At 58.5% G+C, this 69,377-nt stretch overlaps 1 protein-coding gene across 2 annotated transcripts; it reads left to right on the top strand.

Moving 5' to 3' along the window:
* Window positions 1-25,030: 25,030 nt before the first annotated feature.
* On the top strand, window positions 25,031-53,253 carry SMAD7 (SMAD family member 7). Of its 2 annotated transcripts, none has more exons than XM_004616125.2 (4): window positions 25,031-27,251; window positions 28,681-28,734; window positions 34,509-34,580; window positions 51,418-53,253. In XM_004616125.2, the coding sequence occupies exons 1-4, from the start codon at window positions 26,633-26,635 to the stop codon at window positions 51,954-51,956; spliced, it is 1,284 nt and encodes a 427-aa protein (XP_004616182.2). In that variant the 5' UTR covers window positions 25,031-26,632; the 3' UTR covers window positions 51,957-53,253. The 2 variants fall into 2 exon arrangements, with proteins under 2 accessions (XP_004616182.2, XP_004616181.2); XM_004616124.2 differs by having other exon boundaries at window positions 25,032-27,251; window positions 34,506-34,580.
* The last annotated feature ends 16,124 nt before the right edge of the window (window positions 53,254-69,377 follow it).

The following is a 69,377-nucleotide window of genomic DNA, read 5'->3' as shown; positions in this document are numbered from 1 at the left end:
GTCTGTTCAAATCCCTGACTGGGACCCTCCTTTTGTGGGTGTTAGGAACTAACAGTAACTGAGACCTAAGTCTAGTAAATATGATGGATGCCCAGGAGTAAATATGATTAAGAGTCAATGAACTCCCATGTTACAAAAGCATAGTATCAACTATATCCTGTGTTTATACAAAAATTGACATTGTTAAATCATGCAAAGGACATAGAGGAAAGAGAAAAGCAATATAGGATTAGGAGTGCCTGATGAAATTGGTGTATCTCAGGAGCACTGTGACGGGAGTCCTAAGGGACAAGCAAGGACAAACTAATGTCATGCAACATTCAAGCAATTTGCTCAAATCTAAAACAAGCCCTTTCTCGAATTCTTCTACCTGTCAATGAAAATTTGAGTTATTTGGGAAGAAGAAAGTGCAGTTTTTGTTTTTGTTTTTGAAAGGCAATGAAGACATTTATATAAAGTACAAAAACAGTCAACAGGGGTCAGAGCAATAGTACAGCAGGTAGGATGTTAGTCTTGCACTTGGCAGATTCAGGTTCAATCAGGGCATCCAATCTGGTGTCCCAGCACCGCCAGGAGTAATTCCTGAGTGCAGAGCCAGGAGTAACCCATGAGCATCACCAGGTGTGACACAAAAACAAGACAAGACAAAACCCCAAAAAACAGGCAACACTGTTGCAGCTGAGAAGAGTCGTAGGAGTGGGGGTGTGGGGCTGGGATGGGGAGGAGGGGCCCAGGAGCCCCGAGATTCTCGTGTTCCTCTGACTTACGGCACAGAAGCTGCTTCTATGGGGCTGTTCGGTTGATGGAAATTCATCCAGCCGAGCACCGACTCTGAGCAGAGCTGGTGGCCATCAGAGCAAAGGGATTCAGGACTGACCAACTCTGGTCGATTCCAGCCACCTCATATGACCCCCTGAGCCCCGCCGGGAGTGGTTCCTGAGCACAGAGCCAGGAGGAGCCCCGGATCCCTGCAGGGTGTGACCCAAACTCCCTCAAACCCAAACAAAACAGAGCTAGCCTCCGCCTCTGACCACAAAGTTGTCTCCGAGGATGAACGTGCGAACCAGTGATCGAAACTATAGAGGAAGAAAGACTGCGCCAAGTTTACTCAGCCCAGGACCCCTAAAGGCTGTGTGTGTGTGTGTGTGTGTGTGTGTGTGTGTGTGTGTGTGTGTGCGCACGCACGTATGATGCTAGCAGAGCTCCACACATGCAAGGCAGATGCTTTCTGGCTGTGCCCCGTCCCTGGTGCCCTAAAGATTCTTTTGTTACCCGTTTGGGCCCTCTAGCAGTGCTCACAGATTATGCTCAGCTCAGTGTTTGAAGGTCGCTCCTCGTGGAGCTTGGGGGGACCACGTGGTACAAAGGTCGAAGGCGGGATTCCTGCACGCGAGGCAGCTGCTCTCTCCCCGCCCCTGAAGTTCCACCTACCAGTGCTCTCATCTAACGGAATGGGGCCAGGAGGGCGTTTTCCTTAACTAAAATGAAATTCATTTTCTCCCCAATTTCTTTCATGAGAAAAATATGGGAAAATGGGCTGTAAGGGTATTTTGTGTTAGTCGAGCACTGGAAAACACAAACAATCTGCAAATGTCCACGTTGCTTTAGAATACCCATTATGACAATCTATTTTTTATTTGTTTATTTATTGAGGCGGGGGCACACCCAGCAGAACTCAGGGCTTACTCCTGACTCTGTGCTCAGGGATCATTCCTGGTGGTGATCAGGGACACTTAGTGGTGCCTGGGATTATTTATTTATTTATTTATTATTTATTTATTTATTTATTTGTTCACTTTTTGGGTCACACCCGGCGATGCTCAGGTGTTGCTCCTGGCTCTGTCCTCAGAAATTACTCCTGGCGGTGCTCGGGGGACCATATGGGATGCCGAGGATCAAACCCGTCGGCCGAGTGCAAGGCAAACGCCCTCCCCACTCTGCTATCGCTCTAGCCCCGGTGCCTGGGATTAAACCTGAGCCAGATGCACTCGAGACAAGTACCCACCAGCGGTACTTTCTCTCTGGTCCAGATGGAGGGTGGGTATCCTTTCAATCTTTAAGTTTTGTGGCCAAGTTTAGCAGGAAAAAAAGGGAAATTCTTTGTTGGCCGTTCTTGGGAGCTAAGCGGGCCTCGGGGGGCCTTGGAGCCGTGCGGAGGGGACGGCTGTAAGGAAGGGTGGGTGGGGATGATTGCTCAAAGCCCAGGAAATCCGCTGGTATTTGCAGAGGCTCTGTCCAGAGAACCGGGTCATCCAACTCCCAAACCGGTGACCTAGTTCTTGAGCTTTGAAAACGGGCCTCAGCTGGGAAGCGTCTGTGCCCTTGACCCGGACTCCTCTGCCAGCAGCGTTTCGCGTGGAGATAACACTTTCCTGGGGCCCCAAGGACTTAAGGAAGCTTCAGTGCTCCGCCAGCCGGCGGGATCCTCGGATTCAAGAGTAAGGAACCCACAGGCCGGGGCGGCCAGGGACTGGCCAGCTTCCCCCAGAGGAGGAGAAGGGCCGGGGTCTTCTTCCTGGGGCTCCCTGGCCGGGCCGCCACGGGGCTTGGTTTTCTCTTCCCCGGGGTTGTCCGCGCGTGGGTCTGTCAGAGGAGGTGGGGGTAGAGGTTAATAGCCTCTTGTTTGGTTTTTTCCTAAGGGGAAAAATAAAACGCTCCAAGAGTGGTTTTCTCACTTATGTCCCACGTCCTTCCTGGGTCAGCAGGTGGGGCGGGGAGGGGGGGGCTCTGCCATGCTCCCACCACAGTACTGCACACATGCCATCTCACGCGGGTATCAGGGCCAGAGAAGACAGGAAGTGGCCCTTCCTTTCCCATTTCCTTGTCCGTTGCCCCGTCCCAGGGGCCTGCGTTTCTACCCTTGGCCTGGGGTTAGGACCAGGAGTCAGAGCATGCTGGTGAGGGCCCCAGGAACTCATCCTTCCGGCTTCCGGTCTGCTGGGGCTGGGGGTTCCTGCTTCCCCTGCCCCCTTTTGCGGTGGGGTGTGGACTTTGAGAGACAGGAGAGGCGCCGAGCATCGGGCCGGTGCTCAATAGCCTTCAACGGATCTGAGGGTACGTGACTGCACCCCTACACCAGGACGCTCTGAAAGACACCCCCCCACCCCCCGGAAAAGCCACCACCATCTGGGGCTGTTAACAAAGGAGACAGATGGTGGCTCCGCTGGACTGGACTGCTAACCGGGCCACACGCCTCATTCATGCTCCGCACACACCCCGGACAGGCCAGCCCCGCCCCCACGGGGATGCAGGAGCCAGCTCTCGGCAGCAGCGCTGCCCGACGTAGGCCCTCAGAGGACGGGACCCCCGAGCAAGGCCCCTCTGGAAACCTTGCCCTGACACAGACCGGGACAGGTGAGGTTCCCGGAACACAGCCAAATGACGCGGCAGTCAGGAAGTTTTCCAGAAAGTGTGAGTAGATTTCACTGTTTCTTTGGTTACGGACCGAAGTGTGGAAGTTGGATGACAGAGGCAAATTTCAGCCCTGTGCGGGGGACATTCATTGAAAATTTATTTATTTATTATATATATATTTTTTTGCTTTTTGGGTCACACCCAGCGATGCACAGGGGTTATTCCTGGCTCATGCGCTCAGGAATTACTCCTGGCGGTGCTCAGGGACCATATGGGATGCTGGGAATCGAACCCGGGTTGGCCGCGTGCAAGGCAAACGCCCTACCCGCTGTGCTATCTCTCCAGCCCGAAATTTTTTTTTTAATTTGTTTATTTGGGATTTATTTCTTTGGGGGAGGGGGCTACATCCTACAGTGCTCAGGGGTCACTCCCCACAGTGCTCAGGGCGCTGTGTGTCACTGGGACCAATCCAGGTCTCCTGCATACAGAGCCTGCACTCAGCCCATTTAACGCGCTTTCTCTCTCTCCCTCTCTCTCTCTCTCTGGCCCTGGGGTCAGTCTTTTAACTAGAGAGTCCACCGAGGGAAGGAGAGGTTTCCTTGAAAGCAGGGGCGGCTCCGTGCCTGGCAGGCTTCGGGCAGGCTGCGTCCTCCCTCATCGATCATTTCTACTCGTCGTCCAAACTCGGCAGTTCCCAGGGAGAGACACTTTCCAGCATCTCTTGTTTCAGGCTCTAAAATGTCATCCCGGAGTACAAATGAAGTCACCCACCCCGTCTCTCGCAAGAGGTGGTCTCTTTTCACGCACAGGTCCGGTCCAATAACGGGCTGGCCGGGTGACAGCAAGCAGCTTGTGTGAGGGTCAGTCATGGACGAATCGAGAACCACCCAACGGGCAGAGGTGCCGTTAGGACCCTCCTCCCATTTTACAGATGGGTGCCCTGAGGCACGGGGCTGAGGAGAGGCAGAGCCAAGATCTCAGCCCAGGTTTCTTGCCTTCACACCGTGTGCCTTTTCGGACGCCCCTCTCTGAGCTGAGCGGTGACCGAGAGACGTGCCTGAGGTCCCGGGGCCCGATGAGAAGGGCAGTCAGTGTGGGAGGCTGCGTGTCCTATGACCTGTGTCTGATTCATACCTTGCACCTTCTGCTGCCTCAGATGACCTGACTTTGCCCTGGCCCCTGGGCTCCCAGCAAGATGAGGACAGAGCTAGACCAAACTTTTCTCACACCCTGGGGTGCCGGGCTCACCCCGGGATTTGAACCGTGTCACCCGTTTCCTCCTTGTCTACTGGGCAAATCCTCCTTGCCAGGGAAGTCTCCGGAGGCCTGACCCTGACCCCGGTGGTCTCTGTCTCGTCTCCCAGGACTCGGAGCTCGTCTCCCCAGTCAGAGCAAGCTCAGGGTGGTTTAAGCTGAGGTCAAAGTGTTTTTGTTTGGGGGGGGGCCACACCCCGTGGTGTCCAGGGGCTAATCCCAGCTCCGTGCTTGTGTGTCACTTCTGGCAGTGCTCCGAGGACCAGGCAGTGCCGGGGATTGAACCCAGGTCTCCCACACTGCACACAAAGCACGTGCTCAGCTCCTAGTCGAGTCACTTCCCTAGTCAAGGCCCTGGGTCTCGGGGGCCGGAGCAATAGCACAATGAGGAGGACATCTGTCTTGCGCGCAGCCGACCCAGGGTGGCTCCCCTGCATCCCACAGGGTCCTGTCAGGGTCATTCATCAATGCAGAGCCAGGAGTAACCGTGGAGCACTGCTGGGTGTGCTCAGGGATCACTCCTGAGTGTGATCCCGACGTCCCACCGGTGTCTGGAAGGTCCAAACATGGACCGGGATCCTCTGCACGCAAGGCAAGTGCCTTAGCCCCGTACTATCTCCCGGGCAGAGACCAGGGTCTTTTTTTTTTTTTTGCTTTTTGGGTCACATCCGGCGATGCACAGGGGTTACTCCTGGCTTTGCATTCAGGAAGTACTCCTGGCGGTGCTCAGGGATATGGGATGCTGGGATTTGAAGCCGGGTCGGCCGTGTGCAAGGCAAACGCCCTACCCACTGTGCTATCACTCCAGCTCCGACCTGAGTCTTTTAAGTAGGCCAGATATATCAAGCTCTTAAGGCTTTGGGATTTAGAAAAACGATCTCTACTCTCAAATTTTAAAAGATTTTTTTCCCCTGGTGTCCTTTTAAGGTTTGTTGTGGTTATACTTTTTATTCAATTATTTTAATTTTTGGAACATGGCTTACTAGTTCATCAAAAGTTAAACATTAAAGTTACCCATGTGACCTTGCCTTTAATATTTAAATCTTCAATCTGTCTGGAATTTCCAATGTCATATATGTAATAAAAGAGATGGCTGGTTTTCATTTTTCTCATGTCCCCATTGAATTGTTTCTGTGTTAATAATTTTGCATATCCACTTTCTCTTTACTTATTTGAAGTACCCTCTTCATATGAAACTGAATTCCATATGTATTTGAAATCATTCAGAGTAGGTTCCAGGACCACTGTGTGATAAAGATACAAAAAGAAGGCTAGAAAATCCTCCACATGTTTGGGAACTAAGCAACACTGCTAAAATAATCTATGGGTCAAATGGAAATATTTTTAACTGGATGATAATTAAAATATCAAAAACATGTGGACTACAGCTAGTGGTATAGACCAGCAGGAAAATGTAGAGTTGTATGCATTTATTATTTTTAAAAAGGCAGGAAATCAATGACCTATTTGTTGTAATTATTTGGGGAAACAAAAAGATCAAAGGAAGAAGGAAGAAAATAATCAATAGAAAATGAACACAACAGAAAATAGATATAATAAATAATACCACAAATCACCAAAGCTGTAATTTGGTTCCTTTAGTAAGAAAACATCTTTAGATGACGTTCTGGTCTCTCCATTCTATTCATGAATATCTCTGAGTATGCAAGTGGCAGTTAGAAAGCTATTTTAGGTCTGGGATGTGGCTTGGTGTCAGAGCCTTGCATATGTGAGGCCCTGGGTTGGATCCCAGGCACTGCAGGGGGGAGAGGCTATTTTGGGGGCCAGGTAGTTAGCTCAACAGACTGAGCACATGCTTTAGATGCAGGAGGTCCGGATTCATGCCCTGGCACGCGTGGGTCGCCAAGCTCTGCCAGGAAGCAACCACAGAGCACCAAGCAGAGAAGCCTTAGCACCAGGTGTGACCCTAACCCTATTCCACCCCTACTTTTATTAGTCAAGATTTCTGAGCGGGGTGGATCACACCTGGTGGTGCTAAGGCTTGCTCCTGATTCATTTTGCTCAGGGTTCACTCCTGGTGGTACGTGGTACATATATGAGATGCCAGAGATGGAACTGGAGTTGGCAACATGTAAAAGAGGTACCTGACCCTCCCCCCCTCACACCACACATACACACACACACACACACACACACACATCTTTGTTACTGAAGTTTTTTAGAATATCTTAATATTTGTTCAAGTGAGTTCATGTCCATCATTCTTTTTTTTTTGGGGGGGGGTCACATATGGCAATGCACAGGGGTTCCTCCTGGCTCATGCACTCAGGAATTACTCCTGGCAGTGCTCGGGGGATCATATGGATGCTGGGAATCGAACCCAGGTTGGCCACGTGCAAGGCAAATGCCCACCCCGCTGTGCTATCGCTCCAGCCCCATATCCATCATTTAGCCTACGTTTTCCTTTCACTGGAGCTTTAGGTTTGGGCTACATCCTGTTGGGTTCCCTGTCACAGGCCTGAATCCGGCTGGCATTTCCAGTGGAAGGCAGTTAAGGTATACATCAATTTGAAAAGAACTGATATCTTTAACACTTAGACTCTCCCTATCCCAGTACAAGGTATGCCATTTATTTAAGTCTTCTTCAGTGTTTGAAATTGTCTTTCATATAGATCATGCATGTTTTTGGAAGGTTAACCATATTAACCACGCTACCACCAATACCCCCATGCGTATTTCTGAAATGCTTTTCCTAAATAGTTTATCTTTTAGGTTGCCCCTGAAAATGGGAGCTTTTCTTCCGCTCTATCTTGCAGTTTCAGTTGGTCCACTTCTGATACCTCTGTTTCACATGTGACAACAACTGTCTCCTGGATGTTCTAGCTAAACCCGTATGAATCATACTTGTCAACCACATCCTCTTCAAATGTGAAATTCACATTCGCCCTTCTGTGTCTTTCCCACTCCTGACATTATAATCTGCAGGCGACCACTGTCTCCCTCTCTCTCTCCCCAAAGTTTCGACAGAGCAGTACGGAGTATTCCGGGTCACAGTTACTCAATCACCCGCCTTCATCACGAGCGTCCACCCTGTGGCCGGGTGCTTTACAGACAGATGAGACACTGCAGGTCTGAATCACCCTCGGGAGAGCCTGTTGGAAGCCCGGGCTATGGAACACTCCGGACGAGTCACTTCCCAGGCACCCCTGGGTGCAGACCCGGGATCCACAGAAGCTTCCGGAAGCAGGATTGTCTTCTTCGTCTCGACTGATCATTCCTGATAAAGGGTGATTAATGCGTGCTCACTCTAGAACACTGGGAGACACAAGAAGAACATAAATCTGCATTAATAATCCTACCATCCGGAGCACCCTCTGCTTCCTGCTGATCTTTCTCCTTGTACATCAGCACATGTGTGGGTTCCAAACACCGAGGCCACTGCAGCTAATTGGTCAGCATTTTCATGACTGCTATATAGGCACACAGAGATACCTACATAGACAGTTATCCTAATTGAGATCATTCCAGATAGACGGTTTAGAATATTCCCATATCCCATGCATATTACATGTACATACATACAAACGTTTATATATACATATACATATATATAATATATATATTCATCCAAATCAGGCTTTTTAGGGCGTGGGCTGTGGCCCAGTGGTAGAGTTCATGCTTCACATATCTGAGGTCTGGGTTGGATCCCTGGCACCGGTGGGGGGTAGGGCAGGCTTTTCCCTGGGCACACGATATCTCCTGACAAAGATATTCCCTCCTCTATTTACTCACTGCACTATTATTTTATCCTTGGGCTGTTTCCAGTGTTTCTGAAATAAGCCTTAGGTCAGCTATCTTACACAAACATCTTTGCCCTCTTGTCTGTTCGCAGCCTCGGAGCACATTCCTAAATGGATTGCTGGGTCAGAAATCAGGAACCTTTTAAAGAGAACTGTAGCAAACCATACAGGAAATCGGCCAGTTCATACACTCTTTATTTATTTTGGGGGGTGCCAGGGATCAAGTCCAGGCTCTCACACATGCAGAGCCAACGTTCTACCGCTAAGCCACATCCCCGGCCTTGTTCTACACTTTTTTGAAGTGGACAGTTCGGGGGCATTAAGTCATTACCATGGTTTTGTTGTTGTTGTTGTTGTTTGTTTGTTTTAATTTCATTTAGGTTTGCTTGTCACTGGAGCGATAGCACAGTGGTAGAGCGTTTGCCTTGCACATGGCTGACCCGGGTTGATTCCTCCGTCCCTCTCAAAGAGCCCGGCAAGCTGCCGAGAGTATCCTGCCCGCACAGCAGAGCCTGGCAAGCTACCCATGGCATATTCAATATGCCAAAAACAGTAACAATAAGTCTCACATGGAGATGTTACTGGTGCCCGCTCGAGCAAATCGATGAGCAACGGGACACAGTGCTACAGTGCCACTTAGTTTTGTTTGGGGGCCCCACTCAACAGTGCTCAGGGACTCCTCCTGGCATAGTGCTCAGAGGTTACTTGCAGAGCGAGCCCAGGACTCTTGTGATCCACACACGCTGCAGCCTGCAGTGCCGTGTCCGCGGTCCACGCTACTGCACAAACGTCTCCACCCTCGTCTCGAAACCCTTTCGCTCATTCTGCAAAACTGAAGCTTCACACCCACTGATCTGCCCACTCCCCATTCACTTCTCCCTCAGCCTCGAGGCAGAAGGAAGCCCCTGGTTTTTGCCTGTCTGATGACTCAAAGGACCCCCAGAAGAAGTGGATTCATCCACCGTGTGTCTTCTGCGACGGGCTGAGTAGGACGTACTGTGCTCATCTGGGTCAACCCATGGGTCTGAGCTCCCGCTCTATCTAGACAGAACAGCCCGTGGGCTGGCTGGGCATGTCACGTTATCCCCAGGAACACTTGCTGGCTCTTAATCTCATTTGTCTACTTGTTGTCTGGGAAATCAGAAGCAGTCACATGTACCCCGGCACGAGCAGAGTTGAGACGCTGACATCTCTGCTCCTGGCCCTGTATTCCTGTAGCCCCACTGCTCCAGCGTGGTCACCCGCTTGTGCGGAGACACATCCCCAAGAGGTTCCCAAGGGTCCTCAGAGGGCTCCCATCCTTCCCACTGTGTGCACCACATGCAGGTCCGCACTCGGAACGGAAGCTGGGCCGCCTGTCATTGAACGTGGACCTGAGGCTGGGCATCAGTCATTTGGAACCAGGACCTCAGGCTCTGGACTCCTGTCACGACAGACTCGTGTCTCTTTGAGCCCCCGCCCCTCCCCCGCCCCCAGCACTGGGTTCTTTGAACCTGGTTTTCATCACAGTATTTACCAAGAAAGGCGCCCCCCACCCCACCCCCCGCCCCAAATTTGATCTGGCTGAAACATCTGGCGTTTGGAAAGCGGATGAGACCTTCCAAAGGGCGTCCCTTGCACAGTCGGACTTGGTTCTTACCGAAATCCCAGACTTGGGGGCCTAGCGGGGGGGATGCAGTCCATTATCTCGGTGTAGACCCTCAGGATGGAGACCCCGGCACTCCAGCTCCTTCCCCACTCCCAACTCACTCACTCTCACTCTTGTCAGGGTGCTCCCCGCCCCTGGGCGGCCAGCGCCCCTGGAATGTGTTTCCTTGGGGAGGAAGGGGAATAGAGATTTCAGCCACACGCAGCCACGGTGCCTGCCAGACTCCTCATAGGGACACTCAATAAATATTCACTCAAGAATGCAGCCACGCTGGCCCGACCGCTGGCCAGCGCCTTCAAGTACCAAGAAACTCCATGAGGGATGAAGTGTTGGGGTGCAAGGCTGCGTGGGGCCGGGACAGAGCCGGCCCGTCCGGGGCAAGGGGGCGGATTCTCCTGGAAGATGAAAACACCCCCCCAGGGGCCCCGCTCCTCGGCAGAGGGCAGGAAGGAGGGAAGCATGTTTGCCGAGGGCCTTCCCAGCGAGGGTGTTCTGGGTGTGGGGTGGGGGGGCTCCACGACTCCCTCACTCCCAAGCCGCAGGGGACACTGGGAGAGGGTGGTGAAGGGGAAGGGTCAGCGGCACCCTGGTCCATGGGTTGTGGAGAGATGTAGGGGGTGTAGAACAAGGGTGCCCACCCTTTGCGCCGAGAGAAATAGCAGCAGTCTTTCTGGGTGTCAGCTCCAGGTACATGAGGAAAAGGAGTTGGTGTCCCCAGAAATCAAGGCTTAGTTTGTGCTTTTTTTTTTTTTTTTTTTTTTTGGCAAGGGGGCTGTTGGGCAACACCCAGAGGCACTTAGGCTCTCCTCCTGGCTCTGTGCTCAGGGCTGACTCCTGGCTCTGTGCTCAGGGCTGACTCCTGGCTCTGTGCTCAGGGCTCAATCCTGGCTCTGTGCTCAGGGCTCACTCCTGGCTCTGTGCTTCAGGGATGACTCCTGGCTCTGTGCTCAGGGCTCAATCCTGGCTCTGTGCTCAGGGCTCACTCCTGGCTCTGTGCTTCAGGGATGATTCCTGGCTCTGTGCTCAGGGCTTGCTCCTAGTTCTGTGCTCAGGGCTCAAGCCTAGCTCTCTGCTCCTTACTTGTTCCTGACTATGTGCCCAGGGCTTGCTCCTGGTTCTATGGTCTGTGCTCAGGGCTCACTCCTGGCTCTGTTCTCGGGGCTCAGTCCTGGCTCTGTGCTCAGGGCTTGCTCCTGATTCTGTGCTCAGGGCTCAATCCTAGCTCTCTGCTCCTTACTCGCTCCTGGCTCTGTGCTCGGGGCTTGCTCCTGACTCTGTGCTCAGGGCTTGTTCCTGGCTTTGTGCTCGGGGCTTGCTCCTGATGGGGCTCAATGCGAGGCTGAGGTCCCAGGCTGGGTAGGTCCCATGCCAAGCGAGCACTCTAGCCGCCGTCCCATTTCTCTGGGTCCCAGAAGCCCTGTCTCAGGGAGAGGGAAAGGCCGGGCGGGGAGCCGAGGGTGAGACCAGGCCTGGGTGGTGAGGCCCAGGGAGTCACACAGTGGGGCGAGAACTGCCGGGCGGGAGGAAGCCTGGCCTCAGGCTCTCGGGCTGAGGGGGGCTAGAGGCAGGGTGGGGAGGTGATCTCGCCCGGTGCCTGTGGCCCCGGCACCTGTTCCCACAGAAGCACGTTGGAGAATAGGGGTCTTCGCGGAAAGGACTGAGCACCGGGGCGGTGCTGTTCCCCCAAAGGCGCGATTCCCGTGGTTGCATGATTCGAAAAGGCAGATTCCAGACTGTTCCAGTGCTACAAAATCTCTCCATCCCAAGGCGCTTGCCGGCTCTTGTTCCAAGAGAGTCGGCGGAAGGGCCTCCGCCCTGGCCCCTGTCAGGCCCGGGGCTCCAGAGGCGGAAGGAAACCGGTTTCCCTGCGGGCCCCTGGGCCGAAGTCGGCCTCTGCTTTGGGATCGGCTGCTTCGGGCCAGCGACTCCCCGACGTTCCAGCAACGACGCCCGCACACCTCGACTGCCCGACGGTCATTCGCAGGCCCGAGGACAGCTCCGAGGGGGCTGGGGCCAAAGTCTGTCCCAAGAGGAGCTGCGGGCGGCGGCTGCGGCTTGCCCCCTCCTCCCCGGCCCCCCGCAAGAGCACCACAAATCATGGGCGAGCACTGCAGCCTCTGTGGGCAGCCTCTGGCCTTGGCAGCAAGCATCGAAGGGTAACTCAGTACCAAGTACTAAGTACTAAGTCAAGAAAGTCGTTTACATTTGGGGGCGGAGAAATCGCTCAGTGGGCCGAGCACGTGAGGATCCTGGTTTGGTCCCGGCATCCCACGGCCCCTGGGGCAGCACTGAGCGCAGCCTTAGAGGCCCCCGAGCGCACTAGGTGTATTCTGGGGGTCAAGGTCATCCCAGCGCTAAAGGGCAAGGCGCTCTCGGGCCCTCAGGAACTACCAGCTCAGGTGGCCAAGAATTTCGGGGGGCCCCAAGGTCTTCCGAGCACTGTCCCTGCTGCCATCTCCCCAGGGGACGGGGAGCAAGCAAAGATAAAACGCCTTAAAGAAACCATTCTCTTTACGCACGCAGTTTCTGGCCGGCTTGTTCTAGTCAGGGTGTGTGGTGCGTGGCCAGAGCCAGCCCCATGTCCAGCAAGATGGGACCCAACCCTGACCAGGAGAGCCTTCCCTCATGGCTGCACACACACACACACACACACACTCACACACTCATACATACATACACTCTTTCACACAGACTCACAAAGACTCACACACACTCACAAACACACACATACATGCACACACTCACAAGCACACACTCACACATACATACACACTCACAAACACTTACACACTCATACATACATACACACTCACACATACACACACTCTCACACACTCACACAAACATACACACAATCTCACACAGACTCACAAATACTCACACACTCACAAACATATACTCACACATACATACGCACACTCATATATACACACTCACATATACACTCACACACATACATTTATTCACATGCTCATATATATACACACTCACACATATACATGCTCACATATACACATACTCACATATACACACTCCCATTTTCACACATAAACACACTCACACATGCACTCACATACACACCCTTTTACATACACACATGCTCACACAAATTCATACTCACACACTCACAAACACACACATACACACATACTCAAACACACATACATTCATGTGCTTAATACATACAGACTCACACTCAAATATACACATATACACACTCACACATACACACACATGCTCATACATACTCTCAAACACACACATATACACACATAAACACAATCACACATATACTCATAAACACATATACATACACTCTCATATACATTCACACATTCAGACACACATGCTCACATACACACTCAAATACACACATATGCTCACACACTCACACATATACACTCACACACATACATACACACATACACACATGCTCACATATACACACTCACAAACACACATACGCACAAACACATTTACAAGCTCACTCATGCACACACATGCTCAGAAATATCCACAACACACACTCACACATTCACACACACCATCTCACGCTCACATAAACACACACATACTATCTCACGCCTACATACACTCACGCACTCTCACACATGGAGTCACCCATGCGTGCACATGCTCTCACACACACCTCCAGCGCTCATGCACTGGGCAGTGTGGATGCGCCAGGAGGCCCCGCTCGGGGCACTACAGGAGGGACCTGGGGGCCCCTGGGAAGCCCGCCCCAGGGCAGGCGCGGGCTCCACTCACCACATCCTGGCAGGACGGCCAGTGCGCGGTGTGGGCCCTGGACGTGGCCCGACTGCTCTCTGCAGGGGCTCCAGGCCGACCTCCCAGTGGGAGCGGACACTCGGCCAAGAGTCACTCCCGGCCGGGAGTTGTATTTTTCAGGAGAGGAGAGGGGGTGGCCCACACCCAGGGGTGCTCAGTGCTCAGTGCTCGGGGTTGTCCCAGCAGTCCTCCGGGGGGTGGTGTGATGTCAGGGACCTAACCTGGGCCTCCTGTGTGCGAAGCCCGCGCACAGCCCACTGAGCCGCCCTTCCGGCCCTCCAGGGCCGACTCTCTCATCTTGGCTAGCCCGAGCCTGGGCAGCGTGATGACACCCTTTGCGCCGGGGGGCCGGGGGTGAAACACTGGGTGCCTGGGCTGCTGCCAGTGCCAGCTGCTCTGTGCCTCCCTGATCCCTTGATTGTCCTGTTATCTGGCGCTGACTCCACGCCCGTCTCTCCTTCCTGCAGGCCCCTCACCGGCCCCTCCTGCGTGCCAGCTCACCCGTCTGGGGCCGGGCCCTGGCTGTCTCCCTTTCCGGGAAAGCTCTCCCCTGACCTTTGCTCCTCCCAGACAGGGCTCTTCTGGCTCCACACCCCTAGTAGCCACCCGCCTCGCCCCCCCACCCCACGCCCCCCGCACCCGGGTCCCCACCACCCTGCTCTCCCCAGCTCTGGTCGGGGCCTGGCGTTCACGTCCCCTCCTTTCCTTCCCTTCCCGTGGCTCGGTGACCACGGTCTTCCCCAGGGACTGTGTGCTCTGGGCGTGGTGCTCTCCGGGGGTCGGGAGCAAAGCTCGCTGCAGGACTGTCACACTTTTTCTGGGGCTAGCAGTGCTCCCCCACTTTGTTTGGGTGCTCAGAGGGGGGGTGGCGGGGATGCAGGGCGTCACAGATTCCCCTGGGGTGCTGGGGATCACAGAAGGTATTTTTTTTTTTGGCTTTTTGGGTCACACCCGGCGATGCACAGGGGTTACTCCTGGCTCTGCACTCAGGAATTACCCCTGGCAGCACTCAGGGGACCATATGGGATGCTGGGAATAGAACCCGGGTCGGCCGCATGCAAGGCAAACGCCCTCCCCGCTGTGCTATCGCTCCAGTCCCAGAAGGTATTTTTGTTTGCAGTGGGGAATCACAGGGCTTTGGGACTCGGGGCTTACTCCTGGCTCTGTGCTCAGGGATCGTTCCTGGCAGGATTCAGGAGCGGAACCTGGGTAGGCCGTGTGCAAGACAAGCGCCTTAGCCCCTGCCCTGTTGCTCCCTCCTGAAGGCAGACTGTTGTCTGGATTGGGGGGGCGGGGGTGGTGGCAGTGCCGGGGGTCCAACACTCACACCTACAAGGTCGTGTCTCTACCCGGAAGTACCCTCAGTCTGTGGCTGTAGGGACTAGCTCATCGGTCGTGACCGTCCATCTTTCCCAGGAAGAAACTGCGGGCTGGAGCAATGCCAGCACAGGCGCCCTGGAGAGAGGTCACCGCCTCCCTCGCCCGCTCACCCAGGCGCCCCTCCTCCCCGCATTGCAGAGTGAGGGACACTCGCTCGCCCGCTGTTTCCAAGACCACGCGAGGGGTGAGAAGCGGGTCAGTGGCCAGAGAGGCTGCCACACGTGCTTCTGCTCCCGTCCACCCTGCTCTTTGCTCTGTCGTCTCACTTTATTTGGGACAAACAGGAGACACGGAGCTGCAGAGACAGTGGGGTTCAGGGCCGGAGGGGCTGCTCCGGGCCGAGCTGGGAGGATTTCCTCCCCCTCCTCAGAGAGCTCCCTATGAACGTGCGGAGAAGACCCCCGAAGCAGGAACCGGAGGGAACCGACCCCCGGGAAAGGAGTGGAGAGATAGCCGGGCATCCCCTTGAATTTCTCGGGTGCTTCCTTCCCCAGGAAGCTAATTTGATTCTTCAGGGTCTCCCTCAGGCTGCGCTGTTATCCTGGGGCTCTGCGCCTGATCGGTCATCCTTAGGGTTCAGAACTGAGGGACTCTCTCGTCAGTGGCCCGCCTTGGGCTTTGCTAAATCACGAAGTCCAGACTAAAACGTGATTCTCAGCAGCGTTTCATCAAAGACAGAGCGCATTCCCCCCTGAAGCTGGGAAGGAGCTCCCCTGGGCTAAGTGATGGATTCCTTCATTCCTGTTCATTTATGTAGCCACCATCGGTTGGCTGAGTGCTAGGACTAGAGCTAGTCACACGCCTTGAACGAGGGGTCCCTGTCTTCTCTGAGTCTACATCTGGCGCAAACGGACATTAATCATGCAATTTGAGTGACATGTAAACGTTCAAGTACTATAACGGCTACAAAAGGGGATGCAGAGAGGGGCGGGGAGGCAAGGGTGGGGCAAAGTGACCGACGTGCAAAGATGTTTGCCGAAGGATGTGCGGGAGAGGAAGGAAGAGAAGGCTGCAGGTGGAGAGGAGGGGGTTCAAGGACACTGCAGAGGGGAGGGCCAGGGGTGGGAGAGAGTGCTGGCCACTCCGGACTCTGAAGGCCACAGAGAAAGAAAGAATTTTTTTTTTTTTTTTTTGCTTCTGAAGGTGGCTGGGAGATTCCGGGTGGAGATGTGGTCAGCTCAGCGCTGATGCCACCCTCCACAGAAAGGGAACTGGGGGATCCAAATGGGGGGAACGCGCCCTGGAATCTCAGAAGAATGCAACGTGGTTTGCTCGTCTTGGATGAGGGAAATCTAGTCTGAGCGGCTTCTGCCAGGTCACATGAGCAGGTTGTGGAGGCTGGTTTGATAGGGCATAAGAGTCGGCTGTCTGTGGGGCTGGAGCCATAGCACAGCAGGTAGGGCATTTGCCTTGCACACGGCCGACCCGGGTTCGATTCCCAGCATCCCATATCCTGAGCACCGCCAGGAGTGATTCCTGAGTGCATGAGTCAGGAGTGACCCCTGTGCATCACCAGGTGTGACCCAAAAAGGAAAAAAAAAAAGTCTGCTGTCCAGACAGATCCTCAGGTCCGGGTGCCCCAAGGGACGGAGAGATCAGAACTCTGGAAGACTGAGAGGCAGAGACATCAACTGGGACATGATAAGCCAAAGTATCTCCTAGGCAGTGGGTGGGCCCAAAGCAGAGGCCAGCTCCTTCCAGAGACACCCTTCCCGCTGGGGAGCCGAGGGGGCCCTGGGGCAGACGCCCGACTTTCCCCCTTCTGCCATTCCGTGCTTTGGACTGTGTCCCGCTCTGCCTGTCTTTCCTAGCCACCCCTCAGGAAGACACTAGAAAGCGGCCGGGGGCAGGGGGTGGCTTAGTGAAAGAGCCTTTGCCCTCCATGGGGGAAGTGCTGGATTCACTTCAAGGCGCAGTCAAAAATAAGATATAAGAAGAGAACCCAGGGGCTGGAGCGATAGCACAGCGGGTAGGGCATTTGCCTTGCACACGGCTGACCCGGATTCCATTCCCAGCATCCCATATGGTCCCCCGAGCACTGCCAGGAGTAATTTCTGAGTGCAGAGCCAGGAGTAACCCCTGTGCACCACTGGGTGTGACCCCCACCCCTCCACCCCCCAAAACACACACACAAAAAAAAAAGCAAAAAAAAAAAAAAGAGAGAGAGAGGGGGCTGGAGAGATAGCACAGCGGGTAGGGCGTTTGCCTTGCACGGGCCGACCCAGGTTCAAATCCCAGCATCCCATATGGTCCCCTGAGCACGGCCAGGGGTGATTCCTGAGTGCAGAGCCAGCAGTAACCCCTGTGCATCGCCAGGTGTGACCCAAAAAGCAAAAAAAAGAGAGAGAGAGAGAGAGAGAGAGAGAGAGAGAGAGAGAGAACTCAAAGTAGGCTGGGAGATGGCTCCACGAGCGCATGTTCTTGGCAGGAGGCCTGGGTCTCATCAGCATCCCATGGGCCCCCCAGCTCTGCCCACCTGAAGCACTAAGTCTGTCCTAGGCCTGGAGAAGGGAAGATTCAAAGTATCAAGTAATCCTGCAGAAATGCACTCTATTATGCAAGCTTGGGCTGGGGGCGGGGCGGGAGTTCCCGGGTTGGGGCTGCAGCAGAGAGAGGACCCTGGGCAAGGAACCTGCCACCAGCCCTTCTCCTGCAACCTCAGCTGACCTGCAGCTCCCAGACCTGCCTCTCCTCCACCTGCTGGACTCCAGCAGTGCTCCTTATCAGCCTGTTCCTCCAGCCTCCAAACCTTCGGGGCAGAGCTGAAGGCGAGTCGGGATCCGCACGGAATTCAGGGGAAGAGAGCCGGCTCACTTCCTCCTTGCCGGTCTTAATTACCAGCGAGGCTACTTCTAGGACATAGGAAAATATTTATGACTCACGGCAATGCCAGAAAAGAACAAGAAACGCTTTTTTTTTTTTATTGTCATTACTTCACCCTCTCTCTCACATTCTAAGGAAAAAGAAAAAAAAAGGATTTCCTAGACTTGTCTGTTTTTTAATGGTGTTTGTTTTTAAACTCTGGTGCTGGGCCAGAGAGATTGGAGGGTGGGCGGTGGGGGGGGGGGCTCAGGGAAGGCGCTTGTCTTGCATGAGGCAAAGCATCTTCGCCAGGGGTGAGGCCCAAATCGCCCCCCCTCCCCGCCCCAAGTTAAACTCTGGTGCTGCTGGCCTGACCCCTTCAATCGCCTCCCACTGGGTCCCAGGAAAACCCACAAGAAGGTCCAGCCCCTGGAAAAAGTGGTTTTCTCCCTTATGACCAGCACTTGGACATTTTTCTTCTCTAAAAAAGTTCATGTCCTCAAGGCCAGGAGGCAACTCAGCAGCTGGAGCCCCCACTTTGCCTGCAAGAAGCCCCGGGCTGCGGGGGGCGGGGGGGGGGGGTGGACCCCAAGCACAGAGGAGCAAAGGATAGCCCCTGAGCAATGCTGGATGTGCCCCCAGCCTCAACAAACAAGAGCCGTAAAACAAACACCACTGTTTCAGGCTCTCAAGTTGCACAGGATCCAAAATGGGTCCTTCCCCAGAACACCCAGATTCAGAAGCCGGTGCAGACGACGGGCGTGTGCCCTTCCTTCATGGAGCGTTGGAGACAGTGGGTCCGCCTGATCCCCGTGTCCCCTGCAACCCGGCTGAGCCTTGGGCCTTTGAGCCACTTATCTGGTCTGGCAGGGACGTGCTGAAGTTAGTTCTGCCTGGGTTATATGAGGTAGACAGGCCCCCAAGGGAAAGGGGCCCTCGATCAGGACGCCCTCAGGGCAGAGGATGCTTCTGACCACCCTTTATTTTTTTTCTTTTTTTTTAAAATTGAATCACCATGAGATACACAGTTACAAAGTTGTTTGTTGATTGGGTTTCAGTTATACAATGTTCCAATGCGGGTCCCTTCAGCTGTGTATATTTCCCACCACCAGGGTCCCGGGTTTCCCTCCAGACCCCGCCCCTCCCTCGCCCCTGCGGCAGGCGTTTTTCTCCTCTCCCTTCCTCTCTCTCTGTCCCTCTGTCTCTGCATGTCTGTCTCTGTCTGTCTGTCTGTCTGTCTGTCTGTCTCTTTTCTGGTTTGCAATACAGATACTGACAGGTTATCAAGTACATCCCCTTTCCTACTTTCGGCACTCAGTTCTTGCCCAGAGTGATCATTTCCAACCATCGTTGCCATAATGGTCCCTTCTCCGGCCTAACTGCCTCCCCCCCTCCCCCCCCCAGCCACTTGCTACCACCCTTCTCTTCTGCGATGGCTTCACCTGGGGGCTGGCCCCCGTCTCGAATCGCTGCCGCCCTGCCGAATGGAGAGCCAGGTGCCAGCAGTGCTGTTCCCCAGGGCCAGGCTCTCCTGTTCTGAGGCAGGGCGGGCTCCTTCCGGTGGTGGCACTAGCAAGGGCTGGCGAGACGCAGCCTGGGCCGGGGCACACACCTGACTGTGTGCTATCTCCAACGTGGGCCTTCTGATTAGGACGGGCGCGCTTCCGATGACTCTGCCAGCTCATGCCGAGCCGGCTCCGCCCTTGCCGTCTGCGATGACACATTGACCTCTGTTGTCATCAGCCTTCCTGGAGAAATTGCCCTGCAGAGACCTCCCGGCCGCCGCCGCCGCCGCCGCCGCCAGCCTTACTTCTACACAGAGCCTGGCCCGCACCGGATAGGACAGTTGGGAGCGCAGACCGCAGGGAAGGAGCGAAACCCCAGAGCAGGCAAGGAGTTGAACAGCAAAAAGTTGTGAAGGGACTAGGTGCTGGGGTTCAAGTGGCATGTCCCTGCCCCAGGCAGGTGTAGCCTGGGAGGCTTCCAAACCCTGAGCACCACTGGGAGTGGCTTCGGGCTCCTGAGGCCCGCCAGGTGTGGTCCCGAGTAAATCCATAGAGGCCAGGGAGAAGCTCAAAGGGCTGAACCCAGGCTGCGTTTGTTGGAAACTCAGGCTCTGTCTCCAAGCATTGCAGAGTCCCCTGAGCTACCCTGGGAATGACGCCCCCTCCCCATGCCGCCCAGCAACGTGCCAGGAATGGTCCCTGAGCAGTGGCCCCCAAACAAACCAAAAGAATAAACTAGAGCCAACTCAGAGAGCTACAGGGAACGCTTTGCAGGTGGGAGTCCCAGATTGGATCCTGAGAAACACAAGTTTTCCTGAGTTCTGCAAGAAACAATCCTGGAACATGACAGCTGGAATAGCCCCCCAGCCCTGCTAGGTGTGGTTCCCCCCCCCAAAAAAAAAAAAACCCTTAACCCTGTGCTTTTTTTTTTTTTTTTTGGTTCACACCCAGCAATACACAGGGGTTTCTTCCTGGCTCTGCACTCAGGAATCACCCCTGACAGTGCTTAGGGGACCATATGGGATGCTGGGAATTGAACCCGGGTCGGCAGCATGCAAGGCAAATGCCCTACCCGCTGTGCTATTGCTCCAGCCCCAACCCTGTGCATTTTTGAAGAATTGACACATTCAAGTGGTTTAAAAGTGCAAAGGCAAGCAAAGTGCGTGCACTTGAGCCAGAAGAAACTACTTGGGGGCCGAGCGGTGTCCTACCTGGAGACTTCATCTGTTAGGGACCAGGTACCTGACTGCCCCTCACGCTCTCTGCTTTCTTGGTTGCCTGCACCCCAATGTCCATGTTACCCTGCCCTGCCCCCTTGGGCTCCAGAGCTGAGCTGCGTGCCCTGGCCAGCCCTGGCCACCGTGCACACATCGGCGGCCGGCGCGGCTGTAATCGGAGGACAGACAGTGCATGAGTCAGGGCTTAGAGCCTCTTTATTTGATTATGAATTAGATGCGTTTTCATTCACTTATGTGCTTGTCCTCAGAGAAGCCAAGAAGTGCTGATTGTCACATCGGCCTCGCTCACGTCTTCCTTTCACGAACTTCCCTTCCACTTGTTTTCCTGCCAGATCGGGATGGTTCAGGGCTTGCGCACACGTTTTTCAGGGGATGGTTGAGCAAGAAATGTCAATATTTTCCAGCACTTTTTGGGGCCTCTCCAATTGTTCCTGCTTTGAAATTCCGCAGGGGGGAAAAATAAACCCACTTCACCAACCTACTCTGCCCCCACAGTCCCACCACGTGCTCCCACAGTCCTGAACCCAGAGAGATCTGGGGGCTCACCCTGGCCTTCTCTTGCAGGGAAGCCGTCAGCAAAGTCCCAAAAGCCAGAATCGATCCTGACTTCCTAGCCCCGTTGCTTTGGGGTTACTGTTTTTTGAGTCACAGCTGGCCATGCTCAGAGGTTACTCCTGGCTTGGTGCTCAGGAGTTGTTCCAGGCTAAATCCAAGGCCTGAACCTGGGGTTCCCATGAGCAAGGCATGCACCCCAGACCTTTGCAGTAACTTTCTGGCATTTATTTATTTATTGCTTTTTGGGTAACATCTGGCGTTGCACAGGGGTTACTCCTGGCTCATGTACTCAGGAATCACTCCTGGCAGTGCTCAGGGGACCCTATGGGATGCTGGGAATCGAACCCAGGCCGGCCACGTACAAGGCAAACGCCCTCCCCGCTGTGCTATCGCTTCAGCCCCTGGCCTTTGTTTTTTACATATTTATTTTTCCTTTTGGTGGGGGAGACATCACACTCAGTGGTGCTTAGGGCCTATTCCTGGCTCTGTACTCAGGAATCATTCCTGGTGGTGCTCAGGCAGCCCTATGGGATGCTGGGGATTAAACCGGGATTGGCTGCATGCAAGATGTGTGCCTTAACTCCTGCACTACGGGGTTCTGGGCCATCCTTGGCGATGCTCGGGGCTTCCTCCTGACTGTGTGCAGAGGCACTCCTGACAGTGATCAGGGCACAGTGCTGGGGACTGAATCAGGGCTGGCGGTGGAAGGCAAGGGCCTTATCCCGCACTCCCTCCTTCCCTTCTTTTTTCTCCTTTTGATCTTTTTGGAGGTGAGACCTCTCAGAGTCTCTTTTCACTCCATCTACAGTTGCTCCCCCTGGCTGCTGTGCTGGGTTCTCTGGCTGCTCTCCTTCCTCTGGGGGCCTCAAGGTTCTGTTGGCCTCCAGTTTCCTCTCTCCTCAGTCAGTGGTATACAAGGTGGCCCGTGTGTGTGTGTGTGTGTGTGTGTGTGTGAATCCTGTGGGTACTTGGGGGTCTGATGATGCCATTGGCGGGTCTCTGCTGATTCCATCCCCCTTGGTCATTACTCTGCTGCAAGTTATTTTGGGGCCTGTGACTGGTGCCTGTGCCACTATTAGGGTTTGATTACTATCACCAAAGTGACTAAAAGATGAAAATAGAAGCCTCAACAGGAAATAAACAACTGCACATGAGATATTTTATTCCATCTTCCCTGCCAGCAAAATGATTAAAATCAAACTCATTCACAATAGTTTGGTACGTTCTTGACTTTTTTTTTTTTCCCTCCCCTTCTGGATCAGAATAGTTTGAAACTGGGTGCTTGTGTCTGAGCAAAGAAAGGAAGTTCGTTTCTAGGTACACGGGCCAGCCCTGAGTTCCTCTCCGGCATAGCTTCTTTCTTGGAAAGGAAAGGGATCAGAAGACACTGGGTGGGGACGGCTTCTGGGAGCCGAGGATGTTAACTGATTAGGGGCACCATGGCAGGGAGCTACAAAGCAGCCCCGGCCGTGTAGATACTTGCCCGGCATCCCACCCCGGGTAGTAAAATGGAGGAGGAAAAGCCGTGCCGTGAGGGCCAGAGAGGGGTGACGCGGAATTAAAACACCCACAATTACACTCTGTGGGAACAGAACTCTACAAGTGCATGCATGTCCCACCAGACAAGCTGTGACGTCACCGCCAGCGCCTGTAACACCCACTTACCCTGCCTGTCCCGGTGCCCTCTGGCTTCTCCTGCCTGAGTGCTCACGCCCTGGCTGGCTTCCCTGGAGTCTAAGGAGTTGAACTAGAAGGATGACATTGGCTTGCTCTGTTTATTTAAGTCCTTCCTGTCACTGCAGGCCAGCCTCACTGGGCGTGGGGGGTGGGGGACGGAATGGAACCCGGAGAAGGGGCGGCCACTTGCTTCAGAAGCCTTTCTAACCCTGCTCTGGGTTTGCTACCAGGGCTCTGGAACCTGTGCCGCAGTGACGGCCAGGTCCCCGCCAGGAGTCAAGCTTTCTGACTTAGGTGTGTGCGAAGACATTAGTCACAGACCTCAAAACTACCATTTTTTTTGTGGGTGGGGACACCCAGCTCTACTCACAGTTGACTCCTAGCTCTGAGCTCAGAGATCACCTCTGGTAGTGCCTGGGGGACCACATGGGGTGCTGGAGACGGAACCTAGATTGGCCTTGGGCAAGCAAGTGCCTTCATCCATCGCACTCTCCAGCCCAAACACCCATTTCTAACTCTCCTGTCCGTCCCCGTCTCTCCTGACGCTTCACCCAGATCCACAGCCTTGTCTTTGACACTGTCTCCAGGCTCACATGCGTCAGGGGCCCCTTTCATGGAGTCCTGTAAGGGAGTGGCTGACTTCCTCTCATATTTGGCTCTGCAAGGCTCCTTTTGGCTGGGAGTGTCAAAATGGCCCCTCTGAATTCTATCCAACTCTGGCGACTCTTAATTATGGGCCAGACACCCATGGCAGGAGGATCAAGGGGTTGAGCTCAGAGTGCTACACCATCCCCTATTTAGCTGAGAAAATGGAAACAATACATTTCACCGTTTCTAGAGACTCTTTAACATCTCCGAAGAGTCAGTCAACCTGATCTCACAAATCTAAGTGTTTTAAGAAAAAAAAAAATCTGGTTGCACGGATGAAATTCTATGCACCACCATGTCAACTGGAGGCCTGACCACTCCTGATGGGAGATGGTCCCTGAGCCGTCTTCACGCCGTCCTCGGTGCCCTCGATCTCGGCTTCTGCCCAGCCCGAGCCCCCCGCTGGCGGCAGGTCTGCTCGGAAGGTAACCTTCCCGCGCCGCAGGCGGGGGGCCCCCGAGGTCTTCCGGCTGGGAGGAAACCTGCAGGCGGCGGGGCGCGTCCCCCCCCCCACCCCGCCCCCAGCGCACCCCCTCCTCCTGCCCGGACGCTGCCCCTCGCAGCTCGTCAGCCGGCCAAATGCATTCCAGAGCTGTGCACAAGACACGCTTCTCCAGGCAGTCCTAGAAACCCGAGCCCGGAGCGGGAGAGGGCGGGCGGGAGCGCGCGGCCGCCGCTGAGGTCACATTCGCGCCGCCTCCCCGCCCTCGGCGGCGCGGCTGTTCCGTCCAGCGCGCACTTCCCAGGCATCGTTCCAGTCCGGTGTGAATGTCTTTTCCACCGAGACCGCGCTCTCCTCCCCGCCTCCCCTCCGCGCCGCCAGGCCCTTTAACACAAAACCAATGAATGAACCGCCGGGGTGAGCGCGCGGCGGTGCGCGCGGCGCCGTGGGCGCGCGTGCGCGCGCGGGCACGGGACGGGGGTCCCCCCCCCTCCTTGGGGAGCTCCCCGCGGCGGGTCTCCAAGCCGGGCCGCCGGCCGGCCCCTCGCTGCGCTCCACAAGCCGGCTCGGGTGGTCCGAGGTTCGGGTTTTCCCTCCCCCCGCCTCCTCTTCTCTCCGGGCGCTCGGAGCCGGGTCGCGGCGGCAGCTCCCCGCGTCGACTCGCCCCCGGGCCGGGCCTCCCCCCACGGCACCCCTGCCCCGGTCTCCACTCCGCGGCCCGGGAGGGAGCGGCGGTGGCGGGGGGTGAAATAGCTTTCAGAAACCCGATCTGTTGTTTGCGAAACACAATCGCTTTTTTTTTTTTTAAAGCGACAGGGTGTCTAGACGGCCACGTGACGAGGCCGGAGCCGGGCGCGCCACTGCGCAGTGGAAGCGGCAGCGCAGAGGGCCCGCGGGGGGGCGGGAGGCGGCGGCGGCGGCGGCGGCGGCGGCGCGGGGCGGGGGCGGCCGGGGGGCGGGGGCGGGAGGCCTTGCGGGAGGCGGCGAGCCCCGGGCACACTCGCTCGCTCGGCGCGCGGAGCAGCCTCGTCCCTGAGCCGCGCCAGCCGAGCCAGCCGGGCGCCGCGCTCGCCCCGCTCGCCGCGCCGGAGAGAGCCGCCCGGAGACGGAGCCAGCCCGCCGGCGCCGAGCTGCCGAGCGCCCCGGAGCCCCCGAGCGCGGCGCGGCGAGCCCCGAGCGGCGGCCAAAGGACCTGAGCGCCAGGAGAGGGCGGACAGGGGGGGACCGGGAGGCTCCCCGGCGCGCCGAGGAGAGTCTCGGAGGAGGCGGCGGCGTGAGGACACCCGGGCCCTCCTGGCCGCGGCGGCCGGGTCGGAGCGAGCGGCGCGCACGGAGAGCCCCGGTGGCCGCCCGCGGCCCCCCGCACGAGCCAGCAGCTTGCGCCCCGGAGGGCTGGAGCGCGCCGCCCGCCCTCCCCCGCGCTGTCAGCCCCGCCGGGCGCCGCACCCGCCGCAGCATCTTCTGCCCCCGCCGGCCCCGAGGAAGTCCCCGCCGAGGACCGGGGCCCCCGGGAGCGCAGGAGGAAAGACCAGAGACTCCCGCAGAACACCCAGATGCGGATGATTGAAGCAGCCTAGCCAAAGCTTTCTGTGGATTAAAAAAAAAATTTTTTTTACGCGATTTTTTTTGGGGGGTAGAAGAAAAGGAGAGGAAGACCAGCGGGGCTTTTGCAAGGAAAAAAAAAGAGGGGGGCTGTAACTCGTGGATACGTTCTTTCCACCCTCGAACGTCTTGTTTTACTTTGTAAACATTTTCTTTTTTTAAACCCCAGTTCCAGCCAAACGCCCCCAGACCTCCGTGGTGCGAGGAGGTGGTGTTTTTTTTTTCTCTCTTCATTTTGGGCTTTGCATATTGCTTCTTAAGATTTTTTTTAAGCAAGCCTTCGTCTTTCTCCAGACATCTCATGCGGGGTGAAGTCCACTCGGCCCCCTCCCCCGAGGTTTCGTGTGCACGGAATTCGAGGAGATCCGGTTACTAAGGATATAGAGGAAAAAAATAAATCGCGTGCCTGCTTTTTTTTTTTTAATTGCCTGCTTCTCCCCACCCCCAAATTAAGTTGCTTAGCAAGGGGGAAAAAGGCTTTTTTTTTTCCCCTCCCCTCCCTCCTGCAGCCCAGCCGAACGCCTTTCGGGCTTTGCCCCCGCGGGTCTTCCATGTAGGAAGCCGAGGCTGGCGAGCCCGACCGTCGGGAGCCGCTGCGGGGGGGCGTCTTTTTTGGGGAGGCGCCGACCCGGGCAGGCTCCGTCGCCCCCAGGGAAGCGGCGGCCGCGTTCCTCCGGGGTGCGTCGGGGCCCGAGAGCCGCGCTCGGCGCGGGCCGCGCGGGGTGGGGCCGCCAGAGCGCAAGCCCCCGAGCCCCGGCGGGCGCCCCTGGGCCCCCGCGCGCGCCCCGGCCTCCGGGAGACTGGCGCATGCCACGGAGCGCCCCTCGGGCCACCGCCGCGCCTGCCCGGGCCCCTGCTGCTGCTGCTGTCGCCTGCGCCTGCTGCCCCAACTCGGCGCCCGACTTCTTCATGGTGTGCGGAGGTCATGTTCGCTTCTTAGCCGGCCAACGACTTTCCTCCTCGCCTCCTCGCCCCGCATGTTCAGGACCAAACGATCTGCGCTCGTCCGGCGTCTCTGGAGGAGCCGTGCGCCCGGCGGCGAGGACGAGGAGGAGGGCGCGGGGGGAGGCGGCGGAGGAGGCGGCGAGCTGCGCGGAGAAGGGGCGACGGACGGCCGGGCGCATGGGGCCGGCGGCGGCGGCGGCGCAGGCAGGGCCGGCTGCTGCCTGGGGAAGGCGGTCCGAGGTGCCAAAGGTCACCACCATCCCCACCCCCCAGCCGCGGGCGCCGGCGCGGCCGGGGGCGCCGAGGCGGATCTGAAGGCGCTCACGCACTCGGTGCTCAAGAAACTGAAGGAGCGGCAGCTGGAGCTGCTGCTCCAGGCCGTGGAGTCCCGCGGCGGTACGCGCACCGCGTGCCTCTTGCTGCCCGGCCGCCTGGACTGCAGGCTGGGCCTGGGGGCGCCCGCCGGCGCGCAGCCCGCGCAGCCGCCCTCGTCCTACTCGCTCCCCCTCCTGCTTTGCAAAGTGTTCAGGTGGCCGGATCTCAGGCATTCCTCGGAAGTCAAGAGGCTGTGTTGCTGTGAATCTTACGGGAAGATCAACCCCGAGCTGGTGTGCTGCAACCCCCATCACCTTAGCCGGCTCTGCGAACTAGGTAGGAAGTTGGTGCGCGCCCACCCACCGCCGCTCCGGCTGGGCGCCGCGGCCGCGCGTCTCGGGTTGGGAGGGCACATACGCCCTCCCCCCGCCGCCGCCGCCACCGGGGAAGGAGACTGGGGGAGACCCGAGTGGAGAAGGGTCGTGGGGAGACGGGAAGGGGGTTCCCTGGGGGTTCCCTGCCACTCTTTCTCCCCTCCTCCTCCTCCGAGGGGGGACGCTGGCCACAGCTCAGACCACCGACGCGCCGTTAAAAAAAAAGAGGAGGCCCTCACTTTCCGATCAGGTGGTGGTGGTGGTGGTGGTGGGATTTGCAGAAAAGAAGTGGGGGGCGCGCCTCCCCCGCACCCGGAAAGGCGTTGAGGGAGGTGTGTAGCCGAGTTGGAGTCGGTCCAAGCCCGCCAAGGAAGGCCGGGCCCGGCAGGGGTGTGTAAAAGCAGGGGGCATCTCTGCTGCTTTCGTGATTAAGGGGACTTGGGGGACGGGCCCGGGCGGCCCAGGTCCCGGCCACCTACCTGGTGTTCGGATCGGACTGGAGAGGGGGCGGGGAAAGGGGGCGGCAGAGAGGATGAGGAGGGGGTGCCCAGCCGGTTAGTTGCTCTCACTGTGTCAAGCCGGGCTGGGGAAAAAAAAAACGAGTCTGGAGCAGTGAGGGTGACCCCTGCAGCCCAGGAGCGCCGAGAATGGGCTGTAAAACGGTCTGGCCTCCTACCCCATCCCCGCGCGCGCCGGCGACCTTCCAACCCCCCACCCCGGCGGCGCCGGGGCCAGAGCTGCGCGCCCCAGACCCCCCAGCCGTCGCCTCTTGCTCCCCCCAAGTCTTCATGACTTCCCCCTTTCCTCCGATGTGAGGCGGGAGGGGCCCCCCCAGGCTCCCCAAGTGCACCAAGCACGTTGGACCCAGGGCGCCCCGTGTGCCCGCGTCGGTGCCCCCCGCAGTGTCCGGGGGCGGAGAGGTGAATTGCGCCCCTGGAGGCAGGCGGGTCCACGCGCGCGTGTGTGTATGTGTGTGTGTGTGTGTGTGTGAGAGAGAGAGAGAGAGAGAGAGAGAGAGAGAGCGCGAGCGAGCGCACGGGGGGGGGGGCCTGGAGGAATGGGGTCTGAAGTTCGGGGCGGGGAGGGGGCTTGGTCGCCCCTCGCCCTGGGAACGGTGAAGTGCGGGCCGCGGTTTGCAGCCGGGAGGCCCGTGCGCGGCGCGGCGGCGGCAGCCGCAGACGTGGAGGAGCGGAGCGCCGAGGCTGGCGCCAGGCGGCTCTTTTGTTTATCTGACAGCTAAATATCAAGGCAATCACCGCCTCGCGGCCCTGCCTCCAACCCCCACAGCTAAGACAAACAGTTGGGCTTAAAGAATGCCTCTGTTATCATAAGTTTCTATCTCTCCTTCTCATGGCTCGCCCTTTATTTTCTCTTACTTTTTTTAATTCCAGAGTCGCCCCCTCCTCCTTACTCCAGATACCCGATGGATTTTCTCAAACCAACTGGTGAGTAGTTGCTTTTTATTTTTCATTTTTTGAAAACCCGGTACATCTCTCTCCTCCCTCCGCTCAAGTGCGCCCTGGAGCCTCCAGCTCGAAGGCGGGTTTCTTCCTCCGGGTAGCCGCTTGGAGAGGCTCTGGGTGGGTTAGTTTCGGAGGCCGCTGGGCGTTTGCCGCCTTGGGAGTTCCAGGGTCCTGGTTTGGTCGTGGCTGTGTTCTGGCAGGCGGCCGGAGGCGCAGGTCCCCGAGTCGCCTGTGTGAGTGTGCCTCTTTTGTCTCCAGACGGTTCCTAGACAGGCTTTGCGTGGGGTTCCTCGCTTTTTCATGTCTTTGCACTCTGAACAAAGTTGGCTGGGCTTGAGCACGTGGCCTCTGATCCATGCCGAAGCGTCCCGGGAGCCAAATAGGACAGGTTGATGGGAAAATTCAGAGGCTCTCGTGAACACCCAAGGAAACAGCTTGGGGGTGGGGTGGGGATGTGATGTGTGTGTGTGTTTTGGGGCGGGGGGGGGGGGCCGCTTGGCCAAACTCATTCAATGAAAGAGCAAAGGTGGTTCTGGAAGGTCTTCCAAAGCCTGGTTTGCAGGGAGAGCAAGAACCTTCCCAAGTGGAGTCCCTTGGGGGCTCTCCTCTGCTCCTGGGAGTTCTTGGGGGGTGCTCAGAATGTTCCTGATGTGGCTGCCTGTCTCTTGCTATCACCCGTGGCACGAGGCCAGGGCCCAGCCAAGTCCACTGGAGCCTGGCACCAACCCGGTGTGCCTGTCTGCCCTCAGCTTCTGGTTCTGTTGGTGTCTCTCCTCCAACTCACAGGGCCAGGAAGAAGGGACAGGGTTCTGCCACCCCAGACTTAGGGAGGCCCACAGGGCTGCACCCTGGTGGGTTCTGGGACCCCTTCTGAACAGGGGAACGCTCTCGTGCTGAAAGCCAGGATTGTAATTTGGGTCTTCTTCCTCACCCTCGCTGCTCCCCCCCACCACACACACACACACACACACACACACCGGGCCCGGTGCCCTGGTGGCTGGAAAATGCACTGCTTGTGACATTTTTCTTCGACCAGGGTTCTGGGAGAAGGAAAAAATGCAGGGTTGGGCCCCCATTTTGCACTTGGAATTCGACAAGCTCTTCCGCCTTGCGTTTTTTTGGCTGGTGCCCCCCCTCAGCCCCACTAATTAAAACTTCTTGCTGGGGCGTTGTCCTGAGTTAAATACTTTAATGAACGGTGTAACTGAAGCTCTGCTCCTCACCCAGCCCTCCTCCCCGGGCGCCTCCTCTGGTTGGGAAAGCTTCACCCCTCGCCTGGGGCCCGCCTAATAAATGGCTGCAGAGCATGTGATATTTTGCTTTCGATTTACAAAACAGCAGATAAATGGTCATTAATGAGGAGATAACCGGCTCTCTGCGCTGGTAACCGACTAACGTTAGTGCAGAGGACCACGCTGTCCAGGGAGGGAGGAATGCGGCCGGACAGGGTTCTGGCAGCCGGAATTGGGCATTCTTTCCCAGGTCAGTTCTCCCCAGGGCTTGCGCGATTGCTTTCCGAGTCTCCCGGCTGATCGATCGGGCGGTTTTCCTTCGAGAGAGTCACCTTGGCCCAGAAGTAGGTGCTAAGGTTCCCGAGATAAGGTTCCCCAAACCGGAGCTCAGGGCCGTCCCCCCTCTCCCCGCCACCCCCACCAGCGCTCCAGGGATGAGCTTGTCCGGGCCCTCCCTGCCTGCCGGTCAGGACCTCATTCTCAGTGAGTGGAGTGATGTATTTATTCATTAGCAAGTGCTGACATTAGGTAGCAAAATGTGTGTAAACAGAGAAGCCACAAAGAGGAATGTGCCATTTCCAAGGAGGGGAGAAAAAAACTCGCCAGGTCGGCCAATAGGGAGTGAGCAACCTGCCAGACAGACTCGCAGACAGCTGCTTCCTCACCCAAAACATTTTGTTTGTAAGGAAACAAAAAAAAAAAAAAAAGAGTGAGAACAGGTGCCCTGTCAGGACAGGGGTGCTCCCAGCCTGGCCCCTCGTGGAGGGAGCCTGGGGGGCCTGGAGGCCCCACGGGGCTGTGTCTGTCTGGTGCCTTTCCCTGGAGGAAGGGGCGTGGCCAGGGACTTTGGGGTTAGACACCCCAGCGGAATGGGCCTCCAGGGGTCTGCCCTCACCTTTCCCCCTGAGAGTATTTGGCTGGGGAGGAGAGATCAGTCACTTCCATTCTGAAGTTCTGAGCCCTTGGCTGGAATTCTTGATCTTGGGTTACTAGGTGAGAGTCACGTCGAAGATTTTTATCGTGGACAGCTGTTAAAATCTTAACCAGCTCGCGCGATGAGGTAGTTTTCTCTTGCGAGTCCCCTGGCTCGGAAAGGCACTGGGGCCTTCTCCATCCAGCCTTTGCGGAAACCCAAGGGCGATTCGATTAGGGGGGTGCTCCAGTTTGCTGCACCTCAGTGGCCTTGACTCGTGTGGACCCGGGTGGCCGCAAGACAGCTGGCCCTCCTTGGAAGGAGGGTGAAACGTCGCCGAACGGATCTGTGGTTTGGAGCAGGAGGAGGAAGCCCCCTGTCCCTGGCGCATCCTGTCAGGAGTGCGCTCTTGGGAATGCCATCTCGGCTTCCAGAGTGAGAAGGACGGGGGTGGTGGACTGGGGGTTGTGTGAGGGGCTGCCAGGGGGTCAGCATTGGCTCTGTCTCAGACCTGCAGCCTCTGGAGCTCTGTCCCAGGCCTTTTTTTTTTTTTTTTTTTGGTCACACCCGGCGATGCACAGGGGTTACTCCAGGCTCATGCACTCAGGAATTACTCCTGGCGGTGCTCAGGGGGGCCATATGGGATGCTGGGATTCGAACCTAGGTCGGCTGCGTGCAAGGCAAACCCCCCAGGCCTGCTTTGTGGGAGCTGCTCCTGTGTCCCCCGTGAAGGGTTGGCGGATGGACGGTGGGGGGTGGGGGCGAGTGTTTCTGGCTGTGCTCTACTTGCCTCAGGCCTGGACTCCCTGGCCAATCCCCGGGGGCCCGTGGAAGCCCCCCAAGCCCAGCCCAGTTTTTCCATCTTAGCCCTGCCTTTTTACCTCTTAACTCACCAAGCTCTTTTAAGTTTTCCGGGCCTCCTTTTCAATCCAGATGATTAAAGAGTTAGATGATTCATTCGTTTGCCCATTTATTGGTGCATTCGTTCATTCAGCAGGCTTGGCGATGTGTCTGCCCGGGACGTGGGATGATGCCGAAGCAGTGGGTTACGATCCTGCCGTGAAGAGGGCTGGAGCTGGGACCCCTGGGAGGCCTTGTTGGGGCCGAACGTGCCGAGGGTGTGTTTGTAACACTGGGCAAAGGGGGTTCTGTCCCCACTGGTGTTCAGGAAGCCCAGGCCTGGGTGGAGAAGAAAGTTCTGGCTCTTGGGGAAATCATGCTTCCGGGGTCCCCAGCCTTCCTCATCCCGTACCCCTCTCCACGGGTCTTGGCTGCCTCCCGCGGGTGGGGACGAGTCCCCCAGCGACCCAGCATGCACCAGGGTGTGGTGCCGACTCCCCGTGGAGAGTTGGGAGGGGCCTGTGGGCGTCTGGGCCTACCTGGACCCTATCTGGACCCCGGGGAGCAGGTGGTACAGGTCGAAGCTGGGACCCTGACTTTACACCTCTGTTGTGGGTGAGGCGTGGCCTCTGACCTTTACAAGCCTGGCAGTAAAGGCCTGTCGGGACAGTGCAGGTAAAGGCATTCCCTACCTGCCTCCCTGCGGGGAGGGGAGGCGGGCCGGGCCGGGCCGTGGGCCGGGCTGAACTCTTGGGCAGAGCCCAGCAGCTTACTGGGTGGCCCCCTGCGCTAGTCAATGACGCCTCAGTTTACCTGGGTGCGTGTCAAACAGGTATACTTTGCTCCTTCACAGGAGTGGTAGGGAGGCCTAATTAATGTTTGTAAATCCCTCCGAGATCAAAGGCGCTGCAGAAGGGCAGAGCAGCGCTTCATAAAAAACACTTGTGGTTGCCAGCGCGGCTCTCGCACCTTTGATCTGCCAAAGGCTGACACCCCAACTGTGGTCCGGGCAGCCCCGAGATGCTGCGCTTTCCTTTTGAAACACCTTGGCCCTGGGACGCCGCCAGCCAGAGCCGGGGGGCGGGGGGGGGGGGGCTGGCCACGGACAAGTCATCGTGTTTAATGTGGGGGTGTCTTCCGTTCCGGAGGGGGGAGGGGGCGCGCGGAGCCTCCGTCTCCAGCGTGATGAAAGCCGACAAAGTCGTTGAGCGAGCTCAGGGTACACACCATTTAGCAAGCGGCTCCATTTCCTGCCTGTGCCTATTGTTTTCTATTTGATTAAGTGTATCCTGTAAAACTGTATATTCCTGTTAGGAATTATCCTTTACCCTGATCCAATGTGATTACACCGTCGTTTTTCTCTTCCCTGCCGGCTGCCCTCTCTCCCCGCCCCCCCTGCCCCCCTTTCCAGGAGAATTCTTGAAAAGTTGCTTGCCCGAGAAGCCGGGAAGGATGAGAAGCTCAGAGGAATTGGGTGAGGGTGGGGGTGGGGGGGGCCAGAAATGACAGGAAGCCCGGCCCCAGAGGGGTTTGGGGCTCTGTGTAGAACCCGTTCCCTCCTCCCTTCCCCATTCCTGTACCAGAGAAGGGGGCCCAGCTTCTGGGCTAGTAAAGGATCTCCTGGACCACTTGCCTGTGGCTCCCTGTTCCCTTGGACTTCCATGTGCCCGGGAGGGTCAGGGCGGGGGGGGGGCGGTGGGGGGCTTGTGCTGGTTCTTCTTCTGCGCCCCTGAGCCCTGTCGCTGGTGTGTGTGACGCTCTCGGCTGTCTGGCGGGAGTCAGCTGTGGTTTGCGGGCACTGTTTTCTGTTGCCATTTCCCAAGGCATTGTCATTAGCATGTAGGTCACAGCTGAGCACCTGAGGGTGACGGAGAAGCCGAAGGGAAGTTGAGGGTCTGGCCTCGGGCACGTGGAGTCTGAAGGGGCAGGACCAGTCTCCCCCTCCCCCCCACAGTAGGAAACTCCCAAGGCTCCTGCGGAGGGGCCAGGGCGGGTGCCTGGACGGTTCCCCTCGGCCCTGCAGAGAGTGGGCTGGGATCTGTTGGTGGCGCAGGTGACACACCTGAGTGGGGCCCGGCGGGCTGCTCCGAGTTGGGTCTTTTTCCGTTGCTTGTGACACATCATCACGAAGTTCTGAAGTCTCCCACCAGTCTGTCTTTTAAAGAACACGAGTGCCCACAGGGCCAGAGAGCTCAGAGCACTGGGGCACCCGCTCTGCGTGCAGGAGGCTCAGGTTGGACCCCCGGCATCGCATGGTCCTCGAGCACTGAGCCGGGAGCAGGGCCTGGGGCGGGAGCAAGAGTGCTGGATCTGAGTGAAGAAGGCTTGAGGCTTGGCCCTGGATTTCCCCCTCTCTGGGAACCTTGTCTGGGAGACAGGAGCAGGCTTGAGGAAGCAACACCCAGACCTTCTCCGCCGTGAGAATTACCTGGTTTCCTCAAAGCCGGGCGGGTGGAGGGGGAGGACACACACACACACACACAACTGGACTTACAATTAAAAAAAATTAATAAAAAGGAGGAATTCCAGGCGGTCTGTGATCGAGCCTGACGAGGCTGATGATTAACTAGCAGGCCGGAGCCCAGACGGTGACAAGGTCCTGTGGTCTGTCTTCTGACGGGCAGAGACGCTGATGACCAGCAGCGCTGTGGGGAGCCAGCCCTCGGAATGTGTGGTTTCTCTCTGATGCTGCTGAAGAGGTGCTTAGGATTCATCTTGGTGCCCGTACTTATTTGTGTGTTTATTCCTCTCTCTCTCTTTCTCCACAGCAGACTGTCCAGATGCTGTACCTTCCTCCGCCGAAACCGGGGGGACGAATTACCTGGCCCCTGGGGGGCTTTCAGGTAAGGGAACCTTTTCCTCTACTGTCCGGGCAACGAGTGGGGGAGTGGGCGTGGCCTGCTGGCCCAGGGTGTTTCTGGGGACCCCCGTGGTCTGGTTTGTGTTTGTTGTTCCCCGCTGACAGGTTCTGGGTGGCCCCCCGGAGTGGGGCTGGTCTCTGTCCCAAAGGCCTGCCGCTGTGGGGGTTAGCACAGGCACGGAGCCTGCCGCCTGGCGGGGGCTTTCTCCGACCCCCAGGTGTGCGGGAGTTGCTTTGGGCTCAGAGCTGGGATAGTTGGAGCAGAAGCATCTTACCGGAAGGACTGGAGAGGCTGAGGGCAAGGGGGAGGGGTTACAGGCGGAGAATCCATCAGCCACGTTGGGGGCGGGGAGGACCCTGGGCCCACCTGCTGCTCCAGTGCCATCACTGGGTTCCCTGAGAAACGCCCCCCTCCCCAGGTACAGGAGACCTGGAGGGGCGGGGGAGGGGCAGCCCTGCAGGCACCAGCCCTCCTGGCCCTTTGCTTGGGTAGAATCTGCACATCTGCCTTGCGCTCTTGCGGGGTGTGAGGTCTGGGTGCCCTCCTGGGTGTGCAGTGTGACTTCTGCCTGCTCGGGCCATGCCTGCTCGGTCGGGGACCCCTCTTGGGCGCTCTGCAGGAATGGCTGGACCTCGGTGGTGGTTTCAGCGTGTTGTTGACCTAACGGGTTCACTGATGAGGTCTGGGCAGGAGCGGCGAGGGGGCCCCTGGGGGAGGTGGGCGAGGGGTGCGGAGCTGGGGGGGTCCACCTGGTCACGGTGGGGCCCGGGGCTCTGCAGGCAGCCGTGGGTGGGGGCCACGTCTGCCCCACTTTCTAAGGCTGGACGTGGCCTGGAAGGAGGAAGGGCTCGGTGGCCACATGGTCTGGGCGAACGGGCAGGGTCAGGACGCGGCTGGCCGGCTGAAGTTATAGTTCAGTTGGTGTTTGGTGTTTGGGGGGCCGAACCGGTGATGCTTGGGAGTCACTCCTGGCTCTGTACTCGGGGATCACTCCTGGCCGTGCTGCGGTGGCGGGGGAGGGGGAGGCGGCACCCTATGGGATGCCGGGGATCAAACCCTGGCGGGCTGTGTGCTAGGCAAGCGCCTTGCCGTCTCTCTGGCCCGCGGCCAGTCGCGTTTTTCAGCCCCGTGGGCCCCTGGAGCCAGAGGAACACGCCCGGGAAGTGGTGACTTTGAAAAGGGGCTTTGGGGAGGGCTTGGCTGGTGGATAACATCTAGTCTGTCTCCTGCGCTGGAGGAAATGGCGACACGGGCTCTCAGCAGCTCCGGGCGTGCCCAGGGAGGGGCCACCCGCCCTCCCGGCCCCGTCTGCGATGATGGGTGGGCTGTGCTCGTCTCCCCGCAACCACCCCCCCCCCCCCCGCTAGAAAGGGCAGCTGTCCAGTCCTCGAAGGAGACTGCAGGACAGCAGGGATGGCCACCAGCCCCTCCCCCAGGTGACCGCAACTCTGCAGAGGAACCCGGAGCTGCAGGGGTGGGGCGGGGTGGGCCCAGTGCCCCTCTGAAGGGAAGCGGGTTTAACCAAACTGCGAGGAGGAAGGAGGGAGGAGGAGGGGGTGCGGACATGAAAGAGCATTTGTTTTGAATTTTAGCTCTTGATTTACTAATTCCCAAGGCTTCAAAGTTTGAACTCTTTCTTCTTTTCCGTTCGGAGTTGGAGCGGTTTATTAATAATGTGCCGTGGGGGGAAATTGAAGAAACTGTGTTGGGGTCGGTGCCAATGGTTTGGGGGTGTCTGGGCGGGAGGGGGTGGCGGTGGAGGGAACCCAGGGCTTTACCCTTCTTGGAGGAGGTGGCTCCCCACCCCCACCCCCTGGTTTTAGTGGCCCAGGCCCGCCCCGGCGGGTTTCGCCAACAGAGAAGGCCTGGGCCTCCAGCTTTCTTTCCAAGAAGTTGATCTTTCCACGGGGGGTGGGGTGGGGGGCCCTGGGTGTGGCCGCCTTGCAGAGGAAGAGGCCAGCGGGGGCCAAGAGGGGCAGGGCTGGAGGAGAGGGGGAGCCTGTGTCGGGAAGGGGGTGCGGTGGGGGAGGGAGAAGGCGGCCCCCCCAGTCTCCTCGAAGGCCCGGGTGCTGTCCTTCCTGCCCGGCCCGGCCGGCAGCCCCCATCAATGGGGCTCTGTCGGGTGGGAGGAAGGTCGGCGGCAGAAGCCAGGGCTTGATTCTCTTGGCAAGGGAAGAAGGGAAAGAAAAAACAGCCGAATGTGAAAATGTGGTGCCGGGGAGGTGGGGGCGGGGGTGCACGCCAAGGCCTGCCCCCCCCCACCCCGCCCCTCCTGAAATGCCGGGATGACTCCAAGGCTGGCCCTGCCCTTTCCTGCGCGGAAGGGGGAGTGGGCGGGTCGGAACCCTGGGAGGGCCCCGCTGGCCGCAGGTCGGAATTCCAGCCGCGCTGCTCTGAGCTGGCCAGGGAGAGACAGCGGCCCAGCCTTGGGGATTCGCAGCACAGCACCCCCCCACCCCCGCCCGCAAGTTTCCCCAGTCTGGGAAAACAGCACATTTTTAGAAGGCTGGGCCTCAGTTCAGGAGATTGTACTTTCATTTCTGACAGCCGGCTCTCCGAGACAGATGGATTGCTCTGTGCATGGGTGTGTGTGTGTGTGTGTGTGTGTGTGTGTGTGTGTTGTATGGGTGTGTATGGGTGTGTTTTGTGCATGTGTGTGCAAGTGCGTGTGCACGCATGTGCATTTTGTACATGTGTGTGAGCATGCATGTGTGTTTTGTGCAAGTGCGGGTTTTGTGCATGGGTGTGCATGTGCGTGCGTGCGTGTGTGTGTGTGTGTGTGTGTGGCGTGCACAGGCTGCAGGCACACACAGCCCCATGCACCTGAGCGGGCCTGCTGTGAGCTCAGACTTTGGGCCCCCCTCACATGGTCCCAAGTGGGTCTCCGAGGGGGGGTGTACTTGAGGGAGCGGGGTGGGGCCCAGCTATGTCTTGGCAGCCCGAGGTCAGGCTCCCAGGACGGTGCCTTTGGAAGGCGGCGGCGCGTCCAGAGCGGGTCCTTCCTGCTGGAATGTGTCCTGGCCCCGGAAGGCCCGTCCTGCTGAGGGCTGACCTAGATGGCAGCGTGGAAGGGCCTGCTCGCTGTGGGAATGGAACAGGCCTGCGCCCGGAGCTTTCACTGCGCCGGGTAATGAGAAGCATGTGTTCGGGGCCGTTGTCTCCACAGGCTCCATCTGTACTTTCTGGGAGGGCCGCGTGGAGCGCGCCTGCCGGCCCGGCTCCGGACAGAGAAGTGCCGGCTCCTCCTCAGAGCCCCGGGTTACCCCGCAGCAGATTCACCCCCTGGCCGTGCTGGATGCACCGTTCTCAGTGCCCGGCTGGGCCTGAGCCGTCCTGCCCACCCCTGGGCCAGCGGCCACTCTAGTTACTCAAACTTTGAAGAGGCCGGCCGGAGGCATAGGACAGTGGGTAGAGCCTGGTTTGTAGCGGCCCAAGTTTGGTCTCTGACCCTCCCTCTGGTCCCTCGAGCCCCTCCAGGAGTGACTCCTGAGCACAGACAGACAGACAGACGCACAACAATAAACCAGCTCATGAGGAAGAGGTGCAACTGCAGGGTACCAGGAGAGGGGCAGGCCGTGGTGCTGGGTGCTGGTGTGCCTGGTGGGGGAAGGACGGGGGGGGGGTCTCCCCTTTTTGGCCATGCATTCATGTTTAGGGGATCCCCCGGTGCACCCACCTGAAAGAAGTCTGCTTCCGGCCCAAGACTCCAGGTCCCTGCCTGGCTTCCTTTGAGGCCACATCTGGGTGTGGGACCCCCACCCTCTGCCCTGCCCCCCCCAAAATGGGACTTTCCTCAGATTCCCGCTGGTCTCCGTGCTCACCTCTCTCTGAAGGGCCTTTCATTCTCCTTTTGGGGGCGGGGGAGCCGTCCTGCCTTGGTAGGGGGCCGGCGTGCTCTGTAGCAGGGCTGCCTGGGGAGGGGGACCCCTGCCCTCCCGGCAGCGAGGGGCTGGCGTCTGCCGCCCTTGGTGGTTGGTGATGGCCCGGGTGTCACCGGGCCTGTGCACCAGGCTGGGTGCCTGTCTTGCGTCTTGACGTCTCCTTCCCTGGCCTCTGGGGGGGTCCTGAGGACTGTCCCGCCACGGGGGCAGTGGGCCCTCGGGACTCGGGAGCTCGCAGCTGCAGGGTGGGCCAGAGCCTGAATCTGGAGGAACCTGAACCTCCCAGCCGCCAGCGCTGGCAGGGGCTTGCACGGACCTGGGCGTGCCTGTGTTGCCCCCTCATCCAGGGGAGTCGGGGTGCTCCCAGACTTGAAAACTCCCATTTGGAGAGATGGGAGCGAGCCCTGAGCACAGAGCCAGGAAATCGGCCCCGAGCATTATCCCCGCAACCCCCCCCCCCAATAAATCAATAAAACCAGCTTCTCTTTGCCCTGCGAGGCAGCCAGGCAGGGTTAGTGCAGGGGGACAGCTTGAGACATCTTGGGTACCTGTTTAGACTGTCCTGCCCGACAGGCTGAGGGGCTTGCTGCGTCCTGTCACCTAGACGGCAGGACGGCCAGGGCCGGGGGCCACTCACGCAGATGAGCCAGCACTGAGACCCCCCAGACCAGCCCCTCTGCCCCCCCCCAGGCTTCTAGATGACTGGGTGGGATTGCACCTGTGAGCTGAGCCCAGGGGTCGGGGATTCGTGTTCGTGGTCCCCTCCCCATGTCTCTGTCCCCAAAGGCCCCCCCGCCCAAGAACCTCCAGCATCGCCCCGCAGCTGTGGACCCGCATCCATCCATCTCTGGTTGCCCACGGGGCACCTACAAAGCATGTGTCTGAATCTGGCGGGGGGGACTTGGTGGGTGGGCGCCTGGGCCTGCCGTGTATGGGGGCTGCCGGGCCGTTCTGACTCTGGGTGGGGGTCCCGGTGGGGGCAGCGGGCTGGCTGGGCCTGCGCTGGGGGGGGTGTGAACCTTACCCCTTCCGGATTGGTCTTTTTTTTTTTTTTTTTGCTTTTTGGGTCACACCCGGCGATGCACAGGGGTTACTCCTGGCTCTGCACTCAGGAATCACTCCGGTGCTCAGGGGACCGTATGGGATGCTGGGATTCGAACCCCGGCTGCGTGCAAGGCAAACGCCCTACCCGCCGTGCTATCACTCCAGACCCCCGGATTGGTCTTGCAGCGTGTCTGGTACCCAAGGGTGGAGGCGCGGGAGCGTCTCCTCTCCCAGTGAGGTTTCTGCTGAGACCCGAGTGGGAGTGCTCACGAACTCTCTCCTCGGCCCAGCTCGTCTTGTTGTGTGTGACGTCGGAAAGGCGGCCGGGGGACAGGCTTCCCTGGGGGCTGATAGGACCCCCGAATCTGCAGCACGGCAGGGACTGGGCGCGAGATCCTGCGGGGGCAGGGGGCCCGGGAAGGCTCGGAAGCGTGTGGCTCTCGGGGAGAGCGGGAGAGGCAGAGGTGGGGAATCTGGGGAGCGGCTCTCTCCGAGCCCCCTGGACGGTTCACCCCAGGGGGAGCCTGTCCCTGGCGCTGGTCACCTGAGGCGGCAGAGGGAGGCAGTGCCGCCTCCACTCGGGTCTTCACCCGGCGTTTGGCTGGCAGCTGCAGGGAGGGAGAGGCAGGAAAGCTCCCTGAGATTCTTTCCCAGCCCGGCCTTCCTCTGGGGGAAGTGACTGCCCTAGTTTTCGGCCGGCCCCAGGCGACTTTCTCTGGCCTGGCCTGCCCGGCCCAGTGCCCTGCTGCCCAGCCAGCCTGGGGGTAGCGGGGGGTGGCCAGCAGGTACCTGGCCACTGGGGACCACCCGTCCCCCACCCCAGGCACTCCCAGGCCTTCACGCGGGCCTGCTGGGCAGGCGTCCCGGGACCGCCTGGTCCTGGGGCTGCAGAGCGGGCAGCGGTGGCCGTGGCCTGTGCAGGGATACTGTACCTCGCGGCCACAGGGAGGTCACTGCCCGCCCTGCCATCTTGCTCACGGGGCTGAATGGCCGGCCCGGTCTGGCTGGCCGCCTGCTGTCACAGCGCCGGCTTCCTCTTGGGGCTATTTTCAGCGGGGAGATATTATTAACTGCTGAGGCACAGTTCTCAATTTAGTGGCTCAGACACACGGAGAAAGCCACGTTCCCCCGGCCACGGCCGCACGCCCTGGAGCGCGGGGGGCTGTGCGGGGGCCTCCAGAGCCGGCCCTGGAGAAGAGTGGAGAAGGCTGCGCGCCTGTGTGCAGGTGGGGGTCTGGGCAGGGGCTGGGGCGCCCAGGAGCCGCGATGGGCTGGGCTGGGGACGGTTGCTTCCAGCAGGGCGATAACTTTCACCTTGCAGCGAAGAGGAACTGTGGGGACCAGACAGGAAATTGCATCACTCCTTTATGAGAGATCTCCAGAAAAAGGTTGTTTTGGGAAAGGTAGCGGCTGAGGGGCCAGCTGCAGGCCTGTGGGAATGAACTGTGTGTGTGTGTGCGCGCGCGCTTGCTTATGTGTGAGCATATGTGTGTGAATGTTGTGTGTGGATGTGTCTGCATGTGGGAAAGTGCCCGTGATGGTGCATGCGTGCGGATGTGTGTGAGTGTTGCGTTTGGATATGTGTGATTGTGTATGTGAATGTGGAGTGTGTGGATGTGTGTGAATGTTGTGTGTGACTGCATTTGTGAGAATGTGTGCATCGTGTGTGGATGTGTGTGAGAATGTGTGTGTACTGTGCGTGTGTGGATGTGTGTATGAAGATCATGTGCGTGTGTGGATGTTGTGTGCTTTCCCCCTTCTCTCCTTGTGCTCCAGGAGAATGTTGAGGCCATTTCGTTAGGGAAGGAGCTGTTCGAGAACTTTGTTATTTTTATTATTTAAGAAAAAAAATTCTCGTTTTTAACCAGAAGGTCACCTTCAGTTGAACTGCTAACTGCGGCCTTATTTCCCGGTTTACTGAGGAATCTTTCATGACTTCTCCGCTTCCTTCCCCAGGCGGGGACGCCAAGCCGCTCTTGGCTGGAGGCGAGTTTGGGTTTGGCTGCGGGGCCCTCTGCCCGGCCGCGCCTGGTGTCATTAGCTCGCTTTTAACTTGGGGGGGGAAAAACCTAAGCCTTCTGGGGTAGGGGTGGACAGGACAGGACGGGACCCGGGCCCTGTCCCCTGCGGCCTCATCTCCCCCCACTGAGGGGCCTGGTTTGATGTGGAGGCTGAGAGCTGGCCTCAGGCCCCCAGCCCCTCGGCTTCGCCTGAGAACTTTTTCCAGGCACTCGGAGGAGAGTTGCTTCCGAGCTGCCCGCTGCCCGGGGTAGGGGGGTGCGGGGCTGTGGGGGCCCTGTGGGAATGAGGAGGGGTGACCGGGTGTGAAGGAAGTTTCCACGCCCTTCTCTGCCTTCCCAAAGCCTGTGGTGCTGTTCCTGCGGCCGGGCCAGTGCCAGTGGGGGCTGCCCACGCCATGTCAGGGCTGAGGCCCAGGGAGCTCTGAGTGTGTGTGTGTGTGTGTGTGTGTGTGTGTGTGTGTGTGTGTGTGCGTGTCTGTGTGTGTCTGAGTGTCTGTGTGTGTGCGTGTGTCTGTGTGTGTGCATGTGTCTCTGTGTGTGTCGTTTGCGCCTCGCTCACCCCCAGCCCTGGGCTTTTTCCTTAGCTGCTCTGTTTTGTTTTCATAATACAAGAGCCCTGGGGTGTGTAAAAGCATTGTTGAACACTGGCTGAGGGGAACTTGTCCAAACAGGGCAGGACGCGGGGCAGGAGGCTGTGCCCGCGGAGGTGGCAGGGCCGGCGCCCGGCATGGAAACACCTCCAGGACCTGCTGCAGCTGGCCGGGGTGGGGGCAGGGACCCTGAGGAGCCAGCCGGGGCGCCCCTGGGGTTTCCGTCACGTGGGGGTGACTCCCGAGGAGCAAGTGTGCGGGCCGGGCTGCGCAGGTGCCGTGGGCCCGGGAAGCCCCAGGCAGCGGGTCGGCTCCATGCGGAGTCGGGCAGCAGGACCGGTTCCCACAGTCTCTGGTGGGGGGAGCCGCCGGGCCCTGGGGGTGCAGGGGCTTCTCGGCCCCCGTGGAGGTCAGGCAGAGGGGGGTGGCTGAGGGAGCACCCAGTTAGTGGCTGCTTGGTTGTGTGGTCTGTCAGGAGCAGCTGGAGCAGGTGTACACACACACACACACACACACACACACACACACACACACACACACACACACACACACACACACACACACACCCCCCCTTACCTTCCTCCGGTGCAGAGTGGGGGGTGACGGCTGAGAGCTGAGCCCGTAGGCAGGAGCTGGGGGCCTCTGAATGAGCCGCGGGAGGGCCCTTTTGGTGTCACACTCTGTGGTACTAGGGGCTGCTCACATCTCTGAGCTGGGGGACCGTGCGGTGTTGGGTATGAACCCCAGGGCTCCCACACGTGCCTCAGCCCATTGAGTCCCCCACCAGCCCACAGCCGCCGCCGGATGCAAGTGTTTTATTATATGGGGGTGGGGGTGGGACGCGTTTTCAGTGCCCAAGGATTTTGACTTCCCCTTTGTTTCCGGGCTTGTTTGAGACTATGCCTGGCAGTGCTCAGGGTTTACTCCTGGCTCTGTGCTCCAGGGTCAGTCCCAGGTGGTACTCAGCAGGAGGGCGGGGGGTGCCGTACGGGGTGCTGGTGGTACTGAACCCAGGTTGGCCTGTTCAGTACCAACTGAAGGGGAAGGCCTCACACTCTCCTACCACCCCAGCCTCCCCGCCGAGGCCCAGCCGACAGCGTCACTTTGTCGCTTGCAGAGACGAGTGGCTGTGCTTGGCCTCCGCGTTCCCACAGCGCTCACCGTCTTCTCTGGGGGTGTCCGTTTCGAGGGTCCGTGCTGGGGCGGCTGCTGGCCCCTCCTACCTGCAGGTCCCCAGAGAGGGAGGGCGTGCAGGGCTCCCCCCCCACATCTGAACCCCCATCATCTGAGGATTAGCTTTTTTTTTTGGCCTGGGGAGAGGAAGCCCACCCTGGGGCCCCCCAAACACAGAGGCGGGCCTTCTCCTTTTTCACGGTTTTTCTCCTTCTGCCATGTGGAGTGCACTCCTGTGGTGCTTGACCATTCCCCCCGCCCCAGGTGGGGTTTGGATGCTGGGGCCGACTGAGGCTGTGCTGGTGGCCTCCAGGGAGGGCCATGCCCAGGGAGGCAGCGGGTGGCACTGCCAGGGATGGGCTCTGGGCCTTGCACATTCACAGCCTGCGGCCCTGAGCTGCTTCCCTGGGGTCATTCCTGCAGGTACGGGGTGAGGCGGGTGAGCCTGGCTCAGCCCCCTGGGACCTCTCAGCTCAGGCCGGCTGGCCGCTGCCTGGCCCTTTCAGCTTTGTTCTTGCCCCCCACCCCACCCACCCCCGCCTCCCCTTGGGGTCACTTCCAGCGCTTGGCCCTTGTGCGTGATGGTGGCGCGTGAATGGGGGTGAATGAATGAGCTCCCCAAGACCCCTGCTTCCCGCCCGTCCAGGCTCGGGGGGAACCGTGTTCAGTGGTGGCCACTGCTGGCAGCCTCCTGCCCAGGGGCGGCTCTGTCCTGCTTCCAGACTGGGCATCCGTGCACTGAGGCCCTCCCCCCCTCGGCCCCCCTGCATATCCCCGGAGGCCACCGGGTGGGCTGGGACGAGAGGGGGAAGAGAGAGGGAACAGCAGCAGAGCAGGGGCGGGGTGGGGGGGGATGGTGGGCGGGGGGGGGGTCCTGAGTCTGTCTGTGCGGTGAGGGGGCCCGTGGAGGAGAGCCGCCTGCCTCTGCTCCGGTAATACAAGCCAGATTGGAGCTGCCTTTCGTGGAGGCCCCAGTGGAGGCTCCGAAATGTGGGCGCAGGCGGCGCGGCGGGGCGGGGGCTGGGGGAGTGCGTTGGTGCTCCCTGGCCCCTCCCTGGAGGCAGGAGCCGGGAGGGCAGGGGTTGGGGGGGGGGGAGAAACGACAGGGCCTTGGAGGTCGTGGGTGCTTTGGGGGTGAAAGGGCTGGGCCTGGCCGAAACGGGAGTGTGTCAGAGCCGGGGAGATTAGATTACGGAGGCAGACAGAAGTAATGATTAACTTGCCCAGTCTGCACTCCGTCTCCAGTCTGTCCGAGTGTTGTTTTTCCCGGTGAGGACAGCTCGGCCTGGCCTGGCCTGGCCGGGGCCCGGTGCTGGGTTGTAAAGAAAGAAGAATGAGGCCGGCGTGAGCAGGGGGGCGGGGAGCCGGGGAGGAGAGAGGCTTTTCCATCCGATCCTGCTTTGGAATTTATTGGCCGGAATGCAGTCAATGTTCAAAATGCCATCCCCTGAACAGTTTTCATAATTGTTAGGGAACGTGGGGGGCGGGGAGGGGCAGGATGAAAAGGACTTTTGTTTTTTGACTTTTTTTTTCTTCTTCAATGTCTGGGGACACTCTTCCGTGTCTCCCTCTAGAAAAACCCGGAGTTGAGTTGGAGCAGTAGGGGGGAGGCTGGCGGGGGGTTCGGGGGGCGCAGGGCTGCGTCGGGGGCCTGTGGTACCTTTCAGGGAGTCATGAGCGGAGAAGCCGAGCCGGGTGCCCCTCGTGTGTGCTGGTGGGGGGGGGCTGCGGCTCACGGCGAGAGCAGAGCTGACCTGTGCCTCTGGGGCTTGGGGCCTTTCCAAAAATCGGGCTTGCATGGCGCCATCTGGTTCTGTTAGGGACCTCACCCCCGCCTCAGACACGGCCCTCGCATGCTTTCCAGCAGTGGGCGAGAAGAAGGAAACAGGGGGCTTCTGGGGGCTGTCTTAAGAGAAGGCTGTCCTTTTGAATCGGGGGGGGGGTGAATGTTCGTCGTTGGGGGCGTCCCACTGTGGATTCTTGTACTGGGGGTGGCAGGGCAGGGGCTGAACTTGGGGCCTCGGGTCGAAGGTTTGACTTGGGTCTCTTTCTCTCTCTTTCTCTCGCATGACGGGTCCACCCTGCGCCTTCCTGGGAGTGGCCAGGATCTTACCCAGCGGGGACTCGGATCTGGGGAGGGCGAGGGGGGGGGCCTCCATGGGTCCAGGTGTGTGAGCCTCCTCCTCCTCCTCCCTCCTCCCTCCCCCCCTGCTCTAAAGAGAGCTGCAGAGCTAGCTGGGGGGTGCAGGGGAGGGAGGGGTCTCCATGGAGCGAGCGAGCGAGTGGACGTCTCGAAACTTGAACTTGGGCGGCCGTGGGGCCGGGATGCGCCCGAGATAGCCGCCAGAGAGGCCCATTTACTGTAAATATTATGAATGGAGCTGGCCGGCCCGGGAGTCCCCACCCTTCCTCTGCGGCCTCGGCAGCAGGCGGGCAGCTGGGTACACGCTCTCATTTGCATGGCTGAGGACGGGGGCACAGGAAGCCGCCTCAGCCGGGCTGGCGAGACAGAGACGGCGGCGTTTGATTTGTGTGCCTTCTCTCCCGGGCCCGCGCTGCCCACAACTATAATCTAGGATGGCAAAATAGGAACCCCTGGGCGGGGAGGTGGGGGGGTGGAAGGGGGAGGGCCGGGCTGGCGGTGGGATGCTCGGAGGGCCCCGGGAGGGGCTGCTGGGAGCAGTTTGGGGGAGGAGGGCATCTCAGCCCAGGTAGCTGATGACTCATCCTCCGGTGTCTGGAAGGCCCAGGCAGGCAGCGGCCCTGGCTGGGGTGAATCTGCCGGTGGGGGGTGGGGGTGGGTGGGCCGGGAACGTGGGTTCTCCCTGCCTGGAGGGACTCTGGAAGTGGCCCCTGAGAGCCGGGACCCGGCTGTGGTGGGGGGCGCGGTGGGCCGGGGCGTGCCGGTAGCTCTGCGCTGTTCTGCGAGTGGTTTCCCCAGTCTGGCTCGGGCGGCTTTGGGCCTTGGATTCTGGTAGAAGCGCAGAGCTCCAGCCTACCTAACCGCAGCGATGTTCTTCACTCCTCCGGGGAGGCAGAGGCGCGCTGTGGGGTGCAGGTCAGAGGGGGCGGGGGGTGCCGAGTGCCTCCCCTTCTATCAGTGGTGGCCGCCGTGGACTGGGACTCAGAGAGGGCGAGCCACTTGGCCAGCGCCACAGAGCAGCTTGCTGGACAGGAAGCTGTGTCGCTGCCCCCTGCTCGGTCTGAAGTCAGGCAGTGTCCCGGCAGTATGTGCTGTGGGACCCCCTGGCTTCGGAAAGGAGCCTGGGGCGGGGGCGGGGGGCAGGGGTGCATCCGTGGCTTCGAGGGGTCTGAGATGGTCTCCCCATCCCAACTCGGCTCACGTGGGCCAAGGAAGTGGCCCTGGATCTGAGCTCTGTTCTTTGGCAAGTCAGACCTGCCTCAGTTTCCCCGTGCTAGTCCAGCCCCTCTCAAAAAAGCGGGCCCATGCCCAGTCGGCACTGGCTCCGTGGCATCTTGTGGAACTGCTCCCCACCAGGGCGAGGGGGCGAGAGGGCATAGGGCACAGCGTGCGTCCGTTGTTCCTCCAGCACCCAGGAGCCGAGGGGTATGTCCCGGAGAGGGGGCTAGTGGCCGCACGCCGCCCCCCTGCTCTGTCCTGGCTGTCACGCCCACGGCATGCAACAGACTTTCGGGGATTCCTGCGCTTAGGGCTGAGTGTGTGTCCCGACCCCCCGTGGCACCCCCAGGCCAGCACCTCCCTGGGGGTCCTCTGAGCACTGTGGCTGAGGTGAGGGGGTGCCGTGGTGGGTTGTGTCTGAGCCTCTCCTGGGTCTCTGAGGAAGAATCGGGAACACGTACGAGCGTGCGCCCACCCTGAGGCCTGCCCGCCACCCCCCTTCTGGAGGAGGTGGGAAGCCCCTCAAGGTGGGGTGCAGTGGGACCCCGAAACCGCCCCCTCCGTGTGTGTGGGATCCCTTGTGTCTGAGGCCCCTCGAGGTTGAGGTGAGACTGAAGCCGGTGCTCAGCACACTTTTATCTCACCCCCTGGCCCCAAGGTGGGCTGGTTTCCCGGCCAAGGTGAGGTGTGGGGCTCTGCCTGCTGGGGTTTGGGGTTTGTTTGGCTTTTTTCGGTTCTTGGTTTGGGGGCCACACCCGCCGACTCTGCACTCAGGAGTGGGGGGGACCAGATGGGATGCCGGGGATGGGACCCAGGCTGCCCGCATGCAGGGCAAACCCCCTCCTGCATCCTGTTGCTCCAGCCCCGAGTGCTGTTAACCTTTGAGATGGCTCTGGCGGAGGGGGGTGGGGGGGTGGGCGGGGGCAGGCAGGATCGGATGAGGCAACCCCTGGTGGCGCCCAGGGAGGACCCTGGACCTGGTGCCAGCCGGGCGTGGTGATGTTTACCTTCCCGGGTTGCCCGGTCACCTTCCCCGTCTACATCCCTGCCCTTTGGTTGCCCTCCGCCTGCGGGCGGCACCTCTGCCCTGCTCCCCCTGGGGCTCTGCAGACCCTGGGCGGGGAGGCCTCGCCCACATGGGGTTTGGGGGGAGGGGAAGGAGCCGCGCGTCCTCGCCCTCCACCGCCGGCCCTGCGGTGGCCTGTCCAGCTGTTTCATCCACCACGTGTGTCCCGGTCACAAGAGGGCTTTGGGGGCCGGCGGTCTCTGCTTCTTGGCCCGGTCGGTCATTTCGTCCTTCTGGATGCCCCCACGGGTGGTACCAGGAGGCCCTGCCCTTGTCCTTCCCTTCACTTCCCTCCTTCGTCCCCTCACACCTTCAAAGGAAACATCTTTACAGGGGAAGACTCCCAGCTTCCTTAAAATGTGGCTCTGAGGTGTGGTCACTCCGCCTCAGGGACCCCCCTAGGTGGGCGGTCCCTTCACGGGCCTCGTCTGTTCATTCATGACGGGGCAATTAAGCGGCTCTGGGTTGCTGGGCTGGGTCTTCCCTAATCTCCCCTCGCCTCCCCCTTCCTTTCCAAGGGTAGATTTTCCCCTTTAAGGGAAATGGGGGTGGGCGAGAGGCGGGAGGAGCCTTCAAGGAATTTTTAGGCCAATTCAGCATTTTTCTGGGGTTGCTCCAAAAATTCCCCAAACTGTAATAAAAAAAAAAAAACGGGGGGTGGGGTGGGGGAATGGTGAGCAGGCATCTGATTAGTTTTGCTTTTTACAACATGGCTTCTCTTTGGGATGCTTGAAAATGCACAAATACAGTTTTAAAGCAGGGCCCGGTACAGTTTGCGGAGGGGCCGCGGGGGGCTTGCGGGGAGAGCTCCGGAAAAGGCTGGAGAGCCCCGGGAAGTTAACAAGGACGGCCTCGGACCCTCAGGCCCCCCAGGGAGGCCCCCAGACCGTTGTGGGGAGCTGTGGGCCGGGGGCCAGCTCAGGGAACTGCTTCTCCGAGGAGATGCTGAGTTGCTTCCCTTCAGAGAGGTGCCCAAGTGGCGGGAATTGGGGCCACCGGATGCTCGGTGGTGCTTCTGCCGTATGCTCAGAGAAAGGCCAAGGGAACAGAGGCCGAGGTGGGTTTCCAGGGCCTGGGCCCCCTGCCTGCCTGCACAGTGCTGGAAGGATTAACCACATGCACAGCTGGGAGAGACCCCGAGACTGTCCCCCTCGCAGGCGTGGGCGCCACGCTGCCACCCCCTTCTCCGGGCGTGTCATGGGTGGGCTGGGACAGGCTGCGTGGAGCCCCCCACCAGGGTCTCCTGAGCCGCACTCATTCATCCCGACCTCCCCAAATGGCTCCTTCTCAGCCAGGTTTATTACCTGGAGTTTTCTTGTCATCATAAGCCCAAGTTTCTCCCCGTTTCAAAACACCTTCCTCGCCCAGAAACAAGCCTCCCGAGAGGGCTCCCTCCTCCCAGTGCGCCCCTGCAGCACGCCGGAGGATTCTTAACTTCCAGGGATGTTCTGGGCGCTGGGTGCAGCCTCCGCGGAGCTGAACTCCCCGGCAGGAGGGTTCAAAGATTGCCAGGGCTCCCGGGTTTATTAGCAGTTGATGGATACTTTGCAGAAACAAGTTAATGTCTGATGAGTCATCCTTTGCTTGGAGCCTTGTCCCCCTCTCTTTTTTTTTTTTCCATATATTCCAGGGCGTGTACGTACACACACACACACACACACACACACACACACACACACACACACACACACCCTCCTGTGTACATACACCGACCATGCACACACAGACCCACACGACAACGTGCACACTCCACCCGTCCCTCTCGTTTCTGCTTTCTCGATGCGTTCTGGGCTTGGTAGAGCGTGAGGGCAAGGAATGAGCCCCGAGTTTCCCCCCCCCCCCCCGCGCCCTGCAAGCCCGCCTGGCTATGTTGGGTGTCACTGGAGGCCACCTGTGTCACATGGAGGTCACAGTGCGTTTGTGACTTACTCAGGATACCTCCGGGCTACTTGGGCGGCTGTTTTAAAACCAGAAGGGGAAAAAAAAAAAAGAGAGAGAGAGAGAAAAAAAAAAGTTGATGGCGCTCCCTGCTCCAGGCCCCAACACGCCTGCCGGGTCTGGACGGGGTTGGTTTGTGGAGCTGCTGCCCTGGTTACCAGCCTGGGTGCCCCCCGCCCCGGCCTCCCCGTTCTGCCCCCACCCTCCGTCCGTCCTTGCAGCCCACTTCCCAGTTGTTGTGAAAGGCCAGACATACCAACCAAACGGACGCACAGCGTCGCCCCTCTGTGCCCCGGCCCCTCACCCCCGCCCCGAAGTGAGAAGTGAGGGCCCGCAGGGAGTGCCGTTGCGAGCTTGGCTCCCCCCACCCGCCGCCTTCCCCCCCCCTTTTTTTTTTTGTTAACAAATACAAGACTTCCGGTCCCCACCCTGCCACCACAAACCACAGCCTTCCTGCAGCCTGGCCGGCGGGGAGATTTATGGGCCTGTCTGAGGCTACCCCGAAAGGAGGAGTCGGAATGTCAGCCACGGGGGCTCCCTTTTCCCCGCGCACGGCCCCTCCTTAGAGGCCTCAGTGCCCGGCCAGGACAGCCCGAGCGTCACGGGCTGGGGGTGGGGGGAGGCGGGGAGGGGCCCCTCCCAGACGGTGTTCCCCTCCAGACGCACTCTGCCCAGCCGGAGGGCGCTCCGTGGCATCGGCGCGGGCACTCTGGCTTGGCACTCGGCCGTGCTCAGAGCTGCGTGGCCTTCCTCTTGTGATTGCGCTGCCCTCCCCTGCCCTGCGTTCTGCCCTCTGGGGCCCGGGACTGACCCAAGAATTGGGAACCGACCCGGGGTGCGCAGTTGATGCTCCTTGAGTTCGGGGGGCCGGAGTTTGGCCAGCCTGATTGCTCCGGGAGCCACATCTGGCAGTGCTCAGGAGCACGCCTGGCTCTGTGCTGGGGGCTTGCTCCCAGTGCTCTGGGGAACACGGGGTACCAAGGCTGGGGCCGTTCCGCTGCCCCCGCCGCCACCCCCTGGGTGCCAGGTGTGACTGTATCCGCCCCAAGGCCCAGGTACCAAAGCTCTCTTGGGTTCCGGTGTTCACTGGAAGATGCAGCGCACTGGCAGCTGGCCTTCGAGACCTGGTCTGGTCTCCGGAGCTGGATTCTAGCGCGCACACGCGTACATGTTCACACACACATACACTTGCACGAGGCCTGCTAGCCCTGGTGTGTGCATACACACACACACATATACATTGAGATACACACACATGCCCCTGTCAGGCCCACTGCCCCAGTGCATGCACACACATAGAGATATACACACACACAGATGCGCACACACACACACACCTGTCAGACCTACTGGCCCTGTTGCATGCACACACAGAGATGCACGCACGCACACACACACACACACACACACACACATCTGTCAGACCTACTAACCCTGGTGCATGCACACACACAAACACACACACACATCTGTCAGACCTACTAACCCTGGTGCATGCACACACAGAGATACACGCACACACACAAACACACACACACACACACACACACAAGTCAGGCCCACTGCCCTGGCGTGTTTGCCCTTCGGCCACCCGGGGCACCTGTGCTGGGACTCTGGGCCCCGATCGGATGTGGGGTGCCGCAGGCTCTGCCGTCACGCCCTCTTGTCCCGGGAGGGAGAGGGGACACGGGGTGGTGCTCCCCTCGCCCGCCCTCGCTCACCGTGCCCTCTCTTCTGTCCCGTAGATTCCCAACTTCTTCTGGAGCGTGGGGATCGGTCACACTGGTGCGTGGTGGCATACTGGGAGGAGAAGACGCGCGTGGGGCGGCTCTACTGCGTCCAGGAGCCCTCCCTGGACATCTTCTACGATCTACCTCAGGGGAACGGCTTTTGCCTCGGACAGCTCAACTCGGACAACAAGAGCCAGCTGGTCCAGAAGGTGCGCAGCAAGATCGGCTGCGGCATCCAGCTCACGCGGGAGGTGGACGGCGTGTGGGTCTACAACCGCAGTAGTTACCCCATCTTCATCAAGTCAGCCACACTGGACAACCCGGACTCCCGGACGCTGCTGGTCCACAAGGTGTTCCCCGGCTTCTCCATCAAGGCCTTCGACTACGAGAAGGCCTACAGCCTGCAGCGGCCCAACGACCACGAGTTCGCGCAGCAGCCCTGGACCGGCTTCACGGTGCAGATCAGCTTCGTGAAGGGCTGGGGCCAGTGCTACACCCGGCAGTTCATCAGCAGCTGCCCGTGCTGGCTGGAGGTCATCTTCAACAGCCGGTAGCCGCACGCAGCGGCCGAGGGAGCGCCGAGCCGCCTGCTCTCCACTACTTTGCTGCTAACGTCCTCCTCCGAGTGCTTGCTTCCCCCACCCCACCCCTGCAGGCTCCGGCCGCCGCGCCCCCGCCCCCGCCCGCCCTGTCTCGCCTCACTTCGGTTCCCTGTTTTGTGTTCACCAAGAAATTAGCTTATGGAAAGGATTGTTGATGGAGGGTTGGGGGGGGTGCCCGCACGCCCCCGCCTGGAAGAGAAGCAAAGATGCGCCACCCCGAGTCAGCAGCGTCTGAAGGGGGAGCGGGGCCCTGAGTGGGGCCGGCTTGGGCGGGGTGGGGTGGGGTGGGGGGTGGTGCAGGGTGGTCATGGATCCATCTGTGCGGACGACAGGTGGGCGGGAAGGGCCCCCACAGGTGTGCGTGCTTCTCCGTGGCGGCCTCTCGCTGCCCTTGGGTGTGCCCGGGCCACGGGCCACCGGCTGACCAGGCCCAGCGTTTTTTCTCTCTGCCCATCCTGCCCCGCTCTGGCCACCCTGCTGCCCCGTCCTGTCCGTGTCATTGGCCCTCTGCTCCTGGAACTCACGGTATCGCTCCCCCCACCTGGTGCCCTCCCAGGCCCTCAGCCTCTCCCCTGCCCTGGTTACGGCAGGTCCCCACCCCCCCCACACACTCACTCAGAAAAACCAGCTCAGCACTTTCTGCCCCCTCCCTGGCCTGTGTGGGGGGCTCTGCTGTCAGACCAGCGAGGGAGGCCCCCCTCCCCCCCTTCCCACCGAGAAGGATTTGGTCCGTCCTAACTCTAGGTACCATCCTGAGCTGACCCCTAACTTCCTTCATTTCTTCTACAACTCATACACTCGTATGATACTTTGACACTGCTCTTAGCTCAGTGAGCATGTTTAGACTTTGACATAAGCTATTTTTCTAACTACAAAGGTTTAAATGAACAAGAGAAGCGTTCTCATTGGAAATTTAGCATTGTAGTGCTTTGAGAGAGAAAGGACTCCTAAAAAAAAAAAAACCTGAGATTTATTAAAGAAAAAAATGTATTTTATGTTATATATAAATATATTATTACTTGTAAATATAAAGACGTTTTATAAACATCATTATTTATGTATTGTGCAATGTGTATAAACAAGAAAAAATAAAAGATGCACTTTGCTTTAATATAAATGCAAATAACAAATGCCAAATTAAAAAAAAAAAGATAAACACAAGATTGGTGTTTTTTTCTATGGGTGTTATCACCTGGCTGAATGTTTTTCTAAAGGAGTTTATGTTCCATTAAACAATTTTTAAAATGTATACTTGATTCCATGTTGTTCTCCAGCTCCTTTTTTCTCCGGGTGGGAGGCGAGTCAACCCCAAATCCAGGCCCGTTGGGGCCTGCGTGTCTGCACTGGGGCTTAGCTAGGGCTGGGGGCCGGCCCTCCGCACAGGGAGACTCTCAGGATAGCTTGTCCTTCTCCTAGAGGGGGGAGTCCTTGAGCGTAGTAGAGGCAGCTGGTGCTGGGGTGGGGGTGAAGGCAGACACTTCGGCCCCTCCCACTCCCTGACTGTCCCCGGCCTTTGCCAGGGGAGAGTCTGCCCTGTGGGCCCCAGACAGGGTCCCTGAGCAGAGCCGGTGGAGGCAGGGTGGGGGATCTGGCTCCCCTCTGGGTCCCTGGCCCTGAGAGTGAAGCGTGGGGGGGCCCCCGGGGGGCTACCAGGTGGGGCCAGTGTCGGCGTCTGCCCTCCCCTAACAGCCGTGCTGACCGGCCCTCCCTGGAACTGCACGTCTGTGCCGTCTCTGAGGCGGCCGCGTGATGGGCTCACATCTGAGATGCCAGGACTCTGGCAGGAGATGCGGTTTCAAGTTGGGCACCAAACACAGGCCTGGTGGAGCCGGTTCTTGCACCATAGGTCCGTGGAGGGGTCACTGTGAAGGGAGAGTTTCAAAGGGTTTGGTTCTCAGGGCCCAAGTGTGCGTTGCACCGGGGAGGCCTGGTTAGGTCCCCAGCACCGCACAGTCCCCTGAATCTCGCTGGCTGTGGCCCAAAACAGTAGGAATTTGGCTATCAAATTCAGCGTGTCCTTTTTTTTTTTTTTTCTAAAATTATTTATTTTTGAAATTGGTAAGAAGGGAGAAGGAACGAAATTCCCCAGCCTCAGAGGAACTTCGTATATAACTAAGTTCTGGACTGGAGCGACAGCACAGCGGGTAGGGCCTTTGCCTTGCACGCGGCCGACCCGGGTTCGATTCCCAGCATCCCATATGGTCCCATGAGCACTGCCAGGAGTAATTCCTGAGTGCAGAGCCAGGAGTAACCCCTGAGCATCACTGGGTGTGACCCAAAAAGGAAAAAAACTTAAGTTCCCAAATTTACAATTTAAAAAAAAAAAACTTGAGGTCAGGAGAGACTACAAGGGACAAGGAGCCTGGCATGAGGCTGAACCCAGTTCCATTCCTGGCGTCTCATGCCCCCCTCCCGCGCCCACCCCACAGTATTGCTAGGAGTGATCCCTGAGCACAAAGCCAGGAGTATGACCCGTGCTGCCAGGTGTGGCCCCCAAGCCCAAAATAACCCTCTTAGGGGGCTGGAGAGATTGTACGGCGGGCCGGGCCCTTGCCCTGTAAGCAGCTGACCTGGGTTCCATTCCCCGGCACTCCGTATGGCTCCCCCGGAGCCCAGTCAGTCAGGAGTGATCTCGGGGTGCAGAGCCAGGAGTAAGCCCCGAGCACAGCTGGGTGTGGCCCCCAAACAAAACAAAACACAAAGCCATCAGGGTGCCAGAGAGCGCCCAGCAGTCCAGAATGCACCCTTCGCATGCCGAAGGCCCGGGTGTGATCCCCACGCACGCCTCAGGGGCGTCCCGGCCCCGAGCCAGGAATAAATACCCTGAACTGGACGTGGCCCCTGAAAAGAAAAAAGAAACAACAACAACAACAACAACAAAGGGCCTCCTTGGAGGAGGCCGAGTCAGATCCTGCTTCCACCCAGCGTGAAGGACGCGGCACCCAGCCTACACTCCCCAGTACCCTGTGTGTGTGTGTGTGTGTGTGTGTGTGTGTGTGTGTGTGTGTGTGTGTGTGTGTGTGTGTGTGTGTGTGTGTGTGTGTGTGTGTGTGTGTGTGTGTAGCTGCTGGGCCGAGCGGAAGGGCCTTCAGAGGTGCTGGGTGGGGGGTTCGCAGCTGCGTGAGCTGCTTTTTGCCTTTTTTCCCCTCCCCTCTTTCGTTGACCTGAAGCCCGCCTCCTCCTCCTAGCTTTGTAAACCCCCCATCTCTGGGAAGCACCCAAAGAAGGTTCTAATTAACTCCGGGGTGGCAGGGGGGAGGAGGGGGGAGGTGGTACATGAGGGAACTGTCAGTCATTTCGGTTTGCTCTGGCTTGCACGGGCACGCCGGCAAGCTCTTTAATAATAATGGTTCCCATTTATTGAATGTCTAACTAGGTGCCAGGCGGGATGTGACGCGTTTGGGGGAGTGATTTAATTCTTACTAGGACCCTCTGCAAAAAATAATAATAATAATAATAAGAGACTTGTGAAGTGAGAAGACGGCGCACGGGCGGGGGGCACAAAGGGCCGAATGCAGACTGCTGGCAGGAAGCTGGGATCTATCCCGAGGACCCCTTGTTGCCCCCACGCACCACCGGAGTCAGCCCCCAGAAACAGCGGCAACGCCCGCCTGGCTGCAGTGAGGCCCTGGGTTGGATGCCCAGCACAGAACTTGATCCCGGTGGCTCTGGCAGCAGTGCTCAGGGAACAGGACAGGGGCCTGGGCTCCGGCGTGGAGCTGGGAAGAGGCAGGAGTCCATGCTGCCACCTGGCCTGGCCACATGGGCGGGAAGCCGAGGTCCGGGAGCCGGGGGGCGGAGGCCACAGCACCTCCAGCTTCCCGCGGCTCGGACTCGGCTTGTAGCCTGGGGAAGAGGAGTCTTCCGGGTGTTGCTCTTGGGGCCGGGAGGACTCCTTTCACCCAAGTCCCTGCCCCCTCGGCCCCAACTGCGGTGAGAGGGCCTCCCAGCCCTGGGGTGGGGGGGCAGGGGGGAGGACTTGGTTCCCCTGCTCTCTGGTGCCCTCGGCCTCACCCCTCACATTTCAGGGCGCCCTGTGGCCCCGCCTCCTCTCCCTTCTCACTCCACACCCTCTATGAAGGCCTCTGCTGCCCCCACTAGACACCGGGATTCTCCCCCTCCCCCTCCCCGCCATCCCACATCTACCCTGTTCAACCTCGGTCATCCCGCAGTCACCCCACACAAATGTCTCTCCCAGGATCAGCACTCCTAAGGCTCCCTCTCCAGCACCTTACCCCGTCCAAGTGGCCCTGCCCCCTCCACACACACACCTGGGGCCCCAGTGTGCTGGCCAGCCCAGTGTCACCACCCCCCTGCCACACACACACACACACACACACACACACAGACAGTGCTCTCCTGGGGGCAGTTTCCTTATCTCAGGATGCATCTGAGCTCACACCTCCTCCAGGAAGCCTCCCACCCTTAAATATATCTGCCCTACAGAAGAGAAGGTCCTTCTCCTTCACTCGGTGCTCTGTGGTCTCAGCGGAGGTCCCAGTCAGGAATCATTCCCCGAAAAATTTCCTGGCACCACACTCAGACCAGGCTCCAACCACGGACAGACGAAGGAGGGAGGGAGGGAGAGGCAGAAGGGGGCTGCGTGTGTGTCTTGGGCCCAGAAGAATAAAGCAATGACCTGACTCCACTCTTGAGCCTGGGGATTGTCCCACAGAGCCTCACAGCTTCCGGCCCGAAAAGTAAATAGCATTATCAGCGGCCCCATCCTGGGGATGCAGAAGCTGAGGTTGGCAGAGTTGCCCAAGGTCCCCCCTCGGCTGACAGGTGGCCCGGTCTGGCTTCATCACCTCCGAACTCTCATCTCCAAGGGCAGGCCCCGGGGACTCTGTCCGGCCCGTGTTCTTCTCTAAAACAAGCTCTGGTGTGCAAGGGCCCAGCTGAGTGCCCAGCAACGCCGACGGCAGCCCCCGTGCAGTGCATCCGGAATGCTGGGGACTCCTCCACCCACCCTTGGCCGCACACCGCAACCGCCCCTGGGAAGAAGCTGGCTGGCCCCAGAGAACTTGCACTGCGGGAGCACTTCAGGGAGGCTGGAGACTTCCGGGTCCCTTGGTGAGGCCCCGCCCAGGACGGGACTCCGTCCACTGGGGGCGGGGCCTGGGGAGAGGGGCGGAGCTCCACCCGCAAGATTGCCCTGAGGGGGATAGGGGGGCAGGGGGAGGGTGGGTTTAAACCCAAGTGACCCCAGTTGACTCTTGGGCCGGTCACCTAACCTTTCTGAAACATGAAAGGGCTGTGATTCCGATCCCGGAGCCGGCCAGGTGATGACCAGGTGGAAGCACGGGACACTGAGCAACGCGCCGTCTTGAACCCGGGGCACTGGCTCGCTGCTCTCATCTAACCCCGGGTGGGTGCTCCGTGTATAGGGGTCCCTGATCTCCTTTTTGTTCCTTTGGTTTCTGTTTTGATTGGGGGGTGGGGCACGCCTGGCAGTGCTGGGGGGCTCCTCCCTGCTCAGCGCTTAGAAGTTGCTCCTGGTGGTGCTCAGGGGCCCATTATGGTGCCGCCTCCCCAGCACCCCAGCCTCCTTCCCGGGGTGACCCTGCGGCGGGGAGGACAGTCAATGGGAACAGCCAGTGGAGGGGAGAGTGGAGGTGGGTGGTCGACACTGGGGGGCCCCTCCCGGTTCAGAACCCGCCCCTCCCCCACTTACTGTTGAGCCCAGGAAGTTTAAGGCAAGCAGTGGGGCTTGGGGGGTCCTGGCCTGGGGACGGGGCGCCCCCCAGCCCGAGCCGTGGAGGCCAACACCGTCGGTTTCCTGGCGCTGGAGCAGCGGCCCCGAGCTGCCAGCTCAGCAGTTTTCCCCCACCAGAAGCGCCCCCCTCTCTTTCTGAAAGTAATGATTTTCTAAAAATGGATTTCCTCCCCTCCCCCAGCTGCAATTAATCTACCGAGCACAAAGTGGCCGCTGGAGGAGGCCTCTGGTGAGTTGGGACCAGCGTGCACACGCTCAGATTAATTCAGGGACAATTTACTGGCTGGGGGTGGGGCAGGGGCGGGGGTGGGGGACGAGAGGGGGAGGGGGGAGGGGACAGGCAAGGGCAGGGATGAGGGGCCCAGCCCCGGCTCACTGGCTCACTGTAGGGTCTCCTGTGTCGTGCAGGAGAGCCGGGAACCTTTTCCCGGGGAGCCCACGTTGGAGACTCACGGGGCATGTGGGAGTATCTCCGACCCCACCTCTGCAGCCGTCCCAAAGACAGGTTGCCCCCCCCCGCCCCCCAGCAGGTACGCATGCTCCTGGCGCGGAGGTTCAGGCGCGGTTTCAGAGAGAAAGGATCAGATGGTTTTCTCCCGAGAGCAGCTGCGTGTTCTTTGCTTTCGTAGCATGAAAGCTTGACATGCAACGTCAAGAAAACCCCAATCTTTTAAGGGTTGGGTCTTTGCTCTTCAAAATACCGGCCTGGGGGGGGAGGTGGGGGCTGGGCTGGGGGGCGGGGGAGCCGGAAGGGAAGCCGAGGCAGGGGAGTTGTTCCAGATCAAGGAGTCCAGGCCTTGAGCGACAGGCCAGGGGCCCTGGAGGCAGAAACAGAATGTGTCTCAGGGCAAGAGAAAATAGCTAATTCATAGATAATAACATTACGCTCGTTCCCGACAGTGCCAAGAGCCCTTTGGCACACATCCGCCTCACACTGCTGAACGGGACTCCGGGGACGGTCGCTGAGCCACACCTGGCCTTTGTTCCCGAGCTCTCTCAGCGTAGCCCTTGTCCGGGCCACCCAGGCCCCTCTCAGACACCCTTCTCTCCAACTCGGCCAACTCAACTCAACCTCACTGCATTTGTAGACGCACACCACTGCCCTTCCCAGCCTCATCGGGCAGCCGAGGGCCACGTGACCAGATCTGGCCAATGGGCAGCAAGGAGAGAAGAGTCTCATGCCCCATCAGGCTGAAAGCAAGAACTGCTGAGCCGTGGTCCAGCCCTTCCTCCCTCTCCCACCCAGCCCTGCAGGACAGGTATTGAGAGGCCTAAGATGATAGCAGGTTGGGTCCTGGGGTACCACCAGGCCCAAGCTCTGCTGTGCGGTTCCTTGGTACCAGACCCAGAAAGGGCAGCTCGCCTATCTAGATGGTTCCATGGCCTATCACGCAGGTTCCTGACCTGATCTGTCTCGTTTTCCCTTCCTCCTCCTCTTCACCCCCCCCCCCACGAAGGTTGCTGTTGTCTCTAAAGCATGGCCAGGAGCTCCCGGAGCCAGGTACCAGTTCTTGGAAGTAGATGAATCTTAGATGCTCCGTGCCCAGCTCTGGGAGGTGAGGGGTGAGGGGTGAGGGGTGAGTCCTGGGCCTGGTAGTGATTGATTGCCCTGACTGCAGGTGGGGCAGGTCCCTGGAGACACCCACATACTCCCATAAAAGTGCTCCCACCCCTACCTGTGCTCTCTCCTTTGGTCTCCTCACACCCCCTCTCTGCTCTTCTCAAACCTTCCTTGCCCCAGGAGTGAACTAAAGTCCTGGCGTGTCTCAGCACCAGCTCAGACCCGCCCAGACGGGTGCCCTTTGTGGCATGAGCTGTCAGCCAAGGAGGGAGAAGATTCCAGAGCAGAGCTCTGCCTTACCTGAGCACTGGCCCTCGGAGCCATGAGCAGCCTTGCCAACACATCGTTCGTCTCATCCCGCCTTATTTTTCTTCGTAGTTCCCGTTAGTGTTCTATGTATTATATATGTCTTTGGCATTGTACGGTTATTATTATTCAGTGTGGGGCCACACCAGGCTGCACTCAGGGCTGACTGCTGACTCAGGGATCACTCCTGGTGTCGCTTTAGGCGCCGTGTTCTCTACCGGAATTGAAGCAGGGTTCACCACGAGCGAGACAGATGCTCCACCCACTGTACTGCATCTCCAATCGCACATTTCAACTATTTTATCGTATGTGCTTGTTGGCTCTATTAGCTGATTCCTGGTGCAGATGGCGAAATCTGGCCGCTGTCTTATCCCTAGGGTCTGAGAAGTGTTTCGCACACAGTAGGCACTTAGCAAATATTCACTGGGGCATCAGTGTTGAGCAACCACTTGGTACCTATCTCCCCACCCCCCGTCTCCCTCTCTCTCTCCCTCTGTCTGTCTGTCTGTCTGTCTCTCTCTCTCTTGCTTTGGGGCCACACCTGGCAGCCTGGCAATGCTCAGAGCTTCCTCCTAGTTTTGCACTCAGGGATCACTCCTGGCAGGGATTGGGGTGCTGTATGGGGGGCCAGGGATCAAACTGATCAGCAGCATGCAAGGTGAGAGTCCTATCTACTATGCTCTCGGCTCTGGATTGCTCACTTAATTTTCCAAGGATAAGATGCACCTTCATGTTCCAGACAAACTCTGCTTTCCACAGGGAGAAACGGTTTGTGTTCTTGTTTTATAATACTTACAAAAACAAAGAGTACAGTCTTAGGTTAGGGTTTTCCCCCTGCCCGCAAAAGCTGAATGCCAAATTGCCTTTTTGCATCCTCTACCGCCACAATCCTACCTGCTAACGACAGGCTGCATTTCCTGAAGGCCCAGCGTGTGCTTGGCACTCACTGCTCTTGCTGGTGTCATTGCTGAGGCAATGGTTATTATTACCCCCATTTTACAGATGAGGAAGTGGAGGCCCAGGGAGAGGCTCGGCTGGAATGTGGCAGAGCAGACTCCCACCTCTGCCTGGCTTCCGGCCTCACTCTGAAACCTGGGCCTCCGTGGGAGGCTGCTGCTTTGAAAGGGCAGTTCTCATAAGTTCTTCCATCCAGGTGATGGTCCACATGAGGTTCGCGTCCCTTGGCGACAGCTCAAGACTGCAGGGGAGCGACAGTCCCGGGTTGTTAAACCCATGAATGCCTGCGATCTCCGTGCAGCTGGGCTCGTGTCAGCTCCGCCTCTAGTAATGACACAAGGCAGCCAGGAAAATGACAGGCCCAGGAGGCCGTCCATGGGGTCCCACCCAGGGGGAGGGGAGGGAATGGTGTACAGTGGGGAGGGAGTCTTCGGCACATTTTTATATTCCGGGAAATGGCCGGGAAGATGTCTCCGAGGACTGAGCACATGCTTTGCACGAGAAAGGCCTGGGTTCGATCCCCAGTATCCCCCTGAGCACTGCCAAGTGGGCTGGGGAGACAGCACAGCAGGGAGGGTGTTTGGCCTGCACACAGCCTATCCAGTTTCAATCCCCCGCATCCCATATGGTCCCTGAGCATTGCCAGGAGTGATTCCTGAGTGCAGAGCCAGGAGGAGCCCCTGAGCATCGTCAGGTGTGACCCCCCCAAAACAAACAACAATATTGGGACCCACAGAGTCAAAGGTAAAAAATATCCTCCAGTTTAGCCTTTTCAGATGAATCTTCCAGGGCCAGGGAGATGGTTCCAAGCTCTGGAGCGGAGAGCAGAAGCCCTAGGTTTGATCCCTGAGCACAGGCAGAGAGCAGCCCTGGAGCACAGAGCTGGGAGCAGCCCTAGAAAGCCGCTGGGTATGACCCCGAAGCTGAAATAGAAGGAAAGAGAGGGGCTGGAGCGATAGCACAGCGGGTAGGGTGTTTGCCTTGCACGCAGCCAACCCGGGTTCAATCCCCAGCATCCCATATGGTCCCCTGAGCACCGCCAGGAGTAACTCCTGAGTGCAAAGCCAGGAGTAACCCCTGTGCATCGCCGGGTGAGACCCAAAAAGCAAATAATAATAATAATAATAATAAATAAATAAAATAAAATAAAATAAAAAGAAGGAAAGAGAGAGAAAAAAATAAGATAGAAAAAAAAAAAAGATAGAATTCACTGTCCCTTCCCCAGTGGAGCCCGGGCCGTGTCCCCGCCCTGAACACGGCTTCTGCGTCTCTGCAGCAGACGGACAGTTTTCCATTTGCAATTCTCGAGAATGGACTCGCGCTTGGCTTCCCGGCCCGGAGCCTGTTGAGGTCGCTTCCTGCTGCATCCTAGACATCGCTGTAGCCAGATTTCAAAGATGTTCATTTTCCTGATCAGTCACCGGATACTGACTGGGATGAAGGATGTGGAAGGAGCTAGAACTCTCTTATGAGAAGGGTGGGGTACACACGGGCTTAACCCTTTGTAGGAAATGAGCAGCACCCACCAAAGGGATCCATAAGCAACCCTGCATCTGACACACGCGTGTAGATCCATCAGTGAGAACATTCTCAGTGGCCTCTTCTGAAAGACAAGTTTGAACACTGCAAGGCCCATCAGATCCAGTGGTTTGATGAGTGTTGTTGTTGTTTTTTTTTTATGTTTCATTTAGATTTTTTTTTCTTTTCTTTTCTTTTTTTTGTCGGGGGTGGGGGGGTCACACCCAGCAATGCACAGTGGTTACTCCTGGCTCTGCACTCAGGAATTACTCCTGGCGGTGCTCAGGGGGCCATATGGGATGCTGGGAATGGAACCCGGGTCCTCTGTGTGCAAGGCAAAAGCCCTACCTGCTGTGCTGTCAGTCCAGCCCCACATTTAGGTGTTTTTTTTTTGTTTGTTTGTTTTGTTTGTTTGTTTTTATTGAATCACCATGAGATACACAGTGACAAGTGGGTAACTTGTAACAGTTACAAGGTTGTTCATGATTGGGTTTCAGTCACACAATGTTCCAACACGGTCCCTTTACCAGTGCACATTTCCCACCACCAATGTCCCCAGTTTCCCTCCCGCCCTCCCCACCCCAACTCCCACTGTGTCCCTGGCAGACACTTGTTTATTTGTACGGTGACTGTCACACAGCGGGGGGGGGGGGCGAGAGAGCCCTCCCGAGACACCCAGAGCCGTCACCGTGACGGTGCTGAAGGAGGAGGACGTGAAGTGAGCACCCTGTGCAGCCGAGCAAACGTTGGACCTCAGCCGCGATGGCCCCAGCCTGGACATGGGAAAGGGAGCAGGGGTGGGACACGGAGGTGACGACCGCCACTCCGAGGCTGCTTGGCGTGGAAAGCTCCGAGTGTGAAGCACCAATGTGGATTTCCCGGTGGCTGTGATACGCCTCGGTCGCACCCCTGTCATAACAGGGAGCGCAAGCGCCGTATCTCATTGCTCTTCGCCCGCATCAGTCTGGCTTCCCCTGGCCCGCCCCGCTTCCTTCTCCCCAGGCCTGCCTGAGGCCCCGCAGGGCCGTTGAGCAGGAATGGGACTGGGCTCCCTGGAGGCAGCATCCCTGGAACCCGGGGCATGGCTTCTTCGAGGCCAGGCAGGAGGGAGGGGGCAGTGCAGCTGTCGTGGTTTAGTGGGGCCGTGGCCCTCGGAGTCACCCAGTCACCGGGGATCCACAGGGCCACGCTTGGCGATGCTCGGGGGACCCTGCGGGGGGCCGGAGCTCGAGTCTGCGTCCCTGTGCCCCTCACCTCTGACCTGTCTCCTCAGGAGACCCAGGGCCGGGTGCCCGCAGTGAAGCTGCCATGGGGCTCGGTGGTCAAGGCCGAGCGCTGCCAGGAGTCCTCAGCGCCCCCTGACACCTGCTCACGGGGGGGCGCAAAGCACAGGCTGAGGGGCCCTCCCGGTGGCCTTCCTGCTCCCCAGGCCCCGGACGCTGCCGAGCTGGTTTCCGGGGAACTCAGAGCCCGGCAGAGGGGCGGGGGTGGGGGGGCATGGGACTCGGGGCAGGGGGGAAACAAGCCTTTCTGGGAAGGCGCCCCCTGCACCCAGCCCTGCGCAGGCCGCGGAGGCCCCCTCTCCAGCCCGTTTCCCTTGAACTGGAGCCAGGCGGTCCTCGTGCATTACTCACTGGCGGGGCGGCCCTGGCCCCGGGCCAAGGCAAACAGGCCTCCAGCCTGCCCGGGGGCTGTTCGGCCGGGCTGGGGCGGGGAGGGAGGCAGGCGCCCATGCTGCCCGCCAGCCTGCACCGGGCCGGGGCCTGGCAGTCCCCAGGCGGTGTTGCTGTTGAGGGTCTCCAAAGCTCCTCCCTAAGAGCCCCCACACAGCCCAGGAGGAGGGTGCCGGGGCCCTGGTCAGCATCAGGCCAGGAGCAGGGACAGGGAGGCACGGGGGCGAGTGTGGGGTGTCAGAAGGCGGATGGCAAAGGGTGAGGGTGTCAGACAGTGTGGGCTAGGAAGGCTTCCTGGAGGAGGTGGGCTGCCTGGACTGCGACAGCTGGGTATGGGCAGAGAGAGGAGGGGCTCTGCAGAGAGTGTCTCCTGGCACGTGGCGGGCCTAAAGGGGGGGAAGGGAGGGTAGAGAGTGGGAGTAGGAGAGGGAAGGGTTTGGTGGTGTCAGGGCTTGCTCCTGGCTCTGAGTCACTCTCGGCGGGGCTCAGGGGACCATATGAGGTGCTGGGCATCGACCCTTGGTCAGCCGTGTGCAAGGCCAGCTCCGGCCCCACTGTGCTGTCTCTCCGGCCCAATACGGACACAGTTTTCTTTTCTTTTTTAAAAAAAATTTTATTTTCATTTTTATAAAGTAGCTCACAATATTTGATTGCAATTAATATTTGGACACCAACCCCACCACCATCACACCTTCCCACCACCATATTTTGGATGTTTCCATCCTGAACCCCAACCCCTGACCCAAAGCAGAACCGAAATATGTTTATTTTGTATCGTTGGTTATGAATAAACCTCTGAAGATGCTCCAAAAAACTTTCCTTGTGGGAGAGTGTGTGAAGATTGTTGTATTTCACCCAGGGGGCCATTAAGCTCTTCTATAAGAGATTACTAATATGTTGTTAAAGGTTGAGCCTGTGTGCTTATATATATATATATATATATATATATATATATATATATATATATATATATATATTGCTGTCACTGTCATCCTGTTGCTCATCAATTTGTTTGAGCGGGCACCAGTAATATCTCTCATTGAGAGACTTATTGTTACTGTGTTTGGCATATCCAATGTGCACGGGTAGCTTGCCAGGCTCTGCCTCGCAGGCTCGATACTCTCGGTAGCTTGCCGGGCTCTCCGAGAGGGCGGAGGAATCAAACTTGGGTCAGCCGTGTGAAAGGCAAATGCCCAACCGCTGTGCTATCGCTCCAGCCCATATATATATACTTGAGCAGACACCAGTAACGTTTCCATTGTGAGACTTGTTAACTGGTTTTTGTTTTTTGGCATATGGAATACACCATGGATAGCCTGCCAGGCTCTGTCGTGAGGGCGGGATACTCTCCAGCCAGGGAGCTTGCGGGCTCTCCGAGAGGGGTGGAGGAATCAAACCGGATATCTGTAAAAATACACTTCCCTCTAAGATCGGCTGCCTTCTACTTTAAACCCCGTCAAACGTGCTGCACTACTCTGGGAATATGAGTGGGGTGAGCTATGAGATGTCCAGGAATAGGTTCACTCGTGGCTGAGGCCCGGCCTGAGCGTGTGGAGAGCGACTGTGAGCGGTTAAGTTCTGGAGGTTTTCGGCTGCCAGGGCTGGGTCCCTTGGGCGGGGAGGGGCCGCACCCGCCCTCCTCTGGGGGTCCCCGAGTTAACACTACTTCCTAAGCCGGAGTCTATACTTGGATCCAGCAACATCTTCAGTAACGTACCAATCATGTCGATTTATCTTTCTGGGTGAAGGGGCTGCCCAAGTGGGGGCTGGTCCCGGCGCCCCACCCGTGACTCTCGGCCCCCCAGGCTGACGGCTTGGTGCAAGGACCTGGGGATACAGAACTGCTTCGACCCTCTGATGCTGGGGTCACCCGGCTCACCCTACGGTGAAAAAAATGAATAAATAGGGGCCAGAGTGATAGTACAGTGGGTAGGGCATTTGCCTTGCACACGGCCGACCCGGATTCAATTCCCAGCATCCCATGTGGTCCCACAAGCACTGCCAGGAGTAATTCCTGAGTGTAGAGTCAGGAGAGACGTTACTGGTGCCCGCTCAAACAAATCGATGAGCAATGGGATGACAGTGACAGTGACAGAGTCAGGAGTAACCCCTGAGCATCGCCGAGTGTAACCAAAAAAAAAGAAGAAGCAAAAAAAGCAAAAAAACAAAAAACAGGGGGCCGGAGCGATAGCACAGCGGGGAGGGCGTTTGCCTTGCATGCGGCCGACCTGGGTTCGTATCCCCGGCATCCCATATGGTCCCTCAAGCACCGCCAGGAGTAATTCCTGAGTGCAAAGCCAGGAGTAACCCCTGAGCATTGCTGGGTGTGACCCAAAAAAACAAAAACAAACAAACAAAAAAAACAAAACCCTCGAAAAGAACAAATAAAAAATAAAGTTTTTTCATGGATAACCTTTTTAAAAATGGGTAATACAATACATTTTTGTGTGTCTGTTCACCCGTTGAAGGGCACTTGGGCCATTTCCCCCCTTGACCTGTTAGGATCGACGCTGCCCTGAGCTGGTGTCCAAGCAAGCTCCTAGAAGGGCCTTCTGCATTCATTTCACTTAGGAGCCGAGAGGCGGGGGCAGGAGGAGGCGTTGTGTTCACCAGCCTGTGTTCCAGCCGGGCTGCACCGCCCTTGGTCCCACCCGCAGGAGGGGAGGCCTCACATGGACCACATCCCCCCACATCCCCCCAACAGCCACGAGGATCTGACTTGCTCCTTCTTAGACATCCCGGTTTCCCGGATGACTCAGAGTATCTTTTCATATGCTTATGGGTCATCCTGGGTTGGAGCGACAGCACAGCGGTTGGGCTTTCGCCTTTCCCCTAAGGCGGCTGACCGATTTCGATTCCTCCGCCCCTCTAAAGAGCCTGGCAAGCTACTGAGAGTATCGAGCCCTTGCGGCAGAGCCTGGCAAGCTACCCGTGGCATATTGGATATGCCAAACACAGTAACAATAAGTCTCTCAATGAGAGACGTTACTGGGTCCCACTCGAACAAATCGATGAGCAATGGGATGACAGTGACAGTGACAGTGATGGGTCATCCCAATCTCCTTGCCCTCCCTCATTTAGAAACTGGCTCCCTGTCCTTTTACTTCTGAGCTGTAAATGTTCTTTACGTTTATTTTCTGACTTCAGGTCTGTCCTTGATTCACGCAGATTTTCTCTCCTTCCTGGGCTTGTCTTTCCAGTCTCTCCGTAGTATTTGTTGGAGCACCGGTACTTCATCCTGAGGACGTCCAAACGGGCCTGTTTTTCTCTTTGCTACTCTTGCTTTTGGGGTCATCTCTTTGAATTCTTTCACCAAGTCCAAGGTCATAAAGGTTCGCCCCTATTTTCTTCAAAGAGCTTTAGAGTGTAAAGCTCTTTGATCCACTCTGAGTTCATTCTTATACGTAGTTTAAGGGTACAACTTCGTTCTTTTGCATGTGGTAATCCAGTTGACCCAGCACCATCTCATTTTAAAAAATCTTTTAAAAGAAATGGTTCTTTCCTCATTCCATGGTCAAAAAGCAGCTGATTTTATATGTATGAACTTATCTCTGGGCCCTTGGTTGCATGACTCTCTGTGCCACACCGGGTTGATTACTGTTGTTCTGTTGTAAGTGCTGAAATCAGGAAGCAAGAATCTGCTTTCTTTGTTCTCCTTTTTCAGTATTGTTTTGGCTATTCTGGGTCTCTTGAAATTCTACCTGAATTTTAGAAGCAGCTTATTAATATCTACTAAGAAATTAGCTAGGCCTCTGCCAAGGATTGTGCTTTTTTTTTTTTTTCTTTTTGGGTCACACCGGCAATGGTCAGGGGTTACTCCTGGCTCATGCACTCAGGAATTACCCCTTGAAGTGCTTGGGGGACCATATGGGATGTCGGGGATTGAACCCAGGTCGGCCGCATGCAAGGCAAACGCCCTCCCCGCTGTGCTATCGTTCCAGCCCCTGTGCTGACTCTTATAAATGAGTTTGGTGCTCACTTTGGATTTTGGGTGTCCATGAACATGGGATATTTTTCCAATGACCTAGACCTTTAATTTCTTTTATGATTTTTTTAGGTTTCATTTTGCCTGTTTGTTTTGTTTTGTTTTGTTTTGGGGACCACAACGGGGATGCTCAGGGCTGACTCCTGGCTCTTCACTCAGATCACTCATGGCAGGGCTCAGGGAACCATATTGGGTGCTGGGGATTGAACCTGGGTTGGCCGCAGGCAAGGCCAATGTCCTACCTGCCGTTCTATCTCTTTAGCTCCTAAGACTTTTGTCATTTTCAGAGTAGACGTGTGTCACTTCTCCGGGACACTTCGTTCTAAATATTTTGGTTTTTACTGCTGTTCTAAAACAATGGAATTGTCTTCTCCATTTCACATTTTAATTGCCCATTGATTTTTAAACAAGCGAGTATTGTGCTCCGCACAGTAACAGGTACCGGGGATAGAGCAACAAGCATGTTATATTATGTCGTTCACAAGATAATAAAACAGAACAATGTCCTTTTGATTTTATTATTATGTTTTTGGTGTGGATTGAACCCAGGGCCTGGAAGGTGCAGGCCAGTGCTATAACAAGGTCCCTTTCATCCTTTCCTTCCCAGCTCACCCCTTTCCTGAGCGCAAGTCGCGAAAGGGCCTTGGGCGGAGGGTGGAGGAGCACTTCAGCCCTGGGAGGAGGCCTGCGGCTGGTGATGCATCTGGGGCGGCCGCAGGATGTGTCCCTCTACAGGGGAAGTAGATCTGCCCGCTAGGGTGCTGGGCAGCGCGACAGGGGAGGCCCTCAGCCCTGACCTTTCCCGGCCCCCCTAGCACAGCCCCGGGGGTCCTCTGGTTTGGGGTCCGTATCCCCGCCCTGCTCCTCGCTCTGCCTCTCTCGCAGACGGGGGCTTGGGGGGGGGGACGGGCGGGACCTCCCTGGTGGTGCTTGAACTTCAGATGAGCAAAGGTGCACTGTTGCCGCCTCGTCTTCCTGCATGGGATTCTGGCCTGGACCCCTTGCCCTGGGCCGCTGAGTCCCTAAGGGAGAGTGACCCGAGCTTGCGGGGGCAGGGGGGGGGCTGTGCCGGGGCCGTGCTGGCCTCCGGCTCCCCCGCCCAGGGCCTCTTCCTCCTGCCTGCCGTCCGGCGGGCCTGGCAGCTTCCTCATTTCAACCGCGCTTCCTCTCTGGCCAGGCCCAGTGGCGCCTCAAGGCGCCCCCGTGCTCCTCCTTACCCTGTGCTCCCTGCCCACCGGTCACCCCCCGCTCCGTCGGGCAGGCGCCCCTGGCCCACCCAAACTGCAGGGGTCTGAGCAAGGCCCGGCCCGGAGCCCTGGGCCTGCGGGAAGGTGTGAGGCCTGGGGCGCCTTCCACCCTCCGTCTGGGCCTCCCTCCGGGCCAGGGCGGGCTTGGTTCTTGGGGCTGAGGGTGGAAGGGGCCAGCAAGCTGGACGCCTCCCCCCCTCTGAGGAGTGGTGGTGTGCAGTGGGTAGACGGCTGTCTGGGACAAGGAGCTCTTGACGGTGGGGGCGGCGGGGGGGCGGGTGTCCACCAAGCCCAGAGGGAAGCAGGGAGGGTGGCACAGATGCTGGAGAAACGGCCCATGAAGACGATGGTCCCAGGGCTGAAGCATGAGGACTCAATCCCCAGCACTCATGTCCCTGAGCACTGCTGGG

This window comes from Sorex araneus, chromosome 2, assembly GCF_027595985.1.
Source record: "Sorex araneus isolate mSorAra2 chromosome 2, mSorAra2.pri, whole genome shotgun sequence".
In the NCBI taxonomy this organism is placed as follows: Eukaryota; Metazoa; Chordata; class Mammalia; order Eulipotyphla; family Soricidae; genus Sorex; species Sorex araneus.
Note: the sequence above shows the minus strand (reverse complement) of the source record. Positions and strands in the feature narration are given on the sequence as shown.

Excerpts from the sequence above, each read along its gene's own strand:
- SMAD7 (XM_004616124.2), top strand. The coding sequence starts at position 26,633 with ATGTTCAGGACCAAACGATCTGCGCTCGTCCGGCGTCTCTGGAGGAGC. Across the intron at positions 27,252-28,680 it reads TAGCCGGCTCTGCGAACTAG|AGTCGCCCCCTCCTCCTTAC; the intron begins GTAGGAAGTTGG and ends TTTTAATTCCAG. Across the intron at positions 34,581-51,417 it reads GGCCCCTGGGGGGCTTTCAG|ATTCCCAACTTCTTCTGGAG; the intron begins GTAAGGGAACCT and ends TCTGTCCCGTAG.